The 72,089-nt window shown below is 38.0% G+C and overlaps 1 protein-coding gene and 1 long non-coding RNA gene across 2 annotated transcripts; one reads left to right on the top strand and one right to left on the bottom strand.

Annotated features, from left to right (window-relative positions):
* The first annotated feature begins 35,518 nt into the window (after nucleotides 1-35,518).
* On the top strand, nucleotides 35,519-37,929 carry LOC127119156 (uncharacterized). Its single transcript, XR_007802678.1, has 2 exons — nucleotides 35,519-35,715; nucleotides 37,350-37,929. It is a non-coding gene; the product is annotated as an uncharacterized LOC127119156 (long non-coding RNA).
* Nucleotides 37,930-40,329: 2,400 nt separating this feature from the next.
* On the bottom strand, nucleotides 40,330-63,321 carry LOC127119155 (methionine aminopeptidase 1B, chloroplastic). Its single transcript, XM_051049342.1, has 11 exons — nucleotides 63,085-63,321; nucleotides 62,908-62,992; nucleotides 62,350-62,587; nucleotides 59,498-59,659; nucleotides 59,376-59,417; nucleotides 58,357-58,428; nucleotides 54,372-54,451; nucleotides 42,086-42,183; nucleotides 41,454-41,501; nucleotides 40,737-40,886; nucleotides 40,330-40,636 (listed from the first exon to the last, which is right to left on the bottom strand). The coding sequence occupies exons 1-10, from the start codon at nucleotides 63,206-63,208 to the stop codon at nucleotides 40,741-40,743; spliced, it is 1,095 nt and encodes a 364-aa protein (XP_050905299.1). The 5' UTR covers nucleotides 63,209-63,321; the 3' UTR covers nucleotides 40,330-40,636; nucleotides 40,737-40,740.
* Between the last annotated feature and the right edge of the window lie 8,768 nt (nucleotides 63,322-72,089).

Below are 72,089 nucleotides of genomic sequence, written 5' to 3'. Positions count from 1 at the left end.
GAAGTTGAGTTCTCGATTGATTTGGTACCTGGTACTAGGCCGATATCGATGGCTCCGTACCGTATGTCTGCTGTTGAGTTAACGGAGTTGAAGAGTCAGTTGGAAGATCTGTTGGATAAGAAATTTATTCGTCCGAGTGTGTCACCGTGGGGTGCACCAGTGTTATTGGTTAAGAAGAAAGAAGGTACTATGAGGTTGTGTGTGGACTACAGACAACTGAATAAAGTGACGATCAAGAATCGGTATCCTTTGCCGAGAATTGATGATTTGATGGATCAGTTGGTTGGTGCAAGTGTGTTCAGCAAGATAGATTTGAGATCTGGGTATCATCAGATACGTGTGAAGACTGAGGATATTCAGAAGACTGCTTTCAGAACAAGGTATGGACATTATGAGTATTCTGTAATGCCTTTTGGTGTGACTAATGCGCCTGGAGTATTTATGGAGTATATGAATAGGATTTTCCATCCGTGCCTAGATAAGTTTGTTGTGGTGTTTATTGATGACATTTTGGTATATTCGAAATCTGAAGAAGAGCATGCTGAGCATTTGAGAGTGGTTTTAGGAGTTCTGCGAGAAAAGAAGTTATTTGCTAAACTGTCAAAGTGTGAATTTTGGTTAGAAGAGGTTAGTTTTCTTGGTCATGTGATTTCAAGAGGCGGTGTTGCTGTTGATCCTTCTAAGATAGAAGCGGTATCTAAGTGGGAAGCTCCGAAGTCAGTTTTTAAGATAAGGAGTTTTCTTGGTTTGGCTGGTTATTATAGGAAGTTCATTGAGGGATTTTCTAAGTTGGCGTTACCGTTGACGATGTTGACTAGAAAGGGGCAAGCGTTTGTTTGGGACTCAAAATGTGAAGAAGGTTTCCAAGAGTTGAAGAGAAGGTTGACTACTGCTCCTATTCTGATATTACCGAGTTCGTCGGAACCATTTGAGGTTTACTGTGATGCTTCATTGTTGGGTTTGGGTGGTGTGTTGATGCAGAATAAGCAGGTTATAGCTTATGCTTCGAGACAGCTGAGGGTTCATGAAAGGAACTATCCGACACATGATTTAGAGTTGGCAGCTGTGGTATTTGTTCTGAAGTTATGGAGGCATTATTTGTATGGATCAAGATTTGAGGTTTTCAGTGACCATAAAAGTTTAAAGTATTTGTTTGATCAGAAAGAGCTGAATATGAGACAGAGGAGATGGTTAGAATTTCTGAAGGATTATGATTTTGGTTTGAATTACCATCCGGGTAAAGCAGACGTAGTGGCTGATGCGTTGAGTCGGAAATTATTGAATATGTCTATGTTAATGGTTAAGGAATTGGATTTAATTGAGCAGTTTAGAGACTTGAGTTTGGTGTGTGAGAGTACTCACAATAGTGTTAAATTGGGAATGTTGAAGTTAACGAGTGGTATTCTGGATGAGATTAGAAAGGGTCAGAAATCCGATGTGCTTTTGGTTGATAAGTTGACTCTAGTGAATCAAGGTCAAGGTGGTGAATTCAGAATTGATGAGAATGGTGTTTTGAAATTTAGTAATCGGGTGTGTATTCCGGATGTTATCGAATTTAAGAAGAGTATTCTTGAGGAAGGACATCGTAGTGGCCTGAGTATTCATCCTGGAGCTACGAAGATGTATCATGATTTGAAAAGGTTATTTTGGTGGCCGAGAATGAAAAGAGAAATCGCGAGTTTTGTTTATTCTTGTTTGACTTGTCAGAAGTCGAAGATTGAGCATCAGAAGCCGTCTGGGCTAATGCAACCGTTGGCTATTCCAGAGTGGAAGTGGGATAGTATCAGTATGGATTTTGTTTCTGGTTTGCCGAGGACAAATAAGAATTTTGAGGCTATTTGGGTGATTGTTGATAGATTGACAAAATCGGCTCATTTCATTCCGATTAGAATGGATTATCCGTTAGAGAGATTAGCCGAGTTGTATATTGAGAAGATTGTAAGTTTGCATGGTATTCCGTCGAGTATTGTTTCGGACAGAGATCCTAGATTTACATCGAAGTTTTGGGAAGGTTTGCAGAAGGCTTTGGGAACTAAGCTGAGATTGAGTTCTGCATATCATCCGCAGACTGATGGTCAGACTGAGAGGACGATTCAGTCACTAGGGGATCTTTTGAGAGCTTGTGTTTTAGAAAAGAGAGGTGCGTGGGATTGTTATTTACCGTTGATTGAGTTTACCTACAACAATAGTTTTCATTCGAGTATTGGTATGGCACCGTTTGAAGCTTTGTATGGTAGGAGATGTCGGACACCTTTATGTTGGTATGAGTCCGGTGAGAGTGCTGTGGTTGGACCGGAGATTGTTCAACAAACTACAGACAAGATTAAGATGATTCAGGAGAAGATGAGAATTGCTCAGAGTCGACAGAAGAGTTATCATGATAAGAGGAGGAAGGCACTTGAGTTCCAAGAGGGAGATCATGTGTTTCTTCGTGTAACTCCGATAACTGGTGTTGGTCGAGCTTTGAAGTCAAAGAAGTTGACACCTCGATTTATTGGTCCCTATCAGATTTTAGAAAGGATAGGAGAGGTAGCCTATCGTATCGCTTTACCGCCGTCGCTTGCGAATTTGCATGATGTTTTTCATGTGTCTCAGTTGAGGAGATACATTCATGATCCGTCGCATGTAGTCCAAATAGATGATGTACAGGTGAGAGATAACCTGACTGTTGAAACATCACCTATGAGGATCGAGGATCGAGAGTTGAAGCAGTTGCGGGGTAAAGAGATTGCCTTGGTGAAGGTAGCCTGGGGAGGACCAGCAGGTGGCAATGTGACCTGGGAACTTGAGAGTCAGATGAAGGAGTCTTATCCGGAGTTATTTGCTTGAGGTATGTTTTCGAGGACGAAAACTCTTTTAGTGGGGGAGAGTTGTAACACCCCAATTAAAATAAGATAATTATTTAATTTAAATTAATATTTTTTTTATTAATTTAATTGAATAATTGGAATTTGGGATTATTATTACTATTATTTTGGAATAATAATTATTGGGATAATTATTTATTGGAAAATATATATAAGTTGGAATTAAGGAAAAAGTCCCATTTTGGAGTAAAAAGGTTTTTACGTGAAAAACAGAGAAGCGATCGTGAAAGAGGAAAAGGGCAAAGGCAGAGCAAGAGGAAGAAGGTTGGAGAAGAGAAGAGCTTGAAGCTTGAGATTTGCCGGATTAACTCAGGTAAGGGGGGTTTATCATCGGTTAAAGGGTATTATATGATAATATGTACTGGGTAGTGATAACCATTGTTTTATCTCTGATTAGATTGATGTATGATGAAATTGTGAAATAGTGGATGAATGAAATTGGATGATAATTGAAAAGGAATTCGTAGAAATTTAACATCTATGCACATAACAGCCAGTGGATGAATGAAATTAGATGATAATTGAAAGGGAATTCGTAGAAATTTAACATCTATGCACATAACAGCCAAATGACGTTCGCCATTATGCCTTCGGCGTTCGCCGTTTGGGTTTTTTTTCCAGAATGAGAGCGTGTAACGCTAATGGCGTTCGCCATTAGCCTAATGGCGTTCGCCATATCAGTTTGACAGACAGTTTTTCCAGAATGAGAGTGTGTAACGCTAATGGCGTTCGCCATTAGCCTAATGGCGTTCGCCATATCAGTTTGAAGGGCAGATTTCGCGTTTTAAACTCCCAGATGTGATATCGTGGTAATGTTGTTGTTGTTTTGTTGGGTCTTGAGTAGTATAGGCATTAGTAGAGTGTGCTAATACTGTTTTTGATTATGTGGCATGATATGATATGCTTATGTGATAATATACTGATGATGTGTGATGGTATGCATGATGCTGTGAATGTATCAGTTATGTGTGCACTTGTGAATAGACTGTTTTATGGCTTAGAGTGTGAGCATATGTCTATTCTTGAATTGTTGTTGATGATGTAGCATGGCTAGGTGATTAGCATGCATATTGTGGCCTTTATGGTGGTAGCTAATTCCCATTGTGAGGAATTAGTGAGTTAGTCATTATGGATTGTTGTCGATGTTTGCATGCTAGGTGAATTAGCGTGCATAGCATAGCCCTTGAGGGGTGGTAGCTAATTCCCGTGGTGAGGAATTAGTGAGTGAGTCACTAGGTCTCAAATGAGTGGGACTAGTTGGACTTGGTAGCCGTGCCTGGATTTGGACGGTGAGGTGAACTATATGTTCACAAATAGTCGGTACCGCATGCATGGAGTCTCATTGCATAATATGTGTATGGCGTATAATATGAATGGATGTATTCCAATATTATACGTGTGTTTGTGTTGATATTGAGTATGAATATGAGTTGTATTGGTATTGAATATGATGTTTGAATTGATACTGCCGTTATTGAGTGTGTAGTCTGGTTAGAGTGATTTGATGCGTTAGTTACTTAACATTACATAATGTTGTATAATGCTTATTATATTGATTGAGGAACTCACCCTTACACCTATTTTTCAGGTAACGAGCAGTGAGTTGAATAGGAGCTAGTGCTTGGAGTCTAGTGTAGTCTCCTAGTGGGTCATGCTCTGATAGATGTAACATCGGGAAGGGATGTTTGAATATTTTATTGATTGGTTGTGAACCATTTTGCATGTAATATGTTACATGATGTGAATAATTGAATTGATTTTATCCGCTGCGTATTATGCAGATACTTTATAATTTGGATTAAATAAATGAGCATGACAGGATATTCTGATGATGGTTGTGAAATGATTGTGTGACACCCTTCGGGGCATAATTACTCTGATTGATATGTTGCTATTTTAATTGAAATATTTGGGGTATTTTAGAAGGGTGTTACACTATGCATACGTATCTTCTCTGACCGGAGAAGAATCAGAGCACTCGTAGCTCGGCTAACGCACGCCAAACAAAACCATACCGGAAACCGACTGCCAATCGCTGGGCTTACGTCAGACTCCACACAAACAGGCAAACCTGGAAACCGAATGCCAATCGCTGGACTTACATCAGACTCCGAACCAACAAACACACACTGGAAACCAACTGCCAATAGCTGGACTTATGTCAGACTCCAACAAGCAAACAAGACACACTGGAAACCAACTGCCAATCGCTGGACTTACGTTAGACTCCAACAAACACAAAGGGTTGAAAAAGAAAAGGGCGCCCGGAGAGATCAGCTCATCTCCTGCCTACGTACCTCATCTGGTATGAGGATCAGGGCGACGTAGTTCCCCTACGCAGGGAAAGAACTTCTAACCAGAGACTGGGAAATGACAAACTAGAAGGGAGACTAACTCGAGCCTAATAGTTATCATGTAAATTCACCATGGTCCTAGGTTAAGGTTTCTATCTAACTTGCACAGGGAGCAAGCTATCCTAAGCAGCATAGGCAAAGACATACAAGCACACAAAGCAAGCACACACACTATATGCAAACAATTGGGCTCATACAAGGTTAGGCTGTGAAACACAAGCTAACTGGAATCGGGTGTAGTTAGCTCTTAACCCTAACATTGAGAGTTAAGGTGAAGCAGATGAAATGGGAAGGGAGGGTAAGACCTCACAGCTCTTATCCCTGGCCTGGGAGAGCTTCAGACAGATGAAAGTGTGGGAGTTCAGAAAGTTGGAACTCTTCTCCACATATGACTGACACAACAAAGATCTTGGGTTAATATCCACAATGCATCAACACATGGTGTGTGAGAAAAGTGAATGACACACTGAATAGCAGGAGATGGATTGCACATCTCTTTTATCTGCCAATTGCCTCATAGAGGACTTTTCCTGCTTGGCACAAAAGTAAGCAAACACAAGCATTGCCTCTTAAGGAGGACTTCAGACAGGTGCCTGCCCACATAACAGGACAGGTCTTCCAGACTACATGAAGTCAGAGAGTTATACCTCAAATGGTTAAGCAACCAAGCAAAGCAAAAGCAAGTTCAAAAGAACTCAAAACAACTTATGTACATGAAAAAATCTAACCCAATCAGTATACAAGTCAAACAATCAAACAGACAGTCAATCACACAATCAGACAGATAAGCATGTAATGCGACAGTGAGCAAGGCACAAGCTAATGGGCACAACACAAATAACTTGGCATCAACCTACAAAACAACTCAAAGTTAGTCAATATTAACCACTTAATCAACTCAAGAGAGTGAACCACTTCAATCATGGCAATGTGCTTCTTAACCTGAAATCCACAATCCAAACAGTGAGTCCAAACCACTAGGTCAAAGCCTAGGTTCAAAAGAGGGTCAAACATTCAAAACAGAACATGAAATTTAACATGGATCAACTTCATTCAATCAAGAACACAATCCAAAAAGTCCCACATCAATATCATCAACCAAATTCATTTCATGAACCAAATATGGCAAGGTATGCAAGTTGTAACCACATTGTGACATCAGAATGAACAAATGCACATTAATTCAAAAATGATTCAAATAATCTCAACAAAATTCATGAGCAAACAGAACATATAACATGATCATCACACAAAAAATTAGGAGCATTAGACAATACTAGGCATGGTAATCAGATTGCATAAGTCAAGGCAAGCATAACAAGCACATGTATGACACAAAATGTCACACCAACTTAGCATAAGCATAAAACAGAAATGAATCATGGTAAAAACCTCAAACCAAAGCCAAAACACCATTCAACATGTCTAGAAATAGTGTGCAAAGTTTCACATTTATTGGATAAAGAACAAGCATTTCACAAAAGAATGAAGATCAAAGCAATTCAAAAGCTCACATATGACCATCCAGAATGAAAAATCCCAATTAAATCAGAAATCAATCCAAAAGTTCCAACAAAAATCATGACCAATCACAACATCCATATCAAGCATCATGCAAAAAATCAAGGCATTTGGATAACATTTGGCATGGCAAATTCATCAATCAAGTTGAACATCACAAGGTGTGACACAAATTGTCACACCTACCTTAACATGATCATAAAACAGCAATGGCACATGATAAAAATACCAACTCAACACCAAAATGTCAAGCAACGAGTCTAGTTTCAACATGTAAATTTTCATGAGCATTGGGTAAAATCTCAGCATTTCACAAATGAATGATCAAGGCAAGGTCAAGATATGATACATGTTCACATTCCCTAGCACAAAAACAATTCCAGCCATGCACAATTTATGGAAAAATGTTCATAAAATACTAGACAGAAAATGGAATGCAATGCAAAAATCCTCATATTTTTTGGAGCATTAATCAATTATTTATGAATTTTGAAAGGTGAAGAAAAAATAAATAAAAAAACATGAAGCCAAGGCATGAATTATAATGGAGGGAAATGAAAAATCATGAAATGCATTTGAATAATTGTCACCAGCCGGAATCGAATTGAAGCCAAATTTGAAATAGAGGCGCGCAGCATCAAAACTCTGCGTTTCATTAAACGCATGTGGCACGGTCAAGCAATGCTAGCCAATCATTTTGCCATGCATGTGAGGACGTGGACCAGTACATGTTAAGCTTTACACAAACACATGCAGGAACGCAGGAAAACATTCTAACGGATCAAAAGCAATTATGGAAATGAAATTCATCAATCTTCATCGTGTTCATCATGAACAGTGCCATGCTCAAGAACAAAAGTTCTCAGAAATCAAAAATAAGCACATCATGGTGTAGATCTTTCAGCATACAACACGAATCCAGGCATGGTTAAGGTTAAATCAGCACATACAAGGAGAATCGAAGCAATCTATTTTCATGCATGAATCTTTAACTTGACCTAAATCACTCAATTCGGCATGGATTTTCATGAAATAAAGCTCAAATTAACCAGCATCAAAAGATGAACAACAATAGCATAATGAAATTGAGAAATAAGAGGATCGATTTGGAACCTATTTGAAGTGCAGAACTGAAATTCGATGGATCCAAGGCCTTGTGATGCTTCAATGCTCCTCCAGTATGCTTGTATGATTGATTGGATGAAGAATTGAGGATTAATTGCACGCGATCTCTCAAAAATCTGAATCCACCATTGTTGAGTTCAAGCTTCAAGCTGCTTCAAAACTGCATGAATTCCTTTGGATCTTCCTTCAAACTTGCTCCATAATGCCTCCAGATGATGAATTGATCAAGAGAAATGGATCTTGTTTGGAAAAAATTGAAGAAAAATTTGAGAGAAAACTTTGTGATTTTGATCTAGATCTGTGAATTGTGATTGTGGTTAGCTGAAAACAGTTATGCTTAGTGTTATATACCTCTCCCTAATCACTCTCCTAATCATGTTTAAGCCATGGTAATTGGAATTAGCAAGAAATGAGGTGCATATGCCAATTTGATATTTCACCTTATGCATGAAAGTTATGGATGAACAGTACACGGGTTTGGGTTCAAATTCACTTAAAAAACCATTTTGGAGCCAATGGTCATGATAGAATGTGTGAACAATGCACCAATTTCAAACTTTAATTTTCCCTCCAAAAATCAAGTGAATTTCCAAATGATTATGTGATGATAATGCATGGCATGTAATACCTGATTTGGAAAGCATATGTCAAAACAAGAACAATGCAAAAAGAACCACTTAATTTGGACTTTTGGTTTGAAAGTTATGCACATTTGAAGTTCAAACCACTCTTGGCCAAGATTGATCCATATCTCTTCAACCACGCATGAGAAATCCATGATCTTGGACTTTTTGGAAATGGGAGAGAAATATCTTCAACTTTCATGTTTGACAAAATTTCATTTGAAGCTTTCTTGATGATGTAATCTTGAGTTGAAAACCTTTCCATTTTTGGCAAATTCAAATTACAGGTCACCTGCTATTTTTGGAAAGTCTTGATCTGACTTCAAATCCTTCAATGTTGGTGTTTGAAATGTCAAATGAGACTTGTTGGCACATGAATAAGGCATCTCTAACCATCTCCCACCTCCAAATCCACAGATGAACTGACAGTTGACTTCTGTTGACTTTTTAGGGTTTCAGATGATTTGATCATTGACTGATGAGCTTTGAGCCTTCAATCTTTAGCCAACCCACTTCAAAATGATCCTTGGGTCACATGAACTCATTATACCAACCCTAGGGCTTTGATTCCATAGAAAATGCACTTGCTTGCCTGCACAGTTAAATCTTCTGACCAGTCTTTCCTGATGACTTGATGGACTATGCAATGACAATGCAATGTTAATGACTTAACAAATGAAATGAATGTACAAATGGTAGGTGCAAATTTGAGGTGCTACAGCTGCCCCTATTCAATCAGCTGGGAACCTGAACGGATGAGAGCAATGGCTGTCAGACCATCAAGGTACACAGGGATTGAATACCAAAGAATCGTAGAAATTTGCACTCTGCGGGGATTCAAGAAAGGAAAATTCACCGACAGAAGCTTCCACTGGGAACTGCTATTTGTCAATGAACCAGTCAAGATGTCTACCAACGACTTCACTGGGGATTTTGACTTCTTTTCAGAAAAAAGGAACCACATCCAGACATCGAAGGACGATGAATGGGAATAGAAATCACAACTAGACGCCAACGAACGACTAGGAAAAACTCGACGTTTATCGAAACCAACGGAGAGGTAACCAGATATCAACGGATGAATGGAAAGAAAGGGATACAACCAGACGTCAATGGACGAATGGGAAAAACTCAACGTTTATCGAAACCAACGGAGAGGTGACCAGACATCAACGGATGAATGGCAATACTCGACCAAACGTCAACGGACGAACGGGAGAAGCTCGACGTTTATCGACACCAACGGAGAGGTGACCAGACATCAACGGATGAATGGCAAGACTCGACCAGACGTCAACGGACGAACGGGAGAAGCTCGACGTTTATCGACACCAACGGAGAGAGGTGACCAGACATTAATGAATGACTGGGAAGAAAGAGATACAACCATACGTCAACGGACGAATGGGAAAAACTCAACGTTTATCGAAACCAACGGAGAGGTAACCAGACATCAACGGATGAATGGGAAAGACTCGACCAGACGTCAACGGACGAACGGGAGAAGCTCGACGTTTATCGACACCAACGGAGAGAGGTGACCAGACATTAATGAATGACTGGGAAGAAAGAGATACAACCATACGTCAACAGACGAATGGGAAAAACTCAATGTTTATCGAAACCAACGGAGAGGTAACCAGACATCAACGGATGAATGGGAAAGACTCGACCAGACGTCAACGGACGAACGGGAGAAGCTCGACGTTTATCGACACCAACGGAGAGAGGTGACCAGACATTAATGAATGACTGGGAAGAAAGAGATACAACCATACGTCAACGGACGAACGGGAAAAACTCAACGTTTATCGAAACCAACGGAGAGGTAACCAGACATCAACGGATGAATGGGAAAGACTCGACCAGACGTCAACGGACGAACGGGAGAAGCTCGACGTTTATCGACACCAACAGAGAGAGGTGACCAGACATTAATGAATGACTGGGAAGAAAGAGATACAACCATACGTCAACGGAAGAATGGGAAAAACTCAACATTTATCGAAACCAACGGAGAGGTAACCAGACATCAACGAATGAATGGGAAAGACTCGACCAGACGACAACGGACGAACGGGAGAAGCTCGACGTTTATCGACACCAACGGAGAGAGGTGACCAGACATCAACGGATGAATGGGAAAGACTCGACCAGACGTCAACGGACGAACGGGAGAAGCTCGACGTTTATCGACACCAACGGAGAGAGGTGACCAGACATTAATGAATGACTGGGAAGAAAGAGATACAACCATACGTCAACGAACGAATGGGAAAAACTCAACGTTTATCGAAACCAACAGAGAGGTAACCAGACATCAACAGATGAATGGGAAAGACTCGACCAGACGTCAACGGACGAACGGGAGAAGCTCGACGTTTATCGACACCAACGGAGAGAGGTGACCAGACATCAACGGATGAATGGGAAAGACTCGACCAGACGTCAACGGATGAATGGGAAAAACTCAACGTTTATCGAAACCAACGGAGAGGTAACCAGACATCAACGGATGAATGGAAAGAAAGGAAAACAACCAGACGTCAACGGACGAACGGGAGAAGCTCGACGTTTATCGACACCAACGGAGAGAGGTGACCAGACATCAACGGATGAATGGGAAAGACTCGACCAGACGTCAACGGACGAACGGGAGAAGCTCGACGTTTATCGACACCAACGGAGAAGGTGACCCTACTGGGGAAAAGCTAATCACAACCAAACGTCAACGGACGATTGAGAAAAACTCAACATTTACCGACACCAACGGAGAGGTGGCACAGACATCAACGGATGACCTGTGGAAGCTCGACGTTTATCGACACCAACGGAGAAGGTGACTCACTGGGGATCAAGGTCACGACAGGGAGCAGACAGGAAGGAACACCAAGGATACCGGGTTGTAGGCATAAAACAGGTGACCGACCAAAGCGTGAATTGGTTTATGTTCCAAAACACTCATCATCCTGAAGAGGGCTAGAAAAGCAATCTTGTTAAAGGATGGACATTCAATTCCACAAGGAATACGAATCTTACTCGGTTGGGGAAACAAACAAAGGGTTCAGCCAAAGAGTGCATGAGATATATCATCTATAGCCGTCAAAATGTAGATAATACACTCGCATGGAAGATTATCCATAACCGGGTTGTAGGTTGTTAAAGGATAAATCGACCGAAAAGAAAGGCATCGGGATACCAGGACTAGGTATGTAGAGGACAACCAATCAAAAGGGGAAACAACAAACATCACCGGCAAACGGTGAATGAAAGAGGACCCACTGAGGATAAAATGGCTTACTTGGAGCAATTACCCAAAAGTAAGGGGAAGATCCGCTGGGGAAAAAGTTGCTTAATCAAAGCAAATATCCAAAAGGGGAAAGGAATACCAATACCGAAAACTGGATAATGATAACCACAAAGAGGGGATTACATCTACCGGTTAGTAGGTAGAAAACCACGGAACGGTAACCGTCATCGATTAGGATAAGCACACGGGTTAACTCCACAAAGGGGACAACATGGAGTTTACATCTACCGGTTAGTAGGTAGAAGACCACAAAGATAGGACTTACAACTACCGGGTAGTGGATAGAAGCCGACAACTTCCGCTGAGGATAAGATGAATGAGTGCCGGTTAGTGAGCAACTATTCATTTATACCATAGGAAGGCATAAGAGACAGCCACAAGGAAGCCAATTTAGGATCGATCCAAAAAGGCAAACTGAATCAAGACTCATCCTAATGAGGACAGAACTCAATAGGGAAAACCCATCCCATTATGTGTGTAGGGAGGGAACGAAAACAACCGTCATCCACGAGGATATAACTCAGTGGGGAGTGCAGAAGGAAATGACAGACACTTTCTGCCTAAGGGGTCGACTCTATATGGAGAGATCAGACACACCCACATCTGCTAGGGGAATCGATCCAAGCTTACAAGATGCTACCAATTTTGTGGGGAGTAACATTGCTGGGGATACCCACTCAACTAAGGAGTCACTTGTTGGGAAAACACCTTTCTACCCTGCTGGGGGAACCCAATTCTGAAATCAATCCAATGGCGCGATGCTAAACCTTTTCCGACAACCCAATCTCGGATGGTCACCACGGCCTAGGGCTAATGGATATGTTTGCAATGCTGATGCACGAGTTTTTTTTTTAGCGCAATGCTCCATGATCATGGAAATGCTACGCACTAATGATGCAATATGCTATGCTTATCTAAATGATGAATGCATAAAAACACATCTCCTCCAGAGACAACACCGGGGAGCTCAAGGAACTATGCTGAGGATTTCATTACCACGTCGATTTCCACCCTGCTGGGGAAAGACAACCCTTGCTGGGGATGACCTCCATCGAACCCGAACTGCTTGGGGACTACCCTGCTAAGGGGAGCAAACAATGCTTATCTCTACTGGGGATAATTTCACCGGACCCGATCCGCTTGGGGACCTTGCTGGGGGAAAACCATCAACACAACCTCTGCTGGGAAGACAATAACCTTCAGACTTGCTGAGGAAATACCGATCTCGAATCTGCCAGGGAGATAACACTCTCAAACCCATTGGGGAAATACAGCCTATTGGACACGGACCGTCCGTCGACTCGTCAAATACTGGTGTTCACCATCCCACCACAATGTTGACTTTCCACTTTTGAGAACTCCCAGACTCATCTGGACTTTTCTGATTCATCACCTTGTATTCCCGACTTCTCCGTACTCCACGGAGATCGAACTCCTAGGATTCATACAAACTTTCCAGTCCTCAAACTTTGAAGAGTCTTCTTGATTACCCTCTAGGATCGTCGTCCTTGTTTTGCCGTCTTTTCACCGTTCTTCTATCCCTTGCCCCTGATCGGACTCTGCAGGGATCTTTTGTCAAAAGGTTATCCATCACAACCTGCAAGTGAATGAAGATATCTAACAGCACCTGCACAAGAGATCGTTAGATAAAAGCGTGCCCCAGGCGTGCCAACATTTCAACACCTAGGTCACTCAAACTTCCGAATAAGATTTCCAGATTTCAATCTTATAAGCATGCATTGGAAGGGACCTCTATGTTTCAAAATGCAAATATTCTTATAAAAAATAAACGGATGTTTTCGCAATCAAAGCAGAAATGAAGACAAAAACAAAATTAGTTGGCTGAACACGCATTTTATTAACTGAAAAAAGGTGGCTCAAAACCAAGCAACACACAGGAAGCAATCCCTAAAAAGAGGTGATTGCGCATAAAAGGAAAAACCTATCCTAATGGCAATGTGAAACCGTGATCTCATCGAGTTCCAACTCGGTTACACCTCGTATGTCCTCAAGACTTTCCGCACTTTCTGTCTTCTAAATAAGACGCTTCCGATCGATCTCTGTCGGAGATTATCCAAGTCATATCCAAAGCACAAACGACCATGCTAGACGCAGTTGTTCGTTTCATTCCCTCTTTTGCCTGGACCGCCCTTTCGGGTTTTCGGTCCACCGGGATACCCTTTTTTGCCCAAGCCGCCCTTGTGGGGTTTTCGACTTGCCGGGTGTACAGTTTTTTCTCCTTTTATCCCTAATTTTTTCCCGAACCTTTTCCCTTTCTTTTTTTCGGTTCGCCGGGATGCCCTTTTTTGCCTGGACTCTTTTATTCTTTTTGTCCAGCGGGTCTCTTTTTTTTACGAAGTATCTTTTAATTGCGTCCGCATTCACAGGGGATGGAGAATCCTTGCCATCCATGGTCGTCAACAACAAGGCTCTACCAGAGAAAACCTTCTTGACCACGAATGGACCCTCATAATTGTGTGTCCACTTGCCTCTACGATCGTTGAGGAGGAAGGATCCTTTTCAATACCAGCTCTCCCACGTGGTACGCACGAGGTCGCACTTTTCGGTCAACAACACGCTTCATTCACTGGGTACAACTGCCCCATGACAAGTAACCGCCAGCCTCTTTTCCTCCGTCAGGCTCAACGCGTCATACCGAGTCCTTATCCACTCAGCCTTCTCTAATTTCTCATCCATCAGGACTCTCCACAATGGGATCTAGACTTCAGCAGGTAATACCATTTCGATCCCATACCCGAGCGAGCGCGGCGTTGCCCCAGTAGACGTACGCACCGAAGATCGATACCCAGGATACAAGCTTCGTACTCAGCCACCATTGTTGGTGCATTCAAATGTTATCCAGGCAACTAAGGGAACGTGGGATCCCTTTGGCGTAACCAAAGCAGCGCTAACTCATTCACATTAACCCCATCAAACATCAGAATCCGTTCGGATTCAGGGTCAGGCCCCTCCTCCGGGATCGGTTCCTCACAATCTTTCGATTTGAGCACCTCGAGATGTCCTCCTCAGGGAACTCAAACTTCCTTGGTTATGGGTTGCTGGGCGAGATAATCAGACAGTACACTCCCCCTTACTGCTCTTTGAGAGGCATACTAAATATCGCAAATCAGTCAGAATCATTTGCCCTCTCGCAACCCGTCCTGTCAATGCTAGCTTCTCAAACGCATACTAGATCGGATCCATCTCGGGCATCCACAAAGTGGTATGAACCAGCATATACTGTCTCAGTCGGCGAGCAGCCTATGCCAAAGTACAGCAAGTTTTCTCGAGCAATGAGTGTATTGTTTCACAGTCGATAAACTTTTTGCTTAGGTAAATTGCATGCTCTTTTCGACAAGACTCGTCATGCTGCCCCAGTACACACCTCATAGACCCCTCGAGGGTTGTCAAGTACATAATTAACGACCGTCTCTCCACGGGAGGCATCAGAATCAGAGGTTCCTGCAACTTACGCTTTTATCTTTCAATGCCCCTTGGCAATCATTATCCACCTGACCGTTTGATCTCTTTTTTTTTTCAACAGCTTGGGTGGGTTCACACGTGGCTATTAGATGAGATGTGAACCGTGAAATGCAATTCAATCTATCTAAGAGACCACGAACCTTTTTTCTCTGTTCTCGGTTCAGGCATTTCTTGCATTGCTTTTTCCTTTTTTTTTTTTTTTTTTTTTTTTGCAGGATCGACCTCGATTCCTCTTATCCGCTCATAATAAATCTCAGCAGTTTACCGGACAGCACTCCACAAGTACACTGATGCAGACTCAACCTCAGTCTGAGTTGTCTCAATCCGGTCAAACAATTTGCCCCGGTCTACCGGATGCCCTCTTTCTGCTCGGGACTTTGCTATCATGTCATCAACATAGCATTTGATTTCACGATGAATCATATCATGAAACAAAGTCACTCTGATACGTGGCACCGACGTTCTGCTTCTCTAGAGGACAATCTTCTCTCCATGGTAGCTCGTGCACAACGACATTGGTATCCGACCCTGGCATATCCTGACACGACCAGGCGAAGCTATCAACCTGTTCTTTCAACAGGGCTACCATCCTGCTCTCGACTCGCCTCTGAAGCGGCCCCAATTTTCACTTCCCTTTTTGACCTCGGCGGTGTCCGGAATATCAATCTTGAATCGCTCCTCGTGCGGTTGAATCACCCTCTCCTCTTGTCTTAGCAACCTGGCTAATTCCAGCAGATCACAATCTTCTTCGCCTTATTCTTCGGCATGATAGATCGGATTGTCGAAGTCATACAAAGGTGTAACCGAATTGTTATCAATGAGATCAGGAGGATAATCACTTTTAAGGTCGGAACAAGACGAATCAAAAGGAAAGAAAAAGGGAAATAAACATTGCCATTTTTATTTTTTAAACTGCAAAAATAAATGAAAGACAGGGAGCACCGCTTTTACTACAAAACATCCATTTATTAATGATGCAAAATGTTGCACAATGAAACACATGAGATGGCCCTTACAATGGACCATTACGCTTCGGGCAAAATGTATGGCTTTCATGCAAACAAAATTGAAAAACAGAAATACTACACTTCAGGATGAGTGACAGTGATGATCTTTGAGGCCTTCCAGTTCCCTGGTACGCACGACTTTATCCACGACTCAAGCTCGCGATCACTGTCGATCTCTTCACCCACTGTACAGGTGTGACCTGGATCCAGCATTCCAGCACTGACGAATGTGAACGGTTGACGACGTCCTCTGTTTTGCCCAGACGAGCCTTGGTCTGGTTGATAGCCAACCCCGAACATATCTGCTTTCGCCACAATGTCTATGATCTTTCCCCAGCCTAGGGCTTCTCCGTTCTTCACCACTTCTATGGCCTGTTTGTAAGAAGAAATGGACAGCTTCTTCTCTTTCTCAGCAAGAATGGCATTCTCCACCTTGACGGTTTCAACTGCCTGACCTAGTGTTTCAAATTTTCCACCGTCCATTTCTACTTCCATCATTCTCTGGATCGTTTCCCTCATCACTACACACCCATTTGTGGCGACAGCCGCACAACAGTTATCAACACTAGGGAATGCTCCACTCTTCATCAGATGATTTGGGACCATAGACATTGGAGTTTTTAACTGATCCCCCTTAGTCACCTCTATTCCTCTTTTGTCCTTTGACATCACCTTCACCTCTACAGGACCATGCATTGGCACGGGGTTAGCGTTAACATTCAGTGTTGGCGCCAAACTGATGGCCTTAGAATCCACCATGTACTAGACAGAAAATGGAATGCAATGCAAAAATCCTCATATTTTTTGGAGCATTAATCAATTATTTATGAATTTTGAAAGGTGAAGAAAAAATAAAATAAAAAACATGAAGCCAAGGCATGAATTATAATGGAGGGAAATGAAAAATCATGAAATGCATTTGAATAATTGTCACCAGCCGGAATCGAATTGAAGCCAAATTTGAAATAGAGGCGTGCAGCATCAAAACTCTGTGTTTCATTAAACGCATGTGGCACGGTCAAGCAATGCTAGCCAATCATTTTGCCATGCATGTGAGGACGTGGACCAGTACATGTTAAGCTTTACACAAACACATGCAGGAACGCAGGAAAACATTCTAACGGATCAAAAGCAATTCTGGAAACGAAATTCATCAATCTTCATCGTGTTCATCATGAACAGTGCCATGCTCAAGAACAAAAGTTCTCAGAAATCAAAAATAAGCACATCATGGTGTAGATCTTTCAGCATACAACACGAATCCAGGCATGGTTAAGGTTAAATCAGCACATACAAGGAGAATCGAAGCAATCTATTTTCATGCACGAATCTTTAACTTGACCTAACTCACTCAATTCGGCATGGATTTTCATGAAATAAAGCTCAAATTAACCGACATCAAAAGATGAACAACAATAGCATAATGAAATTGAGAAATAAGAGGATCGATTTGGAACCTATTTGAAGTGCAGAACTGAAATTCGATGGATCCAAGGCCTTGTGATGCTTCAATGCTCCTCAAGTATGCTTGTATGATTGATTGGATGAAGAATTGAGGATTAATTGCACGCGATCTCTCAAAAATCTGAATCCACCATTGTTGAGTTCAAGCTTCAAGCTGCTTCAAAACTGCACGAATTCCTTTGGATCTTCCTTCAAACTTGCTCCATAATGCCTCCAGATGATGAATTGATCAAGAGAAATGGATCTTGTTTGGAAAAAATTGAAGAAAATTTTGAGAGAAAACTTTGTGATTTTGATCTAGATCTGTGAATTGTGACTGTGGTTAGCTGAAAACAGTTATGCTTAGTGTTATATACCTCTCCCTAATCACTCTCCTAATCATGTTTAAGCCATGGTAATTGGAATTAGCAAGAAATGAGGTGTATATGCCAATTTGATATTTCACCTTATGCATGAAAGTTATGGATGAACAGTACACGGGTTTGGGTTCAAATTCACTTAAAAAACCATTTTGGAGCCAATGGTCATGATAGAATGTGTGAACAATGCACCAATTTCAAACTTTAATTTTCCCTCCAAAAATCAAGTGAATTTCCAAATGATTATGTGATGATAATGCATGGCATGTAATACCTGATTTGGAAAGCATATGTCAAAACAAGAACAATGCAAAAAGAACCACTTAATTTGGACTTTTGGTTTGAAAGTTATGCACATTTGAAGTTCAAACCACTCTTGGCCAAGATTGATCCATATCTCTTCAACCACGCATGAGAAATCCATGATCTTGGACTTTTTGGAAATGGGAGAGAAATATCTTCAACTTTCATGTTGGACAAAATTTCATTTGAAGCTTTCTTGATGATGTAATCTTGAGTTGAAAACCTTTCCATTTTTGGCAAATTCAAATTACAGGTCACCTGCTATTTTTGGAAAGTCTTGATCTGACTTCAAATCCTTCAATGTTGGTGTTTGAAATGTCAAATGAGACTTGTTGGCACATGAATAAGGCATCTCTAACCATCTCCCACCTCCAAATCCACAGATGAACTGACAGTTGACTTCTGTTGACTTTTTAGGGTTTCAGATGATTTGATCATTGACTGATGAGCTTTGAGCCTTCAATCTTTGGACAACCCACTTCAAAATGATCCTTGGGTCACATGAACTCATTATACCAACCCTAGGGCTTTGATTCCATAGAAAATGCACTTGCTTGCCTGCACAGTTAAATCTCCTGACCAGTCTTTCCTGATGACTTGATGGACTATGCAATGACAATGCAATGTTAATGACTTAACAAATGAAATGAATGTACAAATGGTAGGTGCAAATTTGAGGTGCTACACTATTTTCCCGATCAAGTTTTTGGCGCCGTTGCCGGGGACTGCCAAAAATATAAAGTTTAATTTTGTTTCAATTAAAATTTTGTTGCTCTGCAATAATTATTTTTCTGTCATTTATAATTTACTAATTTGTGTATGCGAGGGGAACCCTCAGCTGAATTTCTTTTTGACGCAGAGATCGAGAGAACCCTTCACAGAAGACGCAGAGAACAAAGAGTGGATTCTACAGAAGAAAGTACCTCTGATTACTCAGAAGTCAAGGAACCAATGGCTGAAGTTCCTCCAATTCCACCTCCTTCACCTCCAGAAAGACTCTTGGGTGACTATGGAGGTGCAAATGCACCAGGTGGTCGACTGACCATTGTTAACCAACCGGTGAATGTGACGAATTATCAACTACATCCTAGCACGATCAATCAATTGGAAATAAAACCTTTCACCGGAAAGGTTAATGAAGATGCCAACAAACACCTGCAAAGATTTCTGACCATGAGCACCACCCTAAAAATTGATGGTCATACTGATGAAGCAAAAAAATTAAGAATGTTCCCGTTCACGATAGCTGACGACGCGGAAGAATGGTTCTATTCTCTCCCTGCCGATAGTATCACTTCTTGGGAGGAGATGGAAACTGCATTCTTAAATGAGTATTTTCCAGCATCAGTATTCCTGAGAAAAAGGTATGAAATTCTGAATTTCAAACAGAAGGATGGTGAATCATTGGGAGACACTTACAAAAGATTCAAAAGAATATTAGTCGTGTGTCCCACTCATAATATGGATCAGACCGAACAAATGCAGATGTTCGTTAATGGGCTGAAAATAAAAACAAAACAGTTGATTGATACAGCAGTCGGTGGCTCAACAAATTTCTCAACAGCCACTGGTATAAAGAGGATTATTGAAGCAAATAAAATCCGTCTGGAAGACATTGTTGCTGCTGAAGTAGACAAAAAGCTGAAAGCTATGAATATAGGTACTCAACAGATAGCACAGGTTCAGCCAGCTCATGCGAGCACTTGTGAAATCTATAATGGACCTCATCACACGGTCTATTGCTTTGCGACTCCCCAACAAATTGAACAGATCAAATTCTTGAAGCAGAATAATCCCTACTCTAACACTTACAACCCAGGTTGGAAGAATCATCCAAACTTCTCCTGGAAAGATCAGAGAGGGAATGTTCCGCAAAAAGGTACAGGGCAATATCAGACTCAGTATCAGCAACAACAGCAACAACAACAGGCGCCTAAAAAGGCTGAATGGGAGATTGCCATTGAAAAGTTAGCAGCCCACAACATACAATTTCAAGAAGAAACAATGACTAATCAGAAAAACACCACAGCCTCCATCAAAAATCTTGAAGTTCAGATGGGACAGATAGCACAACAGTTAGCTTCTAACTCTCAAGCCCCTGGCACCCTACCTAGTGGTACGGTGACAAATCCGCGGGAACATAACACTGTTAACATTGTCACAACTCGAAGTGGAAAGTCAACAGAGGAAAATGATATAGAAAAAGATGGATTAATAGAGGTGGATTTAGAAATCAAGGAAATAAAAGTCCAAGATGAATAAGCAATACCACCTCCTGTCAAGGATAAGGAGAAGGTTCCAAAACCCATAATCAAACTCCCTTACCCTCCATGACAGAAAAAGAAAAATCAACATGAGAAGAATTTTGAGAAGTTTCTGGAGATGTTCAAAAAACTCGAAATCAATATCCCTTTTTCTGAAGCATTGGAACAAATGCCAATATATGCCAAGTTCATGAAAGACATAATTTCCAAGAAGCGTTCCACTGATACGGAATCGATCATCCTGACTGAAACATGCAGTTCCATTCTCCAAGGCATGAAAATCCCTGTGAAAAAGAAAGACAGGGGATCGGTTACTATTCCTTACACTATTGGTGATAGAAATTTCAAGAAGGCTCTGATTGACTTAGGAGCGAGTGTAAGTTTGATGCCACTGTCCATCTGTAAGAAATTAGGCATCGGTTATATTCAAGATACTCGAATGACCCTTCAGTTTGCGGATCGCTCTGTTAGGCGACCCTATGGTATTGTGGAAGGTGTTCTTGTAAAAATTGACAAGTTTGTCTTTCCAGTCGACTTCGTCATTTTGGAAATGCTAGAGGATGAGGAGATCCCTCTCATATTGGGAAGACCTTTCTTGGAAACAGGAAGGTGTATGATAAATATTGAGGAAGGAACTATGACCCTCAAGGTCTATGATGAAGAGTTAAAGATAGATGTGAGGAATACCATGCAATACAAAGATGATATCGGCACAAGCAACACTATAGAGATAATCGACCAAGTAATTGCTCAAGAAAATGACCAGCATAGACCCCGGTCACCACTAAACCGGGTCTTAAGCTTGTCCCTTTTTGAAAGTAATGAAGATGAAGAAGAATCTGAGGTGCTTGCTCTGATGGAAAAACAACATGAATGGATTAGATCTAGACCACACCGGTGGGAAGATCTAAGACCACCACCATCCGATGTCACTGAAGAACCAAAAAAAGGGGTGAATCTGAAGCAGATGCCAACAAATCTGAAGTATGTATTTCTAGACACTGAAGAAAAATGTCCAGCTATCATTAATGCTAGTCTATAGAGTGTCCAAGAGGCAGAACTCATTCAAGTGCTAAAAAAATACAAGGGTGCAATCGGATGGGAAATTGAGGACTTAAAAGGTATCAGCCCTACTGTTTGCATGCACAAGATCTTAATGGAAGATGACCACAAACCGGTAGCGCAACCACAACGAAGACTTAACCCAACCATGAAAGAAATGGTGCGCAAAGAAGTTGTAAAACTCTTGGATGCAGGCCTAATCTACCCTATCTCCGATAGCTCTTGGGTAAGTCCAGTCCACGTGGTACCAAAAAAAGGGGGCACAACGGTAATAAAGAATGAAAAGAATGAGTTTATTCCATTCAGAAGGCTAAACGTGGCAACAAGGAATGATCACTTCCCGTTACCATTCATTGATCAAATGCTGGAAAGGTTAGCAGGACACGATTACTATTGTTTCCTAGACGGTTATTCAGGGTACAACCAGATTGCGGTTGCCCCTGAAGACCAAGAGAAGACTGCATTCACATGCCCCTATGGTATCTTCCCTTATAGAAGAATGCCATTTGGTTTGTGCAACGCACCAGCCACCTTTCAAAGGTGTATGACTTCTATTTTTGCTGACATGCTCGAAAAGCATATGGAAGTATTTATGGATGACTTTTCAGTATTCGGTTCTTCATTTGATAATTGTTTGACTAACCTGTCACGTGTGTTAGAAAGATGCCAGCAAACAAATTTGATCATGAATTGGAAAAAATGTCACTTCATGGTCCGGGAAGGAATAGTCTTGGGACACAAGATCTCCAACAAAGGTATCGAAGTGGATATAGCAAAAGTGGAGGGAATAGCAAATTTACCACCACCGGTGAATGAAAAAGGCATCCGAAGCTTCTTAGGACATGCGGGTTTCTACCGCAGGTTCATAAAAGATTTCTCCAAGATTGCCAAACCGCTGACTAGTCTGCTGGTAAAAGATACCCCGTTCTTATTTGACAAAGAATGCAGGAAAGCCTTCGAGACCTTGAATAAGGAGCTGGTGTCAGCGCCCATAGTTATTGCCCCAGATTGGTCCCTTCCTTTTGAGGTAATGTGTGATGCAAGTGATAACGCAGTAGGAGCAGTACTAGGGCAACACAAGGAGAAGCTCTTGCATGTGATCTATTATGCAAGCCATATACTCAACCCTGCTCAAATGAACTATGCAACCACAGAAAAAGAACTCCTGGCGGTGGTATACGCGCTTGACAAATTCAGATCCTATCTGCTGGGATCAAAGGTAATTGTATATACTGACCATGCTGCTTTAAAATATCTTTTTGCTAAACAGGAATCGAAGCCAAGGCTGCTGCGATGGATCCTACTACTACAAGAATTCGACCTGGAAATCAGAGACAAAAAGGGTAGTGAAAACGTTGTTGCTGATCACTTGTCTCGAATGACTCCGATCCAAGAAACAAAAGAAACGCACCCCATCAGAGATGAGTTCACGGACAAACGTATTCAAGCCGTTACGCATATCCCATGGTTCGCCGATTACGCGAACTTTGTGGTAGGTGGACTGATACCTGATGACTTTGACTCTAACAGACGAAAAAAGTTTTTGCATGATTGCAGGTTCTATGTATGGGACGATCCATTCCTTTATAAAAAAGGATTAGATGGCCTAGTCAGGAGATGTGTTCCAGAGGAAGAGCAGAGGGACATTTTAAAAGCCTGTCATAACTCAGAATATGGAGGACATTTTAGCGGAGACAGAACCGCAGCCAAAGTCCTCCAGTTTGGATTGTACTGGCCCACACTATTCAAAGATGCACAAGCAGTGGTAAAAGAGTGCGACAGATGTCAGAGAACAGGCAACATATCCAAAAGAAATCAGATGCCTCAGAATGCCATGTTAGAAGTCGAACTGTTCGATGTATGGGGGATAGACTTTATGGGACCCTTCCCACCTTCCTTTGGAAAGCAATACATTCTGGTTGCGGTTGACTATGTGTCAAAATAGGTGGAAGCAGTTGCACTGCCCACGAATGATGCAAAGGTGGTAATCAATTTCCTCAAGAATTGTATCTTCGCACGGTTTGGGGTACCAAGAGCACTGATTAGTGACGAAGGTACCCACTTCCTAAATAAATTGATGGAAAACCTACTGCGGAAATACAATGTCAAGCATAGAATCGCCACATCATACCACCCCCAGACTAGTGGACAGGTTGAGGTATCCAATCGGTAGATCAAGCAAATCCTAGAAAAAAATGTCAGTGCCTCAAGAAAGGAGTGGTCAATCAAGCTCGATGACGCACTCTGGGCATACCGAACAACGTTCAAAACACCAATAGGTATGTCCTCGTATCAGTTAGTCTATGGTAAAGCTTGTCACCTACCACTCGAACTTGAGCATAGGGCATTTTGGGCTACCAAATTCCTCAACTATGATCTTGCCAAAGTTGGTAAATCTCGGATCCTCCAATTACAAGAGCTGGAAGAGTTCAGGAATCGAGCATATGAGAATGTCAAGATATACAAAGAGCAAACCAAAACCTGGCATGACAGGCATATTCAGAAGAAAGACCTTCAGGAAGGACAACTGGTGTTATTATTCAACTCAAGGTTGAAACTCTTCCCAGGGAAACTAAGGTCCCGATGGTCAGGACCCTTTGAGATACAAAAAGTATTTGCGCACGGAACCGTTGAACTAAGAAATCCAGCGAACGAAGACACGTTCAAGGTGAATGGGCAGAGAGTTAAACCTTACATACAAGACCAGGAGGGTAGTCCTATAGAAAAAATCTGTCTCACCTAAGCAGGCGGAGAACCATCGAGCCATGCGACATTAAACGAAGTGCTTCGTGGAAGGCAACCCACGCTTTTTATTTCTAATCAGTTGTATATGTCTGTAGATTTATACAGGAGCTCTACAAGGAGGGAACATCTCATAGCCAGAGGAACCAGCAGTTGAACTGACAAGAAAACCAAAAAAAGGCCAAAAGGACAGCCTGACACGGTCACCCGTGTCAACTAACACGGGCCGTGTCAGGAGAGGAAAATGTATGAAGGATTTTGGAAAACAGTGGCCTGACACGGCCACCTGTGTCAGCTGACACGGACCGTGTCAGGAGCACTGTAAGAAATTGGATTTTTGGATTTTGTAAATAGTGACCTGACACGGGGGGGTGTGTCAAGAGCACTGTAAGAAATTTCTGGAACGTGGTATAACAGTAGCCTGACACGGTCGTGTCAGGCAGGCGGAATTTTTGAAATTTTTTTGAAATTTTTTATTTTTCGTGGGGCCCACCCACTTAATCCACTCTTAACCACACCTTTTTCCCAATTACCTCATTATTATCTAATTTTTATCCCACACATCATTACTCTCTCTCATCATTCTTCATCTCCTTCTCTCACACTCTTTCAACTTCCATTAAACCTCACTAACCTCACCATACAAAACCTTCCATAACCCCAATTTCCACTCACCTATCGCCAAAACACCCTTCATAATTATTACTCCACTCGCCGTCCCGATCCTAACCACGGTTTCGGAATTTCCTAACTCGCAAGTTCAGAATATTTCTATTTTTTGCAGGTCCAAAATGCCCCCGCGGAGAATCCTCACCGGAAAGCAACAACTTGCAGAAATGGCAAAGTCACGGAAGCGCCCGAGTCGGAATCCTAATCCACACAACATCGTGTTTGACAATCTGGAACAAGAACGACGATACCATATTCACCGGAAGCGCAAACTCACGTCGACAAGGGCTGAAAATTGAGGTAGACCGAATGTTCCATGTTTTGGGAATGCTCGAGTTCATGAGTTTGGAAGCGCCGGCCTATGAGCGCATTACTCTCGAGCTCCTTAGCACGTTGGAATTCCAGCTGGAAAAGCAGTGGATTGACACAACCAGGTATTATTTCGGCACCTTACATTTCCGGTTGTTTAATAATTATCATGAATTGTCTGTTGAGGAGTTAGCTGCAATACTCCGACTCCCTCTGAACAGACCTGGAGCGGTCCCAGACGGGTTCTCACCTAAGGATTTCTGGATCGCCATCACCGGGAGGACGGATTACTCCTCAAAAGGTGCGAAAGCCTCAGGCATCCAGAATCCATGTTTCAGGTATGCCAAAAAAGGTTTAGCCTATACCCTGTTTGGAAGAGGCGATAGATCAAAGAGAGCTATTCTTTATGTACTCGATGGATCAAACCAAAACCATCAATGTAGCTGCCTTTGCAGCAGACTACCTGAGCAGAGTCGGACGAGCAAACTCCGGAGGCATATCCATAGGGGGAATGATCACCCAAATTGCATTGCATTTCGGGTATCAAGTTGTTTTACTCGAGGACACGCCAATTGCAGGTAACACAAAAATTGACATGTCTGCTCTCATTTCCCAAGGTATGATTGTTGTTGCCCCTACTTACTATTCCGTACTCATCCATAAGAGGTTTATCATCGCTCTGTCGGATCCTGATAGAGTTGCTATTATTGATTGTGCTAATTGGTTGTATGTGAGCGCCGATCCCGATGCGGATGAAGGCCACGAAACTGACCATTTTACTGCAGGTGAGCATTTTGTGGATGACCAGGCAGAAGGAACGGAAGTAGAAGAAGAAGATCCTCAAGCACCTCTTGAGCAGTTTGTCCCACAGCATCAGGAACCCACCCAGCAGGTGGCGGGTTCATCATCTTGGTCAACTGACCAATGCAGCTGGGTACAGACCGAGATAGGTGACTTGAGGACTGAACAACAACGACAAGGCATCGAGCAAGCCCGTCAGGGAGCGATGTTGGATGAGATGAGCAGCATGATGCGACAGTTGATGTTGCATTTCCCACAACTGTAACAACCCAATTTTAGTAATTATTTCTTATATTATTATTACTATATTTTATTTTATTTATTTGGAGTGTTAAGTAATTAATTGGTTGTTAGGTAATTGAATAATTGATTATATTAATTAACTTGGTGTGTATATTGTGTTGGTTTAATTTATTTGAATTAAATAGAGATATTATAATACTAGGTATTATTGGGCCTAATAATTAAATTAGAGGTATCATTCTTTAAGCTCAAATATAAATACTAGAATAGTAAGAGGAGAGTGAGAAATAGGATTCATTTGATCATTGACGGCAACAGAGAAAGAAAAGAGGAAAAGTAAGGAGAAGAGGGGAAGAACAAGAGAAAAGCTAAGGTTTCCAGAAAATTGAAGAGGTAAGGGGGAGAATCCTTATTATTATGGCTTAGTATGATTGGGTCAATGGGTAGTAATATGTTTACGTTGAAATCCCTAAATTTCATGGTTTTTGGAATTGTTAGGTTTTGATGAGTATTCTTGAGTTGTGGTGATTTAATTGTGTCAAACTATAAATTAACTTTATATACTTAGAGTATTGTATGAGTTATAATTTTCTGAGCGTTTGGCTTTTTACGGAATCGAAATCGGAGGTCCGAAAGTCCTCCAACGATGAAAAACGCAGAAAATTATGCATTCTGTTTTTGTGTTAACCGGTTACCCTACGAGCGTTAACCGGTTACTTGTTAAAAATCTGCGTAGAAATTGCATTCTGTTTTGCGTTAACCGGTTACCCAAAAGCGTTAGCCGGTTAACACTGTTGAAAATCTGCCAGGAAGTGCATTCTGTTTCGCGTTAACCAGTTACCTAAAAGCGTTAACCGGTTAACACTCTTGAAAAATGAAAAATTGAGATTTTAAAGGTTGTATTCATTTTGAAATGAAATCTAAGTGTGCATATTTGATAATTAGCCTATATTGTGAATGATATATTGTTATGGATGTGTATATGTACCATTGGTGATAATTCATAGAGTTGAATTATGGTGATATGTGGAATGTTAAGATGGTAGAGATGATCTTAATTGCATATGTTGTTGGTATTTGTACATTCATTCATGGCATGGTCGGCTTCATGGTGGAAGCGGTGAAACTGTGGGTTCACATGGTAATAGACGTTGATCCTTAATTGGAAATAGGCGTAGCAGACGTTGATCCTTAATTGGAAATAGACGTAGTGGCTTGGATTCTAGATATTGAATCGGAAAGCGGTGAAACTGTAGGTTCACATAGATGTTGATCCTTGAATGGAAATAGGCGTAGCAGACGTTGATCATTAATTGGAAATAGACGTAATGGCTTGGATTCTAGATATTGAATCGGAAAGCGGTGAAACTGTGGGTTCACATAGACGTTGATCCTTAATTGGAAATAGGCGTAGCAGACGTTGATCCTTAATTGGAAATAGACGTAGTGGCTTTGATCTTGTCCGGATCGGAAGCGTGGCTTGGATTCTAGATATTGAATCGGAAAGCGGTGAAACATTGGGTTCACATTGCGGTACCACATGCATAGAGTCACATGTCTTGCATTGAGTCAGATTAGAGTTATGTGATAATTGAGTGTATGCATTGATGTGATTATGATGTGTGTATGAGATATGGTAATTGAATTTGGTGATGTTTGGATACATAACTTGGCAAAATATGTGATTATGTGATTATGTGATAATTGTAGTTATGTGTATTTTTGGGAATATAGTCTTGGATTTTAATATTGTACTCCTTGAGTTTTGATGGAGGTTTGACATATGTGAAGTAAATGTTGGTTAATATTATTGACATGGTTATACAAGGTGTGATGAATTCTGCTAATTGTTGATTTAATCATTGTGCCTAATTATACTTCTTCATAATGATTTGAATTCTCACCCTTCTGTTTGAATGTTGCCTTTACGTGGGCATCGTGCAGATATTCAAGAGTAGTATTGCTGAAGTAAGTGGACGGTAGCTTACCCGATATTTAGCCGGAGAGTTTTCGTGTTTTAGCTTAGAGACTAGGTAATGAGTCAATGCTCTGGTCATGTAACACGGGGTAGATTAGTAGTATTGAACTCGTATCTTATTTGGATAAGTATTATGTTATTACTTGTGAACATGCTTATTTGCAATTGTTGTTTGAGAGGCCATAGTGTCAAATATTCTGAATATGGTTTTATTTTATCTTGAGGAGATTATTGAGAGATGATCATGGATCATTTTAAAAATTGACTACTCGAAGATTCAAAAGAAAGAAACACGGAAAAGGGCAGTTGATGAAAAGAAATAAGAAAAGAAAACCGAGGAAATAAAAGAAACAAACACAGGATGTAACATCGACTCTGAACCAAAAGCCCCTTGTTTTCCTTTTTTGAATCCATACCCTAACCCAAGCCAAGCTACAACCCGAAAGACCTCAAAAGTGTGTGTGTTATGTGTAGGTGATGAGAAAAGAGAGACTATTCAAACTTGTGAATGATATTGCATACTTTGAATTATGAGTGTAAACATCTTACCCCGAGAGAATTGGTGAGAATGTGAAATAAGATGACAGGTGAAACGGTGCTTTGAAGTGGAAGTGTGAATGATGACTTACGAGGATAGGCAGGACTTGTGGAAGGAAAAGGGAAGACGTTCGCGAATGATCTCAGCAGTGGTGGAAAGCATAAAGAATTCTGGGGAGTGATAATGAAACATTACTTGGGACAAGCAATGGGCTAAGTTTGGGGTTGTGATCAGTCACCATTTACATTAAGTTTTTATTACTGATCCGACGCAAAATAGAGACATTTGACACACTGTGCAAGCATTTATGGTACATTTCGAGTTAGTTTTACTTCCGTCATTTTATTTACGCGTTTTTAATCTTTGTTATGTTTTACCTTTTATTATCTTGATTTTATGCGTGGGATAGCTGTGTTTTTTTCCGACAAATCCAGGTAGAAGAACCGGAGAACTTAGAACAAGACTGTGCGAGATTCCGACACACAAAGGAGCAGAAAACCCCGGTATAGGAGGCCTGACACGGCCACATGTGTCACCTGACACGGGCCGTGTCAAGGCAAGGGAAGACAAGTGACGAAAACAGTAGCCTGACACGGGGCGTGTCAGCCTAAGCCTAAAATTTCCAGTTTTCTCGGGCTTTTCATTCGTCGGGCTTTTTAGAGACATCTTTGGACCTGTCCAACTGCTGCTGGAAATTTTCATTATAAAAAGAGGTCTTCTGCCAAAGGAAAAATCATCTTGGAATACAGCAAAACACAGTATTGTGAAGCAATCAAGTATTACAGAGATCAAGGCATTCAGAGAGCTGAAGATATTCATGAGCGGGAGCGATTGAAGATCAAAGTCATCCAATTACTTGTAATGTGTAATTTTTATCTTGAATTTGTTTTAAACAATATGAGTAGCTAAACCCCCCAATGCTAGGGGGTGTCCCTGATTTAGAATTGTAATGAATTTGAGTTTACATTTGCATTTATAATATTGTTTTTACGGTAACCTTTTGATGTGTTTATTGCTTTCTCTTTCGGACCAATTGAGATTGATGTGTGGTTATCAATTAGGCTAGACCGCCATTTATAAGGTTACTCTATAGTAGATATCACCTAGGACTAGGGATACCCTGTATGAACCAGAGTATTCTTGATATTATACAGCTTAACTTCACCCTAATTGGCTATGGACATAGGAATTAGGGTAGATTGATTAAAGGTTTTCTCACCAAGGACTTGGGAGAAAATACCCTTGAGAACTGGTAGTAATTGATATTTGTTGATGCAATAGGGACTCAGAGTTATTACAGGGATAAATCATACACCTTCCCTGGCATTGTTCCTTTTTCTCTATAAACCCTTATTTTCATATTTCTTTACCTTTACTTTTATTATTATATTTTCACTCAAAAACCAAATTAATACTTTTTGTTTAATTGAATGATAATTTAAACTCAATATTAACGTGCAGTCCTTGAGATCGACATTCGGGAAATTTCCCCATTATTACTATAAAAGACAAAATAGTACACTTGTTATTTTCCCGATCAGAGTTCATGGTTTGTTGTATCCCTGTTAGATTAACATGTTTAATTTAAAGTTGACTTGTTAATTGAAAGCAATGTTAGCTTTTCCCATTGCAAATGGTGGTGATTCATGTTAGCTTTTCCCATTGCCCATGGCTATTTAATGAGGCATCATGCTAGGCTTGAAGTTAGATTTTAGGAATGTTTGCATGAATAAATTAATGTGTTTCCAGAGCTGTTGTTATGAATCATGCATATGTGTTATTATGTAATGCTGTCAAACTGCCTGTTATATGAACATCATTCAGGGTTGTAGGTTACATATGCTTAACGCCTTGGCCAATATTAATGTAAATAGGTTGAACTGTTAGTAAGTGTAGGAAGAGAAAAAATGAATTGGTCTATTGTGGATTCATCTTCTAATGCATTGGTGATATGTTGCAGGGACCTATGCTTGGAATTTTCGTCATGACTTCAAGAAACATGGTTGAAGTTCCGATGGCAAGGCATGGCGTAGTTTACTTGTGAATGAAGTAAGCCATTAAAGACAAATAAGGAGATGGGGAAAAAAGAAGAATCAAAGGGACATTGAAGGCGAGTTAAATTTGGTCAACTGGCCGACCAAAAAGTCAACAGTTGACTAAAGTCAACTGTGGGTCAAACCCATGTTTTTTCTTGTAATTTTTGTATGGACTTTGTAACATTGGCCTTGTAAATGAAATGCACAAATTTGAATGAAATAGTTCTTTTATTTCAAAGAAACATGTCTTAGTTTTCAAATAAAGTTTTCCCTCCCAAAGTTAAGTTTGAATTCCTTTTGACTCCTGAACTTGCATGCACTAGAGATTTGAATGAGAACATGAACGAACTTGAATAAAGCTTGCATATCAAAGCCTTGGACCAAAATGACTCGTCAAACCAAAAGTCATGTAATAATACCTAGTCAAAATATGATCAAATTTGATGAGTGATTCCAAAGAGTAAAAGCATGATGCATCCATGATGAGCAAATAACCCCTTTCATGGATTAGGGTTCCAATCACAATATCAATACGCAAGCCACATACACAATAACCTTAAACTAAGAAGTACGACTTATGCCATCAAATCCAAACAAATGGTCCATAAATTACATGAATTCACAACTATGGTTTCAAGCTTTGATTCATGGGACAAGCACTCCAAATTTACTGCACCTCAACCTTAGGGCTTGAACCTTGGGCAAACCTTATGATATTTTTATAAACACCACCAACCTTGAATCTTGTATATATGTTTGAAAGTATTAACAAGAATGAATGACATACATGTACTTGGCAAAAAAGTATGCAGATGAATCTTGAACCAAAAGTCAAATGAAAAATTAAAAGGGGAGGGCAAATTTTTAGGGTACAACACTGACTAATTGTGTGTTTGACTGTATAGAGCATTATGCTCGATGTATTTTGTTGTAGCAACCACATTCTGTGTCTTCTAATTGTGTTACTCCTGTTGTTCTTTTTTGCGTGTGCTTGTGTGGGGTGTGCTTAATGCTCAACTTATATGACACATCTTTTATGTTTTTGAAAGTATTGTCTTGTCAAATTTTCCAAATTGGGAGATTATTGTTCCTTTAGGATTGGTTGTATTATGCAAAACAGTGTGGTATGTTCTAGTTATTTTTGTGAAGAAAGGACACATGTGGGGACATATGTCCCAGCATGTGTGCAACATCTGGCCCTTGTAAGCAAGCCAATGTTATAGCTAGTATGCATGTTATTTTCTAGTTGTTTCAATTAGATTTGTTGATATCTTTTAGAAATGTATTTACGTGGATTTGTTTGATTAGATTAGACGTGATCAAATCAATTTAAATGGAGATTTAAATTTGAATCACATTAAATCTTTTTGGAGAATATTTGAAAAAAAAAATCTTAATAAGATATCCTACAATTCTGGACGTGATCAAATGCCCATTGGAAAAGCCCAGAATTTGCATTGTTATTTAAGGATACTCATTCCAACATTGAAGGATGGTGCATATATTGAAGATTCCTTGTGTTAGGGTTTATCTTTTGAGTCTTTGTTTGTTTTATTGTTTGTATACCACTCTAGCACTTTCATTCATGTCTTTAAGCATAGAGTTTGGTTTGTTTAGTTGGGTTGTAATTCAACGTTCAATATTCTATTTATTGAGGTGATCACTTGGGCTTAGTGATTGAGAGAAGTGGGATGGGTTCATATATTTATGGGGAGTCCTAAATATAAATTCAGTAAGATTAGGAAGATGCATTGAATAACATAGAGTTGTTATTTCTATAAGACTAATTGTACTAATTCAAAATAGTGAGTTTCCTTTCCTGGGTATAATGCCCCCTATACGTAGGTGTTGTTTCATCGAACTAGGTTAGCAGTTATTTGTGTCCTTTTATTTCCTTCTTCATTGATCATATTGTTTATCAACTATTTGTTAATTCTGGTGTCAGATGTTGAACACGTTGACTTAGACATCTGGTCCAACATATGTCCCCTTAAGAAGAAAATTTCAAAATGTTACTGCTAATATATTTTAGACACATTCTGATTTTGTGAAGATGTTGAACATTTTTCGTATGATATTGATTTTTTACTATACATACAAAACAAACATGTATCGGCTCCCATTACTTGAGATTGTTGGTGTTACGTCAACGAAGTTGACGTTTACAGTTGGATTTTCCTATTTGGAACATGAAAGGGAGGAAAACTTCACATGAACATGGTTATGGTAACAAATCGAGAATTTTCTCTGATGAATACCATGGAAGTTGTGTTCCCAACCTCAATTAAGTTGTTGTGTGTGTTCCATATTTCAAAAAATATTAGTATGAAGTTTAAGGAGTATGTCGAATCTAATAGGCAAGAGCATGGATCTATGGAACAAAGTCATGTATTCAATTGTGAGTCTGAGTTTAAGCAACACTTGCAATATTTTAAGGTAGTATGTGCTGATATCCCTTTATTTGTTAAGTATATCCCTTTATTTGTTGAGTATGTGCACTAAATATGGTTGACATCCTCTGCATAGACTAATCGAGTCACTCATTTAGGATACACGACAACAAAACAGATACATCCTTGTGAGTTTAATTTTATTAACTATTTATCAATTTATTTATTACATCTTTCTCTATAGTTTATACAGGGTTGAGTGTGCTCATTGGAGACTCAAAAACATGTTGAGTACTAATCGAGGAGATTTGTGTAGAAGTTGGGATGTTGTAAACACTAAGTTATAGTTGCAAGTACGTGCAATCAGAAAATCGTTCCAAAAAAGTGTTGCCAACATTGAGCATTGGTATAACACTCCATTTTACTTGAAATTGCACGACTTCATATCAAGACAGTGTATACAACACATTGCAAAGGAGTTGGAAAGAGTATAAAAATTTGTTGGTCTGACAAAGTTGCATGTGGTTGCTTCATTAGAACAATACATGGGGTTACTTTGTGTGTGTGTGTGTGTGTGTGACCTTACATGTCTTCAAATACAAGATTATCATGTTCCATTAGAATCCATTCACGTGTTTTAGAAGAAACTACTCATTGAAGAGCATAAAGTCACCGAATAATAAAGTGGGACACAGTTTGGACTTAGAAAAAGAATATGAAGAGTTGAAGAGGTATTTCAGTACCTTGGATATTGTTGGCCAGAGGGTAAAGAAGAAAAAAGATTGGGAATTAACATATCCATGCACAACTTCCACGTGTCCACCACCAATCAAGTACAAGCCCAAAAGAAGAGTTAAGAAGAGTAAAAAGGGGCAAGAGAGTGATGTTTATCATGATCCTTCACATTGAGCGTATGCTAAGGCCTCGCAGGGAAGTCAGATGACGAAGAGGTCATCTAGTAAAGCCCCGTCAAGTCAAATGTCTAACAAGTCTTGTAGACATCTTTACATGTCTCAATTTCCTTTTTTTTTTACATGACTACATTGAAGATATTATAGATGTGGGGCTTGATAAAAAATTGTGGTTTTTATGCTATTGCAGCTTTACTTAGATGGGGTGAAAAGCCACGGTCCTTTGTTCAGACGCAGTTAGATGGTGAAGTTTATCTAAACAGACAGTTGTATTCGAATGTGTTCTATGACATGGTCTCTGAAGTTAGGAGTTTGTTGCGAGTATCTATAATGAGTGTTCAAGATCATGAGAAATGGATGATGATTCCTGACATGGGTTACCCTATTGCTTCTAGATACAAGTAACTTTAACATCACTTTCTTCCCACTTGTGGTATCTCCATATATGTCTTTAAGTAGACATGAGCTTATTGTAGTTAGTTTTGTTAACAATAGTCGTCGGGATCAGATGAAGTTGAAACCTGATTGTCCATTGTCTCTCGTCACTTAGGGTGGAAACAAAATTATAGTGAAGATGCAAGAGTATGGAAAACAACATATGTGAGACGTATAAGGCACTGGTAAGAAGACGTTAAAAAATCAACATAATTTTTGTAATTTGATATTATTGTATGCTTGCGATTATATGTATATATTTTATTGGGTTGAGATTGTACTGTCACTTTTAAATGTTAAGTCAAATTATCAAACTTGCATCATAATAAGTTATTTTAAGATATGTTAATCAGTGTATGTTTATATTGAATAAATGTTATGTTAATAATGTCAAAATTTTAGTTTAAAAAATATATAAAAATAAAAAATAAAAAATATATTGCCTACTCGATTTTTACAAAATTCTAAAACAATATGTGAATACCAAATTGTTAATATATCTGATATTAATATTTGTTGTCTGATTTCTTAAATAACCGAAAAATCTTTTAATAAATTTGTTTAGAAATTAGAATTAAAAAATCATCCAAACCAAATAGTTTAAATCAAAATTTTGAAAACGATATATTTTTATAAACATTTTATTAAATTTGATAAATATCTATAAATTTCGAAGAAATAAAAATTAAGGATTGATTAATTCAAAAATTCAAAATGCCACAAAAGCTTTTTTTTTAATTGGAAAAATTTAGTTAGGATTATTTTGATAAGATCGTAGACATTGGTTGCCCAGTTATAAGAAAAAGGATGGCACCATAAATCCTCAACAATTTAGGCCAAACACATAGGGTTTACTTCTATGCATCACCAATACTGATAAACACAGAGCAAACCACTTGGCAGCCGCACACTTCATCTAAGGTACGATTCCGATTCCCTCTTACGATTTTATGCTCTATTATATCTCAATGTTATTTATGGTAATGCTTAATTACCGGGTTTCCTTAATTATAAGGTGTTGTTGTACTATTTTTCCCATTCGTAGCTTAGTAATAGTATTTGTTCCCATGTTATGGATTTTATTTGAGATTAGGTGGTTATTATTAATTGTTCTTTTAAATTAATGTTTGAATTTTATGAATAAGTGAATTATAAATTTGTTGTTATTATGCCTAGAAGGCTCCAAATAGTTGACATTTTGATGGTGGAATTTATGGGTGAATATGATGGATGATGCTTTATAATGATCTTGTTTTGTGGTTGTTAATATTAGTGTGCTATTTATAATGAAATTTTGTTGGATGTTAATAAACAATAGAGTAGAGACTATTCCCTTTACTGTTCTATAGATTTTGATCTTTTGTAATTTTTTGACAAAAATTTCATGATAAGTTGCAAATTAAACCTTGCGATTTAGGGAAAATGCAAATTAGTTTAAACAATATATTCTATTAGAACCAGATTAATGGCGAGAAGAATAATTAATTGCTCGAATAAGATGTGATGGTACAAGTTTTCTAAGAGCTTCGAATTTAAGTATGAGGAGCCCGAAGGTTCCGACTTGGCATTCTTTTAAGAGCTCTGAATTTAAGCACGAAGAGCCCGAAGGTTCCGGTTTGGCGCTCTTCTAAGAGCTTTGAATTTAAGCAAAACACCACCAAAAAATAGGATAGCCCCTTTATAAACTGTTATCAAAGATTTCGTAAAGTTTTAGTTGTTAATATTCCTTCCTTTTCGTTTAATCTAGCAAAACTTTCAGTGGCAACTGCAATACAAACACGCTTCTTGGTATTATTCCTTACCCATCGACCCTCCTCCTTCTTCTATTGTCGTCATCGTGCCCTTATTTGCTGCGAATATTTACTTATTGTCTGTACTAGTTTTGTAGATTCTGTACTAGTTTTATTTGTATGTCTTGTTGTTTATGCCTCTGATTGATTTTTTCATATATGTTACTGAATTCATGATTTTTTAACGATATAAAGATTATGCTCAGTTTATTTGGGTTTTACTACTGAATTGTTAAATTGTGTTAAAAACTGGTTCATGAACTTTCCTTTGTGTTGGATTAGATAATTATGCCATGGTCAATGGATTTAAATTTGAACATTGAGAATGTGAAATTATGTTAACTTGAAGATTGAGCATGTGAAAGTATGTTAATCTGTCCAGTGATTTTTCTACATGGGTGTTTTGAATTTTTTGAGGCAAATCATCTGGTTCAATCGTGTTGGTCAATAATTGATCTAAAATGGTTTTTAAAATACTTTATTTCTAACCTTGATATGATAGCTTGTTCAGTCACGTCTCTCGTATTCGGGAAATTAATTATTCTCGACATCAAACTGTTTTTAATAAGATACATTGTTTAAACTGATTTGATTTTTCCCTGAATCGCAAGGTTTAATTTGCAACTTATCATGTATTTTTTGTAAAAACATTAGAAAATATCAAAATCTATATAATGGTGAAGGGATTAGTCTCTACTCTATTGCTATTTGTCTCAACCTCAACTTGTGTTTTCTTATTGTTTATTTGTTGCTTGTTAAGTGCAGAAAAAATCACAACAAAACAATGTCGTACGATGATGTAGAAATTGAAGACATGGAGTGGAATGAGGAGTTGCAGTCATACAGGGATCCTTGTCCATGCGGGGACCTGTTCCAGATCACAAAGGAAGATCTCAAACTTGGCGAGGAGATCGCTAGCTGCCCTAGTTGCTCCCTCTACATCGCTGTCATCTACAACATGGAAGATTTTCTTGGCGGTTCTGATCAAAATAGAACAGACAAGGGTCTTCAGCCCTCCAAGCAACAAGCTGTCGCAGTTGCTTGAATTTCAAGTCTTTCATAAGTTCTTGTGAATATATTCAATCATTACGACTTAGTTTTAGACCTGGAGTGTTCATCGATGTATATTTTGTTTAGTCAACCGTTTGAAGCAGATAATGTGTCTTTAAACTATTCAACTTTTTAGGACAGCTCTATAGTATGTCTCTAAACTATTCAACTTTTTAGGACAGCTCTATAGTTGAACTTCAAGTCCTTGGTCATTTATGTGAGAATTTGATCTGCATGCCACTTTCATGAAAGTTAATTCTCTAAATGACACCTGCTCAAAAAAATTCTAACAATACCACATTTTTTTTTGTCTTTTAGTAACGTTTTTTATTAATTTTTAGGACCCTCCATCCTAAACGGCGGACACGCCAGAAGTGCAGTTAGGATGCGTCATCTGGGATAGAGTATTTTTTTTTAAATTTCTGAATTAATTTTAAATGATTAAAATAATTAATTAATATAAATATTAATTTAAAAATTATATTTAATATAATAAATTTTAAAAAATATATTAATAAATTAAATACTTTTTTATATAATATTTTTAATAATTATTTAATTTTAATAAATTATATATCTTTTTATTTAATATTTGTAACAAATATTTAATATTAATTAAAAAGTAATATTAAAATAAAATTTAATAATAAATTATTATTTCATATAATTAATAAATTGTATTAAAAATAAATTGTTAATTCATATAATTAATAAATTGTATTAAAAATAAATTTATTAATAAATGGTTAGATAATATTAAAAATATATTTATTAATAATTATTTAACATTAATAAATTATATACCTTTTTATATAATATTTGTAATAAATATGTAAGATTAATTAAAAATTAATATGAAAAATAAAATTTAATAATAAACTGTTATTTAATTTAATTAATAAATTGTATTAAAATAAATTGTAATTTCATATAATTAATAAATTGTATTAAAAATAAATTTAATAATAAATGGTTACATTATTTTTAATAAAATTTAAAAATTAAATAAAAGAATTATTGTTTCATATAATATTAATTAAAAACGATACTTACAATGTTTACGTTCTTAATATTATTTAACTATAATTACAAATTACAAGAGATTAAAAAAAATTAATTTCGACGTTGATTGGGATATTCATCGACGAAATGACTATCAGTTCCACATTTTGCACGAACTAGAATCCAGTAATCACGACCTAATGGTTATGTTGAGGTAGATATAGGAGGGGCTGTAGTTGTGGACGGATAAACCAGTGGTTTGAAAAATAGGTAGTTGCTCACAAAAAAATGGGTGATCGCTCCAACGTATGAAGTACAGTCTAATTAGTAGTCAATTTGCAGCCTGTATAAGTGTTTATTTGATATACAAAGCACTTGTCTGTGACAACACTTATAAAGTTATCAATACAAGTATGTTGGCACGAATGTCAACATGTATTATAAATAATCAGTTTGTTGACAGGTACTCCAATGTTAATGTAATCGATGGTTGATGTGTCTTGTGTTACTAACATAGATTACTTACTTAGAAGAATCAAATCCTCCCGAAAAGATTAATACAACATTCTTTAGTTTCTATAATGGTTTGGATAGTGTTGACATAGCCATAGACTTAGAATGGGGAAGGCGGAGGCAGATCCGCCCTTCACATAGTCTCTTGAATTTATAAGTTTTTTTTATAATAATTATTGATGATCTTTATTCTATTGCAAAAAGCTAATTGGAGATAGGTGAAGTCTTGCCATCGAACATTTGGGATGAGTTGGCTTGTGCCATAAGTTCAATTTGCGTTCAAATGCTTGAGCCATATTTATCAACCAAGTAAATAGGTTCAATTGTTGTCTAGGCTTAAGAATAGAAATTAACGTTGATAATCTTCCACATATCCAGTTTACCCTCTCCCAGTGGATTATTGCTCAAAGGAAAACAGATTTGTATATGTCAACATTTCTTGAAGTGTTTCCACACCATTTTGGGTTTATATTCCATTTGTTCAAACCATAGTTGCACTTCTCCTATTAAGTGAAACAAGTGAAACATTGTTAATCTCATTTTGTCTTATTCTTTGGTTCATAAATAACCTATCATGGCGCTTCACCCCCAATGTGTTCCATGTTCCATCTTAAGTGGGAAATCTCATTTTGAAATAGTGTGGAATCATGCCACTACTATTTCATGTTTGTCTTTGTAATCATTATTGTTGTCACTACTATTTTGATGCATCTCTTGAATTATCTTTTCATAAACCTTTATTCTCTCCTTGAACTATGACGGAGAGGTTATCCATATGTTCTTCCAAAGCTGTCCCACGAACTGTCATATACTCTACGTCATCAATGTTGGCTGGTGAAACCAAATTGTTAGTCTCTAACATAGTCCTAGATGCGATATTACCTTTCCTTCAACTTATATAGTCTTTTTTTGATATATATATACATATATATATATATATATATATATATATATATATATATATATATATATATATATATATAAATAATGTGAATGATCTTTATCTCTATCATAATATCTTTAAATAGACTTTGAGATGATGAAGAAGAATAGTCCTAATTAGACTAAATTAATATATTTTTATAAAATTACTATTATTTAAATTTAAATGGTAATATCCTATTTAATACGAATAATTTGTTTTAATTCAAAATTTTACTAAAAATTATGTTATGCTAACTTATAAAAAGTAAATAAAATAATAAATTCTAGAGGTTCATATCAGTTTCTTCTATCAACATTTTTGTTTTCTGTTACCCAAAAGAAAAACAGATACAACTTTTAAAACACAACAGTTTCTCCTATTTACCTAAGAAGTTATTTTTCTTGATAAAAGCACTAAATCTACCAGCTTCCAGATGGTCATCTCAGCAGGTTTTTCACTAGATGTACAGCAGTAACTTCATATTTGCTGATAGAAATAGTAATGTTGAATCTACGCAAAAGAGAATGGGTTTCTCCCTTGTGCATAATCCTCCAGAAGGAAACTGAAGGCAGAGACATTAAGCAACTTAGATACAAGGTTATAAACATAATTCAGATTTTATATTATCACATGGTAGTTTAAAGAAAAGAAAATGAAATTACCACATCAACATGTAGTCAAAATTTCAGCTCCAGTCTTAGTTATCAAAATGGTATGTTCGAACTGTGCTGCCCGACTACCATCAGTTGTAACTGCTGTCCAGTTGTCAGGCCATGTAATGCAATCAGTGCTTCCCATGGTAAGTATAGGCTCTGCAGTTTAATAGAATTTTTACAGGATCATCATTCAATTTCAAGACATCACCAGTTTAACAGTTACGGAGAGCAATTGATCAGCATGAACATGCAGTATCCACTGCTCCAGCATGAACTTGCAGTATCCTAAATGACTATGAAGTATATTTAAATGTACTTATTCACAGAGTAACTTTTAAAATCCATTCAATTTTGTGATACCCTAAATGACTATGAAGTATATTTAAATGTACTTATTCACAGAGTAACTTTAAAAATCCATTCAACTTTGTGATACCCTAAATGTACTTATTCACAGGGTAACTTCAAAAATCCATTCAATTTTGTGATACCCTAACTTTTCTTTCAAGCAAAAGGCACCATGCCACTGGAAACCTAAAATGCAATACAGACGGAAGCTTACCTCCTGTATCCTTTTAAAATATAGGAGTCAAATTTTATAAAATAGATTATGGGCAGGCACATCACTCACAAATTTTCCAGACACAACAAGTGAAGCAGTATAGCAAAGAAATAGTAGCAATGATCACCTACAATATTTGGAAAAATCTACAATCCACTTACCAATTGTAAATGTTTGACCTTCAACCATGCAACCTCCTTCGTCATTTCCTATCAAGGAATGATAAAAAGTTAGAAATCATAACTTTAGAAATAAAAGGTGAAAAATTCTGTTAATTAAAAAAAAAATCATACTACAAGACGATTGGTTTGCTACTATCTACAGAATCTTTCTGCATTAGTAAATGCTAATGCAAACAAGAGGATATGTAGCACTTTCATTGATACCAGATACAGGGAAGTTTTAGAATGCAAACCACAACAATATATGATTGGTTTGCCTAGGATAACAACTTTTCCACTAGGACCAACTATTGCCTAAAAAATAGGAATAGTTTATTACAATAAACAAACCAATCCAAAAAACCAGCCTTTCAGGTTTTTCAAACAACCAAAAACTTTCAAAAATATGACCTGTCATAATAAGAGCTGGAGATCTTAGTTCGAAAGTAAAAATTAAGGACTACCAAGCAATTTAAGTTACTTGTAAATAACACAAATAATTCAGTTAGGTAGTCATTGTTAAGATTCAATCATAATAAGTGCGGTTTAACAGGTTTCTTATTTTAGACAACTATCTAATGATAGAAATAGCAATGTGATGAAGAAATTATCTAAGATGATAGGTCACTCACGATGATGAAAAATAAGCGGCTCAGAATGAAACACTGTTCCAACACCATGCCCAACAAAACGCTCCACTACACTGTAGCCATACTTTTCAGCATGCTGGCTGAGATAATGTTACAAAAGAAAACACTTGAAAATATATATATGAAGTCATCAATTGCACATCTCATCATCATTCATACAAACAATCATCGAATCAACAATCTATAAAAAAGAAAGATGCGTAAACAATCACTATAACTCAAAATTAAAGTACAAAATCGCAATGTCATAGGAAGAAAATTGTGCTAGCTGTTCACAGTAAAAAAGCATAACTAGAATGAACAGGAACCACCCTAGACAGTTACAACAGACTGGTGATTATTTAAGGTGGCAGTATATTGGCTAGTTATGGCAATGGGGGGATGTGTTTTGCCTCCGTGACTCTCCATATAAAACTCACCCCGCCACCAATACCCGCCTTATAAAGAGATTAAAATTAAAAATATTTAATATTTAATAAATGGGAAAATATACAAATATATTGGTTAGTTATGGCAATTTGAACATGATAATATACAAGACTCAAAGGACACAAATGGGAAAACAAAAAATGCAGCAACTCCCCTCCATCTTCTTCTCCCTGCGTCGAACTCCATTTCCCCAACTCCTCTTTCACAAAATTGAAGCTTAAAAGAACTATTAGGAAACTAAGGGACTCTAAATTCAAAAGGAGCAAGAGACAAAGAAGGATTGAAAGAGGAAATTGATGATTGAAGTCTATTATGAGTAATTTAGATTATGAGAATAAGCTAGTGTTATAAATATGTTATATTGAACTAGGAGAGATTAAGAGACATTTAGGTTAAACCATGTGTTTTGAAAAGCACTACGGAGACTTTATTTTATATAGAGAGATTACAACTAATTACATGATATAGTCGATGTGGGACTATTCTATATACAAATATTCTCAAAACTATATATTTACAAATATCAACACTCCTCCTCAAGTCTGAGCATATAAGTCAAATGCATCAAGTCTGTTACATATATAATTAGTTTTGGGACTTCGCAGAGATTTTGTAAACACATCTGCCAATTGATCATTAGAATTGACAAAGTTTGTGACGATGTCACCTGACTCGATCTTCTCTGTAACAAAGTGACAGTCTATCTCAATATGTTTGATTATCATTGAAGCAATGTACAATGCAGCTTGATTATCACAAAAAATGTCATTGATCTTACTTCTTCAATTTGAAGTTCCTTGAGTAACTGTTTTAACCAAATAAGTTCACATGTTGCCATTGCCATGGCCTTATACTCTGCATCAGCGCTTGATCTTGCAACTACGTTTTGTTTCTTACTTTTCCAGGATATAAGGTTTCCTCCAACAAGTACACAATACCCAGAGGTGGATCGTCTATCAATGGGTGACCCTGCCCAATCAGAATCAGAGTATCCAATTATCTGAGTATGTCCTTTATCTTCATACACTAAACATTTTTCGGGAGCACATTTGATGTATCTCAGAATCCGGATAACAACATCCATGTGTTCCTGACAAGGAGAATTTAAGAACTGACTTACCACACTAACTGTAAAAGAATGTCTGGACGAGTGACTGTGAGATAATCCAACTTTCCAACCAATCTCCTATACATTCCTGAGTTAGATAGAGGCTCCCCCTGATTGGATAGTAGTTTGACACTTGGATCCATAGGAGTATCAGCTGATTTAGCATTCAACAAACCTGTTTCTTCCAAAATATCCATAGTATATTTCCGCTGAGAAATCACCAAACCATCTTTAGATTGGGCTACCTCAATACCCAAGAAATAACGGAGTTTACCAAGATCTTTTGTTTGAAATTGATTCGAGAGATGTTGTTTTAACTGGAGTACACCCTGCTGATCACTACCAGTTATGACAATATCATCTACGTACACAATAAGATAAATACACCCTTGGGCTGAGTGACAATAAAAAACAGAATGGTCAGCTTCACTACGGGCCATACCAAACTGTTGTACTACAGTGTTGAATCTGCCGCACCAAGCTCTCGGAGATTGCTTAAGACCATAAAGAGACTATTAGAGTATAACTAAGAGAGAGAGGTTAAGTCTAGTTTACCTTGTAATGACTGACATGTGTCAAGTCTCAGCAACAAGTAACCTGCTGTAGCAGGTCACACAGTTGCTACTATAAATGCAACTGTGTGCTACTGTTTGTAAAGAACTCATAACAGAATTCTGTTATAACAGATAATGAAAAGTTCTTCACTACTATGAATTCTAATATGTTGAACCTGAATATTCTAGTTTCAGAGGTGGTAGGTCTAATAGAGGAGGTCGTGGAAAAGGTAGAGGTGGCAGAAACTCCAATGTTCAATGTCAGGTGTGCTCCAAAGTTGGACATTCTGCTCTAAATTGTTGGCATCGGTTCAATCAACAGTTCCAACCTACTGTTCATCCCAGCAATCCTTACACTGCAACTCCATGGCTTGTTCCTCCAGTGCCTTATGGTCAATTTCCTGCTAATGTGTGGACTAGACCTCAAGCTCCTCAACCTAGGTCATCAAGTGCCTATCCTCCTCCAAGCACCTTCATTGCCAATACTGCTCCCTCTACATCAGCTGCTTCTTGGTACCCTGACTCAGGTGCTTCCTATCATGTCACCAATGATGCCAATAACTTGCAACAAGTTACTCCTTTTGAGGGACATGAACAGATATACATAGGCAATGGTCAAGGTTTGGTTATTAATTCTGCTGGTTCTAGTCAATTTTTATCTCAAAATCATCCACACACACCTCTCACTCTTAATAATCTATTACATGTGCCTTCAATCACCAAAAATCTCATAAGTGTCAGTCAGTTTTGTCGTGACAATCGTGTTTATTTTCTTTTCACAGCTGATACATGCTTTGTGAAATGTCAGGTCTCTAATGCTGTCCTGCTAGCTGGTAAAGTTGGTTCTGATGGGCTCTATGAGTTTCCAAGTCTGCTTAACGTTTCCAAGTCTGCCATGTCTCTAGATTCTTCAAATAAAATTGTACCTTCTGTTAATTCTGTTAGTCTTTCCCCTTCCTTATCAAATGTTTGGCATCTAAGATTAGGCCACCCCAATGTTAATACTTTGAGGTTGGTGCTACAAAATTGTAATCTCTCTTTCAGCAATAAAACTCATGAATTTTTCTGTTCTGCCTGTTGTATGGGCAAGGCTCATAGACTGCATTCACCATCCTCACACACCACTTATAATCATCCTTTAGAACTTGTTTACTGTGACTTATGGGGACCTTCTCCTCAACCCTCTACACAAGGGTTCACATATTATATATCCTTTGTTGATGCATTTTCCAAGTTTACTTGGCTATACTTACTGAAATCCAAAGCTGAAGCTCTTGGTGTTTTTAAACAGTTTAAGTCTCTTGTTGAACTGCAACTTGGCTTTTCCATTAAAGCTGTTCAGACTGATTGGGGTGGGGAATTTCGTCCTTTTAACAAATTTTTGACTGACTTGGGCATAGTCCACAGAGTTATTTGTCCTCACACACATCACCAAAATGGTGTGGTGGAAAGAAAGCACAGGCATATTGTGGATTTAGGTTTAACACTGTTGAGTCAAGCATCCTTACCTCTGACCTACTGGGATTATGCTTTTCCAACTGCTGTTTTTCTTATCAATAGGCTTCCCTCTGCAGCCATTCAATTTCAAGTACCCTATTCTATGTTGTTTCACACTACACCTGACTACAAATTCTTGAGAGTATTTGGTTGTGCCTGTTTTCCTTTATTGAGACCTTATCATTCCCACAAACTGGATTTTAGGTCTCAAGAGTGCTTGTTTTTGGGTTATTCCACTTCTCACAAGGGGTACAAGTGTCTTTCTCCCTGTGGAAAATTATACATTTCCAAGGATGTGCTTTTTAATGAGTCCAGGTTTCCTTACGTTGAACTGTTTTCACCGCCTAGCCCTCCTACCAGCAGTGGTAACAGCCCTGCCACACAACATTGTGCATCTTCCTTAGAGTCACTTTTCTCTACTGTTTCTCTGCCTAAACCTGTTCCTCTGACAGCAGTGCCCTTTTCCCCTGCTGTAGACATCTCACCTGCCTCTACTACCTCTCCAAGGCAGTCCGTCAGCTCTCCTGAGTCCACTCCTGCACCTGCAGTGTCTCCTTTGCCTCTCACACCACCCTCCCTCCCCACAAATGCTGTACCTATTAACTCCAAACCTGTTAACCAACACCCTATGCAAACCAGGGCTAAATCAGGGTTTATTCAACCTAGACAGCATTTCACTTTGTTACTCACTCACACTGAGCCCAAATCTGTCAAACAAGCTCTCACTGATGATAATTGGAAAGCTGCTATGCAGTCTGAATTTGATGCATTGTGTAAAAATAACACTTGGTCTCTGGTCCCTCTTCCTCCCAACAGGCAGTCTATTGGTTGCAAATGGGTTTTTCGCATCAAGGAAAATCCCGATGGCTCAATCAGCAGGTATAAGGCACGCCTGGTAGCCAAAGGCTTTCACCAGAAACAGGGTTTTGATTTCAATGAGACCTTCTCCCCTGTGGTAAAACCAGTAACCATCAGACTCATCCTCACCATGGCTCTCACACATAAGTGGTCAATCCAGCAGCTTGATGTTAATAATGCCTTCCTCAATGGGCTGCTCCATGAAGAGGTGTATATGGATCAACCCCCAGGCTTTATTACCTCTGATTCTTCTCTGGTGTGCCGGCTACACAAAGCTCTTTATGGCTTAAAACAGGCCCCTAGACAATGGTTTGAAAGACTACAGGCAGCCCTGCTCAAGTTGCAATTTAAACCCAGCAAATGTGATCCCTCCTTGTTCATCTTTGCCTCCCATGGCAGCACTGTTTACTTGTTAGTATATGTTGATGATATAATCATCACTAGCAACAATACTACTCTGCTCACCTCCATTATCAACAAACTCAACTCTGATTTTTCCCTCAAACATCTTGGTAATTTGGATTATTTTCTTGGCATTGAAGTCAAGCCTTCTGCTCAAGGATCCATGTTTCTCACTCAAACCAAATATGTTAGAGATTTACTGCAGAGAACTAACATGGCTGGCTCTAGTTCTGTAACCACTCCTATGCAGTCCTCTTGTAAACTCACCAAACTTGGGTCACCTGCCCTTGCTGATCCATACATGTACAGGTCTGTTGTTGGTGCCCTCCAATATGCCACTATCACCAGGCCTGATATTGCCTATGCAGTCAATAAAGTTTGTCAATTTATGTCTCATCCTCTAGAATCACACTGGGTTGCTGTCAAACGAATTCTACGGTACCTCCAGGGCACTATTCAGTATGGGCTTCATCTGTCCCCTTACACTTCCTCTAGTCCTCCCTCTCTTCAAGTCTTTTGTGATGCTGACTGGGCCTCTGACCCAGATGACCGAAGAAGCACCTCTGGTGCAGCCATTTATTTTGGAGGCAACTTGGTCTCTTGGTGGTCTAAAAAGCAACCTGTAGTTGCTAGGTCCAGCACAGAAGCTGAGTATCGAAGCTTAGCTCAAGCCACTGCTGACCTACTGTGGCTTCAGACTTTATTATCTGAACTGTGTGTTTCTACTCAACAGCCCTTGGTGCTCTGTGACAATCAATCTGCAGTGATGCTGGCACATAATCCCATCATGCACTCGCGGACTAAACATATGGAGATTGATCTCTTTTTTGTTCGAGAAAAGGTTATTGCAAAGCAAATCAGAGTTGCTCACATTCCTGGTGTGGATCAAATTGCGGATGCCCTCACTAAGCCTCTTTCTTCTACAAAGTTCCTGGAACTTCGGCACAAACTCAGAGTTGCTAACAGTAGCTCCCCTTGAGTTTGTGGGGGGGGGTATTAGAGTATAACTAAGAGAGAGAGGTTAAGTCTAGTTTACCTTGTAATGACTGACATGTGTCAAGTCTCAGCAACAAGTAACCTGCTGTAGCAGGTCACACAGTTGCTACTATAAATGCAACTGTGTGCTACTGTTTGTAAAGAACTCATAACAGAATTCTGTTATAACAGATAATGAAAAGTTCTTCACTACTATGAATTCTAATAGAGACCTGTGTAACCTACACACCATATTCAATGACTCCCCCTGAGCAACAAATCCAGGTGGTTGCTCCATATATACTTCCTCTTCAAGAATACCATGAAAAAAAGCACTTTTGATGTCAAGTTGATGAAGAGGCTAATGTCGAATGGCTGCAATGGCTAGAAGAAGTCTAACATATGCCATCTTGGCTACAGGCAAGAAGGTATCACTATAATCCAATCCAAAAATTTGAGTGCATCCTTTGGCTACCAAGCGAGCTTTAAATCGATCAATCTTACCATCTGGACCAACCTTCACTCTATAAAGCCAACGACAACCTACTAAAGATTTCCCAGGGGGTAGAGGAACCAGTTCCCAGGTACCACTGCTTTGAAGAGCACACATTTCATCAATCATTGTTTGCCTCCACTCAGGGTGAGATAATGCTTCACCTGGAGTTTTAGGAATAGAAACAAAAGACAAAGAAGACAAACAACTATACTGCAAAGGGGAAAGACGATGATAACATAAATCAATATAATGTGGAGAAGGATTTCATGTTTGACGTATACCTTTTCGAAGGACAATTGGAAGATCGGATTCAGGTTGCAGGATCGGATCCGGTGATGGCGGAGGCGTCAGAGGAGAGTCTGCAATGACCTCAGGGACATGTATGACCTCAGGGGCAGGGACGACAGACGTTGGGTGACGACACTGATATGTTTGAAGTGGGGGGTCAGGAGCCATAGACACGTGGAGGATAATGGTAGGTGGGACATTAATAACTGCCGGAAAAGGTGTGAGAGTACTTTCTTGAAGAGGTTCCGGAGATACTTAGTTGGACTCGAAATATGGAACAGACTCGAAGAAGGTTACATCGGCCGATACGAGGTATCGTTGTAGAGTATAAGAATAACAACGATAACCCTTTTGGGAACGATGATAACCAAGAAAGACACACTTTAGTAATCGAACGGCTAGTTTATCAAGACCAAGGGAGAGATTGTGTACAAAACACGTAGACCCGAATACTCGAGGAGGAATTGGGTGGAGAGGAGAGTTTGGAAACAGGATTGACTGAGGGATTTTATTATTAAGGACAGATGAGGGCATGCGATTTATGAGGTAACATGCCGTGAGCACCGCATCCCCCCAAAAACGGAGAGGAACATTACCATGGAGAAGTAGGGCTCGAGTGGTTTCTACAAGATGTCGATTTTTGCGTTCGGCTACCCCGTTTTGTTGGGGTGTATGAGGGCAAGATGTTTGGTGCAGAATACCATTGGATGACATAAAAGTTTGAAGTTGTTGGATAAATATTCACGTGCATTGTCACTTCTTAAGGTACGAATAGACAAACCAAATTGAGTTCATATTTCTCGATAAAATTGTTCAAAAATAGAAAACAATTCAGACATGTTCTTCATTAAAAATAGTCATGTGCAACGTGAAAAATCATTAATAAAAGTTAAGAAATATCTAGACTCAAAAGTAGACACTGTACGCGAGGAACCCCAAAGTTCGGAGTGAACCAAAGCAAAAGGGGACGCATCCCATTTATTGACTCGATCGGGAAAGTGACTACGAGTATGTTTCTCTAACTGACAAGACTCACAATGTAAACTGCATAATTTACATAAACTAGGCATCAACTTTTGTAGCTTGGGAAGACCTGGATGACCTAACTGCGCATGTATAGTGAGTGGAGAATTTGTGGTGGAGCATGTGGTAGATGACATAGAGAAGTAGTAGAGGCCTTGAGACTCACATCCGACGCCAATCGTCTATTCTGAACTCTGATCCTGAAGAGTAACATTACTATTAATAAAGGTGATAGAACAATTAAGGGAATGAGTTAAACGACTGACTGATAGTAAATTAAATGGACAATTAGGTACATATACGACAGAAGTCACAGAGAGAGATGGTAGAATTTGAACAGTACCAATCCCTTGGGATCGGGTTTGAGAACCATTTGCGAAAGTTATACTCGGTAAGAAACCAGAGGTAGAGAGGGAAGAAAAAAGACCTTTATTACCGGTAACATGATCAGACGCACCAGAATCGAGGACCCAAAGACCAATAGGAGATGATTGAGAGAAGAAAACAGATGAATTACCAGTGTGTGCAACCGAAGCCGTGGAACCAGAGGTCTGATTAGTCTGACACCACTTGAGAAAATCCTCGTAGCTTGGCGTAGGGCTCTGAAGAGAAGGTAAAGTTTGCATAGTGTTTGGATTATCAATTTGAGTTGCATTTACCTGGCGTGGAGGTCTGCCATGTAACTTCCAACAACGGTCGATAGTACGTCCAAGCCGGTTACAATGGTCACACTTGGGACAGGGTTTGGTGTTGGATGACCCTCCTCGAAGGCGATTCTGATTGTTGCCAAGAGATGCAAGGGCAACAGTGTCACCTGGTGTCGGAGCAACAATAGATGGAGGGAAAACCAGACCAAATGCATGGGGTGTAGCCAAACGCAACAGTTGTTCACTAACTGCATCATAGTTAGGAACAGTAGTACCTGATAGAATCTGGTTACGAACAGACTCGAGTTCTGGTGGTAGTCCCTTAAGTGCCATGACCATGAAAAATTTACTCTGTTGTTCGGAATGAGCTGTTGCATTTTTGCATAAGGCATGAGGGTTGCGTAACTCGCTTTCAAGGCATCAAACTTACTCAGATAGGCTTGCATATCCATATTTTGCAACTTCAGTGTGTCGAGTTTGAGGATGACACTGTATAGACAATGAACGTCGTTGGAGAAGACTTTCTTAGCCTTTTCCCAAACCTCATTGCAAGTGGAGAAGGCTTGATACTGCGCTTGGAGGTTAGGTGCGATGGAAAACCATAATTAAGTACATAGAGAGGCATTAATTTTCTTCCATTTAGCGAGTTTTGCGGCGGCAACATCAGCCAATTTTGTGGTTAGGTGATCTTCATATCCCTAACCATGAAACCACATATCGACAGCACGAGCCCATATGTTGTAGTTGGCTGATCCAATTAGTTTTTCACATGGGATAAGCGGAACTTTAGTAAACGAGACAGAATCAATATCTCCCATGGCTTAAAGAAACAAAATCGGGATTGTTTGATGAAGTGAGAGGCAAGGTGGTTTTACCTGAGAATTTTGAGAAGTGAGAGGCAAACCGGAGTGATGACACGGTTTGCAAAAAAAAATCTCACCGGAAGACAGTGGGTCAACCGGGTAAAGCATGGCGAAGACTTGTCTCTTAGTAGGCTCTAGATACCATATTGAATTAGAAGAGACTAAGACACGTTTAGATTAAAAACCGTGTGTTTTGAAAAGCACTACGGAGACTTTATTATATATAGAGAGATTACAACTAATTACATGATATAGTCGATGTGGGACTATTCTATATACAAATATTCTCAACACTATATATTTACAAATATCAACATGTTATAATAGTAGTTTTATTATTGCTATTTTAGTACTTCCTCATTTCCTTTTTAAGTGTCATTTCTAAAATTCAAGATAGCATTAATTGCACTTTTGTCAAAATTGCCTCAGTAATTATTTACATATAAAGAGAGAAAAAAAAGAAGTAAAATGAATGTAATAATAACTAAAGATATTATAGGTAAAAGAAGAATTATTGTTTGAAAAGTAACAATAATGATTAATTTTCTTGATATGTGTAAAAAATAAAAAAATGACACTTAAAAAGAAACGGAAGGAGTATTATTTACTATTATCATTTTCATATTATTACTCCCTCCGTTCCTTTTTAATTGTCTTTCTTTGACTTTTTACGCATACCAATGAAACTAATCAAATTTACTACTTTTCAATTAATAATTGTCTTTTTACCTATAATACCCCTATCTATTTATTTATACATTTAACTTTTTCTCTTTCTTTAATAAATAATTATGGGCAATTTTGACAAAATGACAATTGATGTTATCTTAATCTTTGAAAATGACACTTAAAATGTAACAAATTTTTTATATAAAAGAGACACTTAAAAAGGAACGGAAGGAGTAGTAATTTAGCTTTGGGTATTTAGCAAGGTTCATTAGGTCAGAATACTCTATTTAAAAAGATTAGTGTTTGTCTATTTATTATTATCAATAATATTCAGATTCAAGTATGGAATCACGAGCTCTCGTTCGAGAGAGTTTCGCTTCCGCATAAAAAAAAACCTAGCTGCCTTAATTGCGGATCCTTTTTCAAAACCCTGTCTTAATTGCATTCTTTTTACAAAACCCTAGTTGTCTTAATTGCAGTTCCTTTATCAAAACCCTAGTTGTCGTCATTGCGGGTTTTTTGGGTCCAGAATCATTGTTCACCCCCGGGATTGTTCATCTCCGCAAATATTGTTCAGCGTGTTGCACTATTCATCTCCAAAAATATTGTTTATATGTGGTACTGTTCATCGTCGGAACCACTATTCAAGCGCAATACTGTTCATCGCAGAGGCACTATTAACTTTTAAAAAAAATTGTTCTTCCTGGCTAGCGTTAAAGATGAAGCAGATGATTACAAATCAGAATCAAAATTTCCAAACATCCCTCCGGTTTACAAGTTGCAAGAAAAGAATTATTTAAAATGGTCTCAAATCGTAAAAACAACCTTGAAAGATAAAGGGAAAGCAAGACACCTAACCGAAGAACCTCTAAACAAGACATATCCCAAGTTTCAGAAGTGGGATACAGAAGATTCCACCATTAGTGCATGGTTATAGCGTTCAATGATTCCTGAAATTAGTGACACTTGCATGTTCCTAAGCAAGACAAAGGAGATTTGGAAAGCATCAGAAGAGACTTATTCTAAAGCGAAAGATGCTGCTCAAATATATGATGTGAAGGTGAAAACACTAACGGCTAAACTCTAACTTAGATCAAGTTAGAATACAAATTTTTGGCAAAGAAAAAGTATCAAACATTAATGAGGTAGTGGCTATAGTGAGAAGTGAATAAAGTAAAATGGGGTTAATGCTGACAACACCACCTGTGAAGAGCTCAACAATGCTAGCTAGGTAAGAAAGTAGGATAAACCAACAAGTACTTGTACTTTATAACACATTCAGGTATGTTTCTATTTTCTTTTTCTTTTGACAAATCTCCATTTTCATTTGGACTTAATGCTTCAAATATTCCCTTTAAACAATATTGGATATGGATTCTGGAGCCATTGATCACATGACACTTTTATCCACACACTTCGCCACTTATTTGTCTTGTCCTAGTAACAAAAAAATATCCACTGCAGATGGTACTCTTATAACTATAGCAGGTCAAGGAACAATTCAAATTAACTCATCCATGACCCTTAACAACGTCTTTCATATTCCAAATTGTCTACTAGTCTAATTTCATGCAAAAACTCACAAAAGACCTATCATGTAATGTTATTTTCTATAATAACTCTTGTGTTTTTCAAGACAAGAATTCGGGGAGAACGGTTGGAAGTGCTAGAGAATGGATGGTCTTTAGTACTTGGATAACAAAGATTCAAACCCAAATTTCTCAGCAACAATTCCTTTTTTTCAGAATCGATAAAGAGCAATAAGGAAAAGGTTCTCTTATACCATTGTTATCTGGGTCATCCTTCGTTTAGAGTCATTAAACAGTTATTTTCTGTTTTATTTAAAACATTAGATGTTGAAAGTCTTCATTATGATGTGTGTGAACTTGCTAAACACAAGTGTGTACCTTTTTTCTTTAGTAATAAAATGAGTATTTTTTAGTTTTATCTAATTCATACAAATGTGTGGGGTCCATCTAATATTCCAAATATTTCAGGTGTCTGTCGATTCGTAACCTTTATTGATAACTATCCTCGGGTTACTTAGGTCTATTTACTCAAACAAAAATTTGAAGTTAGTTGCGTGTTTTCTATTTTTAATATATTAGTTAATATATATTCTAGAAGTTTCATATTAAGTCCTTAGGATTGTGCCACATGTATAGGCATGATATATTTAGAATGTAGTGTGTTATTTTGAAAATCAAATCAATGAAATCAAATGGCTTTTATTATTTTATTTAATTAATTTTAATGTTTTTCTTAGTCTTGGGTTTTGGCACTCAAACATAGAGCATGAGCATCTAAATCTTCCCTTACATTTTATTGTTGGAAGAATAGCTTACAATTACAAACTAAAGGAAGGAAATCATCTTTAACATTTATTGTAGTACCCATGCTGGCAATATTAAATTTTCAAACATATAGGTTTTAGTCGGTAAGATAAAGCAAAAATATACCTGATTATCTTTCCAATTTTCTTAAAAGGAGCACCGTTCTTGCAAACGCCTATTCCTCTCTCCAAGCACTCTTCACTTACCTATCAACATATAAACAATTTGCACGTGACTAAATGAATGTTCTAAATAATTGCACAAATGGCATTGCTTAAGGAGGAATTAAAGTTCATGTTTGAGAAAAAATGCAAATATATAAAGAAAGTAATGTGCCATCAATGAAATGAAATACAGGCAATACTATTACAATGAAAACTGTTGAAATACAAGAAACTAAGAGACATTTGAATAAACCGTGTGTTTTGAAAAGCACTACGGAGACTTTATTATATAGAGAGAGATTATAACTAATTACATGATATTGTCGATGTGGGACTATTCGATATACAAATATTCTTAATATTATATTTACAAATATCAACACTCCCCCTCAAGCTTGAGCATATAAGTCAAATGCACAAAGCTTGTTACATATATAATTACTTCTGGGGCTTCGCAGAGATTTTGTGAACACGTCTGCCAATTGATCACTAGAGTTGACAAAGTTTGTGACGATGTCACCTGATTTGATTTTCTCTTGGACAAAGTGACAGTCTATCTCAATATGTTTGGTCATCTCATGGAAGACTGGATTTGAAGCAATGTGCAATGCGGCTTGATTATCACAAATAAGTGTCATTGATCTTGCTTCTTCAATTTGAAGTTCCTTGAACAACTGTTTGAACCAAATAAGTTCACTTGTTGTCATTGCCATGGCCCTATACTCTGCCTCGGCGCTTGATCTTGCAACTACGTTTTGTTTCTTACTTTTCCAGGATATAAGATTTCCTCCAACAAGTACACAATACCCAGAGGTGGATCGTCTATCAATGGGTGACCCTGTCCAATCAGCATCGAAGTATCCAACTATTTGAGTATGCCCTTTATTTTCATACACTAGACCTTTTCCTGGAGCACGTTTGATGTATCTCAGAATCCAGATAACAGCATCCATGTGTTCCTGACAAAGGGAGTTTAAGAGCTGACTTACCACACTAACTGCAAAAGAAATGATTGGACGGGTGACTGTGAGATAATTCAACTTTCCAACCAATCTTCTATACCTTCCTGCGTCAGATAGAGGCTCCCCCTGATTGGGTAGTAGTTTGCCACCTGGATCCATAGGAGTATCAACTGGTTTAGCATTCAACAAACTTGTTTCTTCCAAAATATCCATAGCATATTTCCGTTGAGAAATCATCAAACCATCTATAGATTGGGCTACCTCAATACCCAAGAAATAACAAAGTTTACCAAGATCTTTTGTCTGAAATTGATTTGAGAGATGTTGCTTTAACTGGAGTATACCCTGCTGATCACTACTAGTTATGACAATATCATCTACATACACAATAAGATAAATACACTCTTGGGCTGAGTGACGATAAAAAACAGAATGGTCAGCTTCACTACGGACCATACCAAACTGTTGTACTACAATGCTGAATCTGTCGAACCAAACTCTCGGAGATTGCTAAGACCATAAAGAGACCTGTGTAACCTACACACCATATTCGATGACTCCCCCTGAGCAACAAATCCAGGTGGTTGCTCCATATATACTTCCTCTTCAAGATCACCATGTAAAAAGGCATTTTTGATGTCAAATTGATGAAGAGGCCAATGTCGAATGGCTGCAATGGCTAGAAGAAGTCTAACAGATGTCATCTTGGCTACAGGCGAGAAGGTATCACTATAATACAATCCAAAAATCTGAGTCTATCCTTTGGCTACCAAGCGAGCTTTAAATCGATCAATCTTACCATCTAGACCAACCTTCACTGTATAAAGTCAACGACAACCTACTAAAGATTTCTCATGGGGTAGAGGAACCAATTCCCAGGTACCACTGCTTTGAAGGGCACACATTTCAGCAATCATTGCTTGCCTCCACTCAGGGTGAGACAATGCTTCACATGGAGTTTTAGGAATAGAAACAGAAGACAAAGAAGACAAACAAGTATACTGCAAAGGGGAAAGACGATGATAACATAAATCAATATAATGTGGAGAAGGATTTCATGTTTGACGTATACCTTTTCGAAGGGCAATCGGAAGATCGGACTCAGGTTGCAGGATCAGATCCGGTGATGGCGGAGGCCTCGGAGGAGAGTCTGCAATGACCTCAGGGACAGGGACGGCAGGCGTTGGGTGACGACGCTGATATGTTTGAAGTGGTCGAGAAGTGGGTCGGTCAGGAGCCCTAGACTGATGGGGGATGATGATAGGTGGGACATTAATAACTGCCGGAAAAGATGTGAAAGTACTTTCTTGAATAGGTTCTAGAGTTACGTGACTGGACTCGAAATATGGAACCGACTCGAAGAAGGTAACATCGGTCGATACTAGGTATCGTTGTAGAGTATGTGAATAACGATAACCTTTTTAGGATCGATGATAACCAAGAAAGACACACTTTAGTGATCGAGCTGAGAGTTTATCAAGACCGGGAGAGAAATTGTGTACAAAACATGTGGACCCGAAGACTCGGGGAGGAATTGGGTGAAGTGGGAAATTGGGAAAAAGGATTGAATGAGGGATTTTATTTTTAAGGACAGATGAAGGCATGCGATTTATAAGATAACATGCCGTTAGCACAGCATCCCCCAAAACCGAAGTGGAACATTACCATGGAGAAGTAGGGTCCGAGTGGTTTCTACAAGATGCCGATTTTTGCGTTCGACTACCCCGTTTTGTTGAGGTGTGTGAGGGCAAGATGTTTGATGGAGAATACCATTGCGTGACATGAAATTCTGAAATTGTTAGGATAAATATTCACGGGCATTGTCACTTCTTAAGGTACGGATAGACACACCGAATTGAGTTCTTATTGTTCAAAAATAGAAAATAATTCAGATCTATTCTTCGTTAAGAATAACCACGTGCAACGTGAAAAATCATTAATAAAGGTGACAAAATACCTAGACTCAAGAGTAGAGACAGTACGCGAGGGACACCAAACATCGATGTGAACTAAAGCAAAAGGGGACGAAACTCGTTTATTGACTCGATTGGGAAACTGACCACGAGCGTGTTTCCCTAACTGACACGACTCACAATGTAAATTAGATACTTTCGATAAATTTGGCATCAACTTATGTAGTTTGGAAAGACTAGGATGACGTAACTAAGCATGGATAGTTAGTGGAGAATCTTTGGCTGAGTATGTCTGAGATGACACTGAGAGGTAATAAAGGCCTTGAGACTCACATCCGGCACCAATCGTCCGTCCCGAACTCCGATCCTGCAGGGTAACATTATTATTAGTGAAGGTGACACTACAATCAAGAAAACGAGTTAAACAACTGACTGAAAGTAAATTAAATGGACAATTAGGTACATAGAGGACAGAAGTAACCGAGAGAGAAGGTAGAATTCGAACAGTACCAATCCCTTCGGATCGGGTTTGAGAACCATTGGCAGAAGTTATAGTAGGTAAGAAACCGGATGTAGAGAGGGAAGAGAAAAAAAAATTATTACCGGTAACATGATCAGACACACCAGAATCAAGGACCCAAGATCCAAGAGAAGATCGGAGGAGTAGCCAGAAGAGGCGCTTCTGCTGGTAGGTTACCGGAGAATTTTGAAAAGTGAGAAGCAAACCGGAGTGATGACACGGCTTGCAAAAAAAAATCTCACCGGAAGACAGTGGATCAACCGGGCAAAGCACGGCGAAGAAAGAATTGTCTCTTAGCAGACTCTAGATATCATGTTGAAATACAAGAAACTAAGAGACATTTGAATAAACCGTGTGTTTTGAAAAGCACTACAGAGACTTTATTATATAGAGAGAGATTATAACTAATTATATGATATAGTCGATATGGGACTATTCGATATACAAATATTCTTAATATTATATTTACAAATATCAACAAAAACTATAAGATTGCAGCGAAGCGAAGCGAAGCTTCTTTTTCTTGGCATGTATCAGCTGACTTTTATTTACCTTAACAAGGTGTTTCAATGCATCACTGACTTCACCACAAAAAAAAGTCTTTGATGTGTCTCCATGATACCCCTAACAAATCATATATAGAAGGGAATATAAGTACCACCATATCACAAAATATAAAAATAGAATATTGGAAACTAACATGGTACCAATAATAGAATCTACACAAAGGTGACGATTAATAAGTTTGAACAAGTCAAAAATTGAAGAAAAGAACATGAATATGTTTGAAAAGAAAAGGAAAAAAAACTACTATAGACTATCATAAAAACTACCAGTCAAATATAATATGCACGAAGAAGTCATGAAAATAATCATAAGTAATTAAATTTATTGATAACATATATGGAAGTAATTTTTGACAGAAATGTGGTAATGAATTTTCATTCCACTACTAACTAGGTGGTGTTTCAGCAGACTAAAAGCAAACTTACGTTCATATGTTTGCAGTTTGAACATAGACAGAGAAAAGATGATGGGAGCATGGCATTCTATTACAAAGATGTAGGGAAACCTCCTCTGATTCAAGAAAGATATTGCAAAAAAAATTTAGTTTACAAATTACACCTCCCTAGACCAAATACTAAGACTGCAATCCTTCACTCAATGTAACTAACTACATCCTTCTCATCCCTTCCTCTCATGTACATCATGTCCTACTCCTTCAATAGTTTTATGTAACAAATTCTCACTAACTATACTCACTAACTACCTAACTGACAAGAGACCACTGATTAAGGTGTATATGATGAGGATGAATTTCAGATGTGAAAATTTGGTTGGGATCATGCTATTATGGAAGCTAGGCTGATTAATTTGATTTGGATATTATGAGATCATGTATGTATTTGCTCTGTTGTATATATACTAATAAATCCCTTGTGAATAATTAGTGGAATATTCAGATTCAACCAAAATAATGCTGTAATTTGTAGAAAACATCCAACTTGGAAGAAATGTAGGGCCAATTTCTACTAAAAATATCAGTGAGAAGTGAGAAGTGAGAAGCATACATTCAGGTAGACTGTCACATCAATGTTGATAATATCGCCATTCTGCAAAAGGGACAATTGTCATCAATTCTGAGTTATATGTATACCGGGATTAAAAAAAATTGGGGGGTAGCTAGTAAAACCTGCAACAACCGAGAATCAGGAATCCCGTGGCACATGCACTCATTAACTGATGTGCATACACTTTTCGGAAATCCACCATAGCCAAGGGGTGAGGGATAAGCACCAGCATCAATTATCATCTGGTGCACTGCTTTATCAATTTCATTAGTTGTCACAGAAGGCTGACAATGTATAGCAAGATCAAGTCAGATAAAAAAAAACAAGTTAGATATCATACCAAAACAAAAACAAAAATTGCATTTGCATAATCAAGGTTATGGTCACAAAACCTCAAATATTATTGGATTTAAGTTCTTCAATCAATGCATCCTACTAGTAATATGTATTTAAAATTTTCACACCTCCTTCAAAACCCCAAACTAAAATAAAAGCATGTTATGGTTCTCAGGCCATTAGTTAACTCATACACTCATCCGAGGAAGTAAAATCTAGTTAACTTGCATACAAAATCTATTTAACTCCCAAAACGACAACTTCCGAGCACGGTTCCTATGTTGCCAATCCCAGATTTCGGACCAATGCAGCCAACCCCTAAACTGGGACTGGGGGTGCGGCATGATCCCTATTTGAGAAAGAGTAGGAGTTGCATTGGATGTTGGGATGTGAAGGAGGCTGGGATACAGATTGGCAAAGGGAAACTAAGAGAAAGAGCAGAGGGAAATGAAGATAACAGAGCGGGTGTTGGCTCTATAAGAGAAGAGGGTAGCAGGGTTTTTTGCATGAAAACCCTAATATACCTGTCTAATGGTTCTATTATTGTAAGGGTATTTTATGGTTTTCAACACCAAAAATCAAATGTGCTCCTGCAGCGGTGCACCAATCACAAAAGGCCTCGCGATTAGTAGGCACAAACAAAGACTGCAACTTCATTCTGTGCTGCGTCACTGCATGTGGGGGAGACTAGCCACTATTCTGTGCCACCACCACTATTAACATAGTATGTTTTATTTGTTTGTTTCATTGTATTTACATTTGAAGTTTGACTACGTAAGGAAATCAGCGCATCCAACTGGTAATAGGAATTCAAAGTTTAAACAGTGGCCTCCCTCAACACCCCAAAATAGAGTAAAAGCATGTTATGGTTGTCAAACTTTCTAGTTATCTTGTAGATTCATTTGAGTTTACATGTCTAGGTAGAAAAATATAGTTAACTCACATACAAAATCTAGTTGAGTCTCATGAGTAACCTCATATAAAGTTTGGCAAGCTTGCTCAGATTCATCATTTAGCTAGTACACTTGTAGGAAAAAGGCCCAAACCAAACAACTTCTAAAGTTCTAAGCATATTTCCTTTGTTTGTTTCATGAATCATGGTGTTTACGTTCAAAGTTTGACTAGAGTAAAGACCTTTGAGCAAGACCTTTGTGACACGTCTCCTAGGTTCCCTTCAAGAAAATCATATCCATTTCTGAATTAGGTCTTCTACCAGCAAATCTCCAACAATGAACAGAGTAAGTTGTTGTGCAATCCAAAGAATCCCTTTCAAATTTCCGACCTTCATATAAAAGTTGCTGCTGCACAATGCAACATGTTGTACATCTGAATCTCTAGTCATTTGTCTTATGATTTTATTCTTTTTGTTTTTATTCTTTCGGTTATGCCATTTAATATGAATCTCCACTAAATTTTTTATTCCTTTAATTTCACCATTTAATGTGAATCTAAACTGATTGGATACTTTAGTTCACCGTTCCCAAGTCCCGACACTGTTATTATTGGATTGTTGCTTTATATTGCAATTTGAAACTTTGATTTACTATGTTATGACCCGAGAAAATAGGGAGATGAAGTCCAACTCAGCTGATGAAGCAGTGCTGGATATTACAGATCCCCAAAGTCGGCCCAAGAGGAAAAAGCAGATGCACAAATACTTGGGAGACTATGTGAACGCAATAGCAAAAGGAGGTGGAAACAAGAAACATTAAGCAGTGGGTGCAAGCATGGGAATAACAGGCTATTGCTTATAGAATTTGATGACTCATTTTATTTTCCACAATTTACGCTTTCTGTTGTAACGGCCTTGAGCCTAAGAAATCTGTACTGTGTGATGCACCAAATTGTACTATAAATGCAATTTGGGTAAATGAAATGGGAGGAGAAGAAAGTTGAAGAAATTACTTAGCCTAGTATAGTTTCTATTTTGCATTATTCTCTGCACAACATACACTAAACATTACATATTATGGAGTTAGAATCAGAACGTTGAATAATTATTTCTACAATGATGATCATGGAAAACTTGTGTTTGCCCTTCAAAATTGAGACACTAGAGGGGTGTTTTGAGCATTTTGCGTACAAATCCTACTTCTTCTCCTCTTTTCTCTTTGTAGAGTTGTTCAATTTCTTCTTTGTGTGCAAACCTTCCTCCAGAGACAGTTCCACAACGCCGTAGTTCAGCCTTGCACACACCAGGTTCTGTTTTCCCTCCTTTGTTTCCAGTTTTTGTTCCTCACTTTCTCTCTGGTTCTATTGTTTTCAGTCTTCCTTCCCCCTCACAGTGCAGTCCTACTACGCGCTGTCCCACTGTCAGGGTTGACCGCTCCACTCCGTTACCTAGGATTGACTACCTAACTACAATATGGCGTATGAAAAATCCTCGGATAAACTTTTGTTTGTGAAAGCATTTGGAATACTAGTCTTATTAGTAGTAATAGTAGAACTGGTATTTGATTTATCATTAGCGTAAATAGGAGCATTAGGTTAAGGTGTTGTATTATACATTATTATAAAGCTTAATATCACAACAGTAGAGTCTAATATCTTTTCTTCATTCTGCCTTGCACACTCTATCAAAAACCCAACATTTCCTTATATCATATAGGAAGTAAATACTGAGAGGAGAAAATCTTACCCTAACCAAAGTTCCTGCAAAGTTCAAGACACGTGCTGCAAGCTTGCATGCAGCCCTCATTTTAGCAATACCTTGAGAATCAGGAATTTGATATTCACTTGCAATTTCTGGAAGTATATTTGAGCCTACATAAGGAGGCCTAGGAATGTGATCAGGAACAGATAAAGGTGGTGATACTTTTCCACACCTTAATGGAGGCCCTTTTCTATCCTTCTTCACAACCTGAAGTTCACGTTCTCTTCATACGAGCAAACATTGAGTAAGAATCTTGACAAAAATTTGAATCCATGTTTTCTACTTGTAAATAAATAAATAAAAGCTTTTACTTAGAAAGAAAATGCAAGATTAAAGAAGCGAGAGAAATTGAAGAAGAGAGAGATAACAAAATGAATTTATATAGTGCAACTAGTCATTGCTGATTCAGCCGAGTTAGTTACACTTTAGATGCAGTTAGTTAGAGTGAGTTACATGTTTAGATGCAGTTAGTTAGAGTGAGTTACATGTCCAGTAGAGAAGCGGGAATAAAAATATAATCAAGAGATTAGGGTTATTTGATACCTTTTGATTCTCCTGGCCTCATCCAAGCCCGACATCTTGCCAGAAAAAACCACAAAATGCTTTTTGGAAAAAAATGATTGGTTTCCTGGAATAATTAACATAGAAAAGCAACGTATTTATTTATGTTTAGTTGAAAATGAAAGGTAAATAAGAGTGGTAAAAGCAGAATTGACGAACCAAGGGGGAGACAAATAGGAGAAGCCAGAAAAGAAGTATTTGAGGAAGAAGATAATACTTGGCCATGAAATGAAGTAGAGAGTTTCAGATGTGCGGAGTGTCCCAACAAAGCATTGAGCGCCATTGAGAAGCAGATAAAGAATTTCAAAGTACAAAAAATAAATTGGCCTATCTATTTACTTGTTTGAAAATCTAAGAGGAGTAAATACCAATAACGTGAACCCATCTCAACCCTTCATTCATTTTAATCACTTCACAGATCAACGGATATGAATAAAAACGCTTGAATGAGCCGTCGTTTAGAACTTAGATCTCCACACCAATGTCAATACGAAATGGTGACGGTGGCAATCCTTAATAGATCGTGTGGTGGGAGGAAGTAGCGGTTGAAGCTCGTCTTAATGACTCCATTATGTGTCTCATGTTTCATGGATTTAAAAATTAGCTACAAGAAAAAATTATTAGACGAAGTCTCAGACTAAATCGCTCTCTTTAAGATATTTTGCATAGACCCAAATTTTGACCCTAAGATATCTCATGTTATCTTATTATTTGGATTGACTTTAAGATCACACCTTGACATCCTCCTTACTCTTCATTGATTAGATTTGCATTAGGGAAGATCACCAAGAACATTTGATTGTATCATACTTTATTTTTTTTTTGTTTACTAACTAAAATACCAAACAATATGTCTATGTATAAGGGTTGGCTCAATTATATCGGAGACCCCGTTCTAATTACATAAATGAACCCAATTTTTTTTTAAAACACAATTATAATGATTAAAAAAATATATCAAAATATAATTATATATTAATTAAAAATAAATTTAATTATAATTATTTTGAGTTTTTATCAATCTTGATTTTTGTATGTATTGAGTTTTTATCATAAATTTTTTTTTTATTATTGAGTTTTTTTAATAATATTTTATTTATTTTTATTAATATTTATGAAAAAAATTCAAAAATTTGGGCCTCTAATATTTGGGGCCCTGTGCTGCAGCACATGCTGCACATGCACAGGGTCGGCCATGTGTATAGCTTTGTTTCTTTTAAAGGTAGTGTGTGCATCCACCAATGTCCTATCAAGCTCACAACTAGGGTTTGAGACCCTCAATGCAAGTAGATCAACCAATAGATGGTTCATATTGGTTTTAGACATCATATATGGATTCACATGATCTTCATTTATTATTTTGATCAAGAATTCATCAAGAGTTTGAAGATTGTTTGCCTTAGAAACCCTAATTCATTTAGGTATCTTGTGTGACTTCCTCAGCAAGTTTCTTCAATATTTGATCAAATATTCCAAGGGATACTTCATATTACCTCATATTATACATATATGATCATCCATGAGTCTCAAAGATCAAAAGAACTTCAAGTTTGCAAGTTGGTTCATGGTGGTTGACTAGAGAAAGTCAACTGGTCAAAACTGGGGTTCCCTAGACCCTATCTCCTACAATTTTTGTCATATAAAAATGATTCTAAGAGAAAAATTACTCCTTATGACATTCCAAACAACTTTCATTTTGAGCTCAAGAGATAGTTTTTCTTGGAAAGTCATTTTTTATGGTGAAAGATTATAGGTCATTTTGTTTGAATCATAGTTAGGAGGACAACTTCCAAGGACCATAACTTGCTCAACTTTTATGATATGAAGGTCATTCAAATTTCATGATCAAATTCAAGATGTTCTCTCCAACTTTTATTCTTTTAGGAACTTCAAATTCAACTTTCAAAGGCATGTTCCAAGAGAAAATATTATAGGTCATTTTGGGTCATTACCATTGAACAAGAGATTTTCCTCAACTTCTAAAATACATAACTCCTTCATGCCAAATCTAAATAAGGTCAAATTTGTGACTAAATTTAATAGGTTTGAAAGATCTACAACTTTTATGAAGGAACTGTTTCCATTTGAAGCCCATAACAAAAGTTATTCATGGTGGAAGAGGTGAACATTTGACTTGGGACTTAGAAAATTTTCAATTATGTTTGATTTCCCAAACTTCCACATCAAAATTCATCATTATCCAAGCTTCAAATTTAAAGGTCTTCAACATGAAAGTTATTCCCCTTGATCTCACCTTTCCAAAAAGTCCAAGGTCATCTCATTTGGCCAAGAATTGAGGAACTTGCACATGAGTTCTTCACAAGGTTCCATTTGGTAAGATTTATGTTCAACATTCATTTCCTTTATGCATGGCTATGTGACATCATTTCAGGTTGGATAACACAGAATTATGGATCATTTGGCATCATTTGATAGGCCTATCACACGCTCATGCATCCATGCAAGTGAGATTTCTATTTTTGGCATTTTGAATGAAGTGTGTGGAAAGCAAATGTATAGCCTATAAATAAGACCCCTCATGCTCAGAATTGGAGACACCTTGCCCAAACTTTGAACCTGCAATTCTAACCCTCACCATTAGATGATAAACTTGAAGATTTTCAATTGAAAATCGAGTTTCAATTTCACTTCATTTTTGAAGTTGAAACTCCAAGAATCCAAGTCATTCCTTGATCCATTTCACTTCCTGCAAGCATTTGAAGTCAAGCCAAGGCTAATTGGAAGCAAGATTCAAGCTCCCTCGCAAGTGATTTTTCAGAAACTTCATCTCTTCGATTCTCTCTCAGTTCTTCATAATTCTCTTTGATTTTTGGTTGGCTGAAGTCCTACCAATGTAGGCAACAAGATTGAGTTTCTTTGAGGTCAAATCGAAGCAACTCAGTTCATGATCCTCAAAATTCAAATCCATGTATCTTTTGATATACTTGGAATTGAAGAAAATTGAGGCCAAATTTGAGATCCTGGGCATTTTCTCTTTGAAATAGTGTTCTTTTTTTCATTTTTCATTGAGATGAAGTTGGATCAGTCTGGTGAGGTTCACTGGAGAAGATGATCGAAGCCCTAGCTCCAATGGTGTGTTGGCACGCTTCCTGGCCATCTGATCATGTTTGAACGTTTTAATCTGAGCCATTGCATTTGAATACCACTTGTACATGCGCGTTAACTGTGGACTATGGTGGATAATACGCCCTTGACCATCAAATTTGTCACCTAAATTAATGAGGGAGATTTGATGGCCCTCGTTTTTTCCAATCTCTCTTTATTTTCTGAATTTACTTTTAATTGCATTATTTTGTTTAATTCATAGAAATTTCATTTTTTATCCAAATAATATGGGGCTTTCACCAAAAATCTTTAAATATTTTTCTCTTTCATATTCTAAATTAAAACTATTTTTTGGATTAATTTTGATATTTTTCATGAATTAAATATTTTTATGCATATTTTTAATTGTTTAAAAATACTTCTGACTTTTCAAAAATAGTGATTTTTTTTGTCTAAGATCCTTTGAACCTGTTTGACCTAGGATAAATCCCTTGGCCATTTATTTGGTGTTTTGAAGAGATTTTAGGTTTTAACCAAATTAAAATGTATTTTAATTCATTTTTAATTTGATTTTTAATTGTTTAATTGATTAAAAATTATGTTGAGTCATTTTTATGGTCTTGTGCTGTTTGACTTTCTGTTTGGGCCTTGGTCAAGGTTGATTTGACTTTTGTTGGATCAAAACCATTGGATTTAGGGGATTGATGAAATGTACATTACATCTCCAAAATGAATGGATGGTTTTGATTTGATGAAATTCCTCTCATGACCAATTTGTGTTTCTATCTTCCCCTCCCTCTTCATCTTCACCCTATTCTTCCCCATTCCATAATTTGACCAATGAAATCTCTAATGTCTTAAGGCTAATTGGTTCATCAATGACCTTGTGTCAGATGAACCAATACAAGTATGACTGAGATAGGTCCCTCCCTCTTGATCTTTTTCCTTTTAGTGTGTGGTATGTTTTAGGAGTTTGGTTCTTCATACCAAATCTCTAACATGCATTAACACCTAAATTTTTATTGCCCGACCTCAGATAGTTGTGACTTCTATATAAATCCAATTACGATTGCTTAACATAGAGCTAAACTTGACCCTCAAGGTGTAACACCCTTCTAAAATACCCCAAATATTTAATTAAAATAACAATATGTCAATCAGAGTAACTATGCAATTAAGGGTGTCACACAATTATTTCACACCATTCACCATAATAACTGTCATGCTCTTTTATTAATTCAAAACATAAGCATTTGCATAATACGCAGCGGATAGAAATCTCATCAATCATGTAAAACATGTAACACATTACATGTAAAATTATTCAACAAAGTAAAAACATCCCGTCCCGATGTTACATCTATCAGAGCACGACCCACTAAGGAGACTACACTAGACTCCAAGCACTAGCTTCTACTCAATCACTGCTCGTTACTATCATGCAATGTTAAGTAATTTAACACATTTCATCACCCAAATCAGATTACACATTCAGCAACGGCAATATCACCTCAATCATACTCGACATCAGCACAACACACAACACACAACACACGTATAATACTGGAATACATCCATTCATATTATACGCCATACATAAATTATGCAATAAGACTCCATGCATGCGGTACCGACTATTCGTGAACATATAGTTCAACCTCACCGATCAAATCCAGATACGGCTACCAAGCTCACTAGTCCCACTCATTTGAGACCTAGTGACTCACTAACTAATTCCTCACCATGGGAATTAGCTACCACCCCAAGGGCTATGCTATGCACGCTAATCACCTAGCATGCAAACATCAACAACAATCCACAATAATTCACTCACTAATTCCTCACCATGGGAATTAGCTACCACCATAAAGGCCACAATATGCACGCTAAATCACCTAGCAATGCAAAATCATCAACAATAATCCACAATGGACATATGCTCACACTCTAAGCCATAAACAGTCCATTCACAATTGCATACATAACATATACATTCACAGCATTATGCATACAATCATACATCATCAACACATTTATCAAAACATCATATCATGTCAATTAATTAATCACCGTATTAGCACACTCTACTAATACCCCTACTGCTCAAAACAACGGAAATTAATCCCTATTACATCATATGCCAATATAGGCCAACCACCAATTACGTACACGCTATTCAAATATTAATTTTTCACCTTTCCAACAGTGTTAACCGGTTAACGCCCTGGGTTAACCGGTTAACGCAGACAAAACACGCTTTCTGGCAAAACTCAACAGTGTTAACCGGTTAACGCCCTGGGTTAACCGGTTAACGCAGACAGAACAGCAATTTCTCAAAAAACACAACAGTGTTAACCGGTTAATACCCTGGGTTAACCGGTTAACGCAGACAAAACAGCAATTTTCCTAAATCATAACAGTGTTAACCGGTTAACACCCTGGGTTAACCGGTTAACGCAAGACAGAAAGTTGTTCCTGCGCTAACACGAAGCAGAATGCAGAATTCTCCGCATTTTCCGCCGTTGGAGGACTTCCGGGCCTCCGATTCCAATTCCGTAAAAAGCTATACGTTCGGAAAATCACAACACACTCAAATACAGATTCAATTACAGCTTTAACACAACTTATCCAACACAATTCTTCAGCATTCAACAATCCCAATTAGGGTCAAATCAACGGTTTATCACTACCCATTACATGTTAACCCATAATACCCATTAAACGACGATAAACCCCCCTTACCTGAGTTAATCCGGCAATCTTTTAAGCTTCCAGCTCTTCTCTTCTCCAACCTTTGCTCTCTTGCTCTTCCTCTTTGCCCTTTCTCCACTTTCTCAATCGCTTCTCTGTTTCACGTGAAAAAACTTTCTTTTCCAAATGAGACTCTTTTCTAATTCCAACTTCTAATTCCAATTTATATTATTCCAATAATAATCCAATTATTTAATTAAATTAATAAATATACTATTAACTTAATTTAAATAATTATTTTATTTTATTGGGGTGTTACACAAGGCATATCATTCTAGTAAGTGAGATTGTAAGTCTCTCATTCTACATGGCATTGTATGGAGACTTAACCTTTTTTCCTTTCATGAGAGCTAGTGGCATACTTGTTGAATTATCCAAGTTGGAGCCCTTCTCATGGAAGATGTCTTGGTTTAAGGATTCATACTTATGAATGAATAGTTGAGTGTTCTCCAAAGAATGGTTTAATCAATTAAAAATCACCACTAATACTTGACTAACTTTTAACTAACATTTCATTAACTCTTGTTAATATTTCTTTACTTTCAAGTCATTTACTTTATGCAATTTAAATTTCAGTCATTTATCATTCATTGTTATTTACATTTCATATAACTTGTTTATGTTTATGTCATTTTCACTTTGCTCATTTGAGTCATATCTTGTGATTGAATATATTTTGTTTGTGTGTTTTGATTTTGCTTGTGGTCTTAGGACCTTAAAATACATAATAACAACAAAAACACTAAAAAACATATGTTAGACTGTTGAACTTGATCTGAACTTTTGGACTTAGAATTAGGCAACATTCCCTATGAAAAAGGACTTGACCAATGCCAACATTCTGAGATTTAATTATTGTGAATTGAGCCTTCATCTAATGAAAACCTTGGGATTTGTTTGAATTCACCTGCTACTATTTCTTTGTGCTTATATGTTATTTTGACCTGGTGTTTGATGCTTTACTCTGAGTTGATCAAGGAATAATTCATCTGATACATGGGAAGACAAATGAGACTGTTAGCTAGGGGGTTTACTTGCTTGGACGTGGCTATCTTTATTTGATGCCTTAATCTTCATGATGTTAGGATATTACTAATTTTCTTTATTGATTATTGCTTGATTCAAATTCCAAAGGAAAAGTGGGTTTCTATATGGCATTATTGTCTGTTGGATTGCATCCCATTGGTCAGATCTTTTAAACTCTTAACTTTTAAATTTGTGCTTAGGATAACCTCTTCATCTCCTCCCACTTCTTAAATTTCAAAATCTCTCCCCCTTTTCAAAAACTTTCTTTGCTTGTGATCTCAAACTTAGACATTGTTTAATGATTAGAAACTTTGGCCTTATGCCACTAAATTTTCAAACTTTTTCTTAATCAAATTTGTAAATAAACTTAAACATATTGACTTAAATTTTCAAAAGATAAAAAGAACTACCAACTTCATTCAAACTTTTGTCCCTTTGCGCCTTTTCTTATTAACCTTTTGTTAAAAGCTATTCACCAACTTTGAAATTTTTACCACGAACCACGAGGTTTTGATCCCTCATTTTTATGTTGGTACGTAGGCACGAGGCCGAAGGTCTTGTCAAACACAAAAATATAATAAATAAATTCTTTTCTTATCTCCACACTCTATTTTTTCTCAAACATCTTTTATACCAAACACATATGCACACATAAAAAAAGGGCTCCCTGTAGCACCTCAAATTTGCCCCCCTCATTCATGCATTCATTTTAGGTCATTTAACATTTCATATTGCATCTCATCATGTCCATCGGAATTATCTCCAAGAGTTTGTCTTCCAAGAAGCTTGGATATCATCCAAGTCACTTTGTGGGTTCTATCTGAAAGATCAAGCTTAACGGGCTCAGTCCAGTTCAAAATTCAACTGTGAAATCGAAAGTCAACCGTTGGTCAACTGAGGATCAAATGGCCAGGGAATGACTTGAGATACTTCCAACATGTTCAAATATGGTCTATTCATCATTCAAAACGTTAATCTTGAAGGAGCAAAAATGCTCGCTAGGCGAGCAGATTGGTTCGCCTAGCGAGTCCCAAGAAAAGCCACCAGAATCACCTGCGCTCAGAAGAACTTCCCAAACTGTCATGCTCGCTAGGCGAGCAAATTCTTCGCTAGGCAAAGCCCACGCGTTTTGAAAATAAAAAATATGACAGAAAAAATCATGGGCTTGAATTGCCTTCATTCTGAGCCCACCAAGCCACGAAAATCAGAGTATAAATTCTAATTTCATTGGAACAAAACCCTAACAAAAAAAAACTAACTAATCTGCAGCAGCCTCCATACACCCTGACTCTGAAACATTCACTCGGACTTTGAGACTTTTCACTCTGACTCACACATTTTTCACTTCTATCTCACATAAACCCTAACATTGCTCTGCAAACCCAACCGTGCATTTTAATTTCAATCGATCTCTCCAACCAGGTTTGCCCTTATTTCCATTAATTTACGCTTTTAACCTGAAATTTCTGAAGTATGAGGCATTATGGTTGAATTTGGAAGAGTGGGTATCGTTAGGTTTTGCATGTGGGTTTAGATGTGCATGAATGTGTAGAACAATACCTTGAATGTTTGATCACTCAGTTTCTGAAATGGGTACCATCGGATTTGGGGTTTTTGAAATCGTACTGTTATCAATGAAGAACCCAGAACCCGTAGGCATTCGCTAGCCCATCGCTAGGCGAGCCTGAAGTGAAGCTTCGCTAAGCCTTCGCTAAGCGAAACAGTAGCGATCATGGTTTTTCTGTTTGCTCTCTAATTTGTTTTGTGTTTGTTGTGACATGTTTTCTATTACATCCGGGCACATGTTTTAGTATGTATGTCATGTCTTGATGTGTGGATCCTTGCCCCCTGACTTTGAGTTTTGATACCCTTTTGATGCATTTGTTTGATAAGAGGTTTAGGCCTCCTATCCTTGGGCGTTTTTGCGAACTTTTTGTGAACTTTAATGGCATGATTCATGTGGTTACATTCTGTTTGGTGCAACTCTTGATTGCACCCCATCTTGTTATTTTAACTTGTTTGTTGAGTTTTTGTGAGGGCTCACATGACTCTTGAAGAGATAGCTTGCTTGGTATTCCACTTTATTTGTGGGATGCCATTTGGAGGTTTATTCGGATTACTTTGCTGACTTGCTTTCTTTGATGGTGCAAGCTTGAGAGACCTTCGGGTTTCTTGTTTCTTTAGTTGTTGTTACTTCAGATCTTTATCCGTGTGGTAGATCTTTTGATCCCTTTTACATCTTTCCCGCATTTTACCGCTTTCTTAGCTGGAAGACCTCGATAGGAGGCAATGTTCTTGTGTGTTTACTTTTGTGCCCAAAG

This window comes from Lathyrus oleraceus, chromosome 2 (assembly GCF_024323335.1).
Source record: "Lathyrus oleraceus cultivar Zhongwan6 chromosome 2, CAAS_Psat_ZW6_1.0, whole genome shotgun sequence".
Classification (NCBI taxonomy): Eukaryota; Viridiplantae; Streptophyta; class Magnoliopsida; order Fabales; family Fabaceae; genus Lathyrus; species Lathyrus oleraceus.
The sequence above is the reverse complement of the archived record's forward strand: the minus strand, read 5'-3'. Positions and strand labels throughout refer to the sequence as shown.

Excerpts from the sequence above, each read along its gene's own strand:
- LOC127119155 (XM_051049342.1), bottom strand. The coding sequence starts at position 63,208 with ATGGCGCTCAATGCTTTGTTGGGACACTCCGCACATCTGAAACTCTCT. Across the intron at positions 58,429-59,375 it reads ATGTGACAGTCTACCTGAAT|GGGTATCATGGAGACACATC; the intron begins GTATGCTTCTCA and ends ATGATTTGTTAG. Across the intron at positions 40,887-41,453 it reads AGGTCAAACATTTACAATTG|AGCCTATACTTACCATGGGA; the intron begins GTAAGTGGATTG and ends ATTAAACTGCAG.